Source organism: Vidua chalybeata, chromosome 15 (assembly GCF_026979565.1).
Source record: "Vidua chalybeata isolate OUT-0048 chromosome 15, bVidCha1 merged haplotype, whole genome shotgun sequence".
In the NCBI taxonomy this organism is placed as follows: domain Eukaryota; kingdom Metazoa; phylum Chordata; class Aves; order Passeriformes; family Viduidae; genus Vidua; species Vidua chalybeata.
Window position 1 is genome coordinate 18447707 of NC_071544.1, and position 50466 is coordinate 18498172.

The window sequence follows — 50466 nt, forward strand, 5'->3', positions numbered from 1 at the left end:
GTCTGCTGGTCTGTTCCTACCCTTCCTGAAGTGGGCAGCAGTCCTGATCTGAGCTACAAGGTTATGGTGTTACTGGTTTCTCTAGTGAGCTCCACTGAAATGTGTTTTTCCTGACAGTCAGTCTTGTCCTCAGAGCAGAGAACATTTGCAAGCTGTAAATGATGAACTTTTGCTTGCTGCCTTCTGCAGGATGCGTCAGCAGGACACTGCCAAGGTCTGGCAGGACTGACCCACAGCGGAGCTGTGCCAGAGGCCTCGAGTGCGGGAGCAGAACCCAGAGTAGAGGGTGCTGAGCCTGGGCTGAGCACACCATGGGGGCGAACACCTCCAGCAAGTCACCACCCTTTGATGGGAATGAGGATGGTAAGAACTTTTCCTGTTGTTGTCTGGGGCTGCAGAGTTCTCCAGTGCAGACTGACTGTGAGGGTGCCAGCCAGCACCTGTGCTGAGGCTGCCAATGCCTGGGTGTCCCAGGCCAGCAGAGGTGTGTGCAGGTCAGCAGTAGCAGCAGCAGCGTGCCCTGGTCCCTGCAGAGCTGCGGTCTGGTGTTGGGGTCCCTTTTGCCTCCCCTCCCAGCAGCTCTGAAAGCAAAACTGTCAGCAGAGGTTTGGTGTTGGGGAGTCCCTGGGACCCTGCCAGGCACCTCGAAGGCAGGGACAAAATGCTGCAGCTCTGGAGGCTGGAGAGGTCTGTTCTGGAGGTCCTGGTGTAGGGAGGAGTGCTAGGAAGTATGGTGGGGAGGTGACTGGAGCAATGGATGTTCCATGGGTGTTCCTGATGGCTGCCCAGCTGGGCAGGACTGCCTGCAGGCACTGGGAGGCCAAGCCTGCAGGCTGGGTTGGCTGGAAAAGGAGTTGGAAAACTACTGCTGGGAGCAGCATTGGAGGCCAGGGTCACTGTGCTGCCAAGATTACAGACAGTCATTAAAAGATTGCTCCATAAATATATTTGCTGTTGAATGAGTCAGCTTGCTGACTGCCATATGGGCTTTCACCTAGGTACAACAACAATATGCATATGTAGATAAATACAAATACATAGTAATAAACGTAAAACATACGAAGAGCTGGATACCCCATCAGTTGCTGTTCCAGTGTGCTATGTGGTGCCACTGCCAGTCTGCAGCTGCTCAGCAAAACCAGCTTCAGTTTCCAAATTATTAATGCAACTGTTTACAGTTTTTCTTTGGTTTTCATATTTTTTCCATTTCTGTAGTGCAAAAGAAATCTGTGCTGTGAAATTTTCCTGAAGATTTCATTCCTGGTGCATCTAAATGCTCAGTGTTGGCATTTCTCATAAGCAACCACTTATGCTTGCTTGGATTAATGAACAGTTCTGTTCCTGACCATCTTCCTCAGGGTAGTGTGGGATTTTCCTGGGAGTGGCTGGTCTCTGCTGGGTCTCTCTCTGGGTTCAGTGCTCATACAGCACCAGCTTCTGTGACTGAGAAGCACAATGCCAGGAAAGGCCCTGTCCTGACCATGTGGGGTGGTTCACTGTCAGTTTGTTAGGTTTCAGTGGGCTCAGGGCCACTCTTGCATGCTGACACAGTGTGCAGACTAGTGCAGTTCTGTTTCCATGGCCCTGCACAAATTTAAAAAGTGGTAGTGCATTTTTTCTCTAATAAGTCATGTTTTAATATACTGAGGGGAGAGAAACTCAGCTGAAACAGAAATGCCCCCTAGGGAATTTTCCATTATCTTGCAAATTGGTGACCAAAGGCTATATCACCTCAGATGTCACAATCTTGTCCTCATTCTGATTTCAATTAAAATTGTAATTAATTAAGAGCTTCTGGGTACAGTAGGAAACAATACACTGCTCCATGGCATGGGCAGGTCCCTCCCCCAGGCAGCAGGTGGTGGGCACTGATCCCATCTCTGCAGCTGTGCCACAGGGACACTTTTCCTTTGGGACCTGTGAGGGTTGGTGGAACAGCATGAGTTGTGTAAGTGCTCCAGTGACAGTGCTAACAATTCTTGCATATTTTTCCAAATTGCTTTTGCTATAATTTCACTATTTTCTGTAGCACCACAATCTCTCTTTGAACTTCTTGAAGGGCTCTGTTTACCTTCAGCTGAAGTGGGATGACAGGATTATTTTTCTCTCAGCATTTCCTCTGAGCAGACAGTTGTGGATAATAAGCAAGTGAAATGAAAATATAATAACCAGACAGAAGATTCAAGGCTACAAGGTGATCTGATTCCCAGTGTAGTCAAGATGAGACCATACAAGAAGCCAGATTTTGTTTGTGCTGCTCCTGGGCAGAAGGGTGTGGGAAGTGTCCTGGGGGATGGCAGCTAGATGTTCCCCCCAGCTGGCCAAGTTTGCTGCAAGGTAAAGAAGAAATAGGTAGTAGGTGAGGACAGTGGCGGGTTGAGAATGACACACATCAGTCTGTAAGCCTTTGCCAGTGTCCTCTCCAGCCACCAGCAGCTCTTCTGGTTAAATCACCCTTGGACCAAGCAGAGCATCAGCCATGTCATTGTTCTGTGCCTGGCTCTGTGTCACATCCCACTCCCTGGATGTGAGAGACTGGCATGGTTGTTCCCAGTCATGTGGCCACGTTTTCCTGAAGCTGCAGAGCAGAGGAGGAGAGAGGGAGGAAGGGAATACAATGAAAATTGGGGAAATAACAGTGAGAAAAGGAAGATGAGTTGTAACACACCATGTGCTGCTGTGCTGGCTGTGCTGGGGTGAGCAACAGGGATGGGGGAACCTGAGCCTCAAAGCATTGACTTTGCCTGGCAGATGAGCCTGGGGACTTCAGCAGTGTTGACTGGTCTTTGCTAGGGATGTTTTTTGTGGCTGGTTAGGTAAGTATTTTTCATCTAAACATTGTTCCTTAAACCTTGGTTTAGAAATATGACCCCTGTTTACAAAACAGTGTTTCATGATTATACACCAGTTGCTTCTTTGTGGCAATTGTATTATCTTTCTTTGCATCTCTTAAACCAGTCTGTCTGAGCTAGTGAGTTTTGAGCTGAGCACATGAGTTTTGTCCCTGAAGGGCAAAAGCTTTGGCTTTTTCTTTGTGTGCCATCAGGCAGAGAAATGAGGCTTGTCTGTAGGTGTGGATTCAGAATGAACAGCACATGTTTGGTTCCTTATTTGGACACCACAGATTTCAGTGCTCTTTAGGAGCAAGACTCTGGATTAGCTCCCTGAGAAAGGTGGGCTAGTAGAAAAGCAAAACTAGAGAGAAGTTCAAATGTGCTTGTACCAAATTTGAATCTTTATTAAATATGCAACTTAGCTTTCTCACACCCAGCTCAGTATTAAACAACAAGAAGGCAGAGGGTGTGAACATGCTCCTGAAAGCATTCCTGTAAAGGACAATAGGGATAAAGTGTGTGAACATATAAAATGCAGCTGCTGGCCTAACTCCTCTGGATTTGCAGCTGTTCCTGATGTTATTGCCCAGCTGTTAATGCTGTGGTCTGCCCCGCTCTGCAGAGCTCTATATGGGGTCCCAGTGCCAGGGACCAGACATCCCACAGTTGTGGCTGTGGGTTGTGGCACTGGGCTATGGCAGTTGACCTCTCCCCCAAGCAGGCACCACTCTCATCTTTCCTTGCAGGTGATAAGCATCTTCACTCTCCCTCTTTATTCTGCAGGTATCCACCACCCTTCTCCCAGATGGTCTCACGGGTGAACAGATCTGTTTAAACTCAATCAGCAGCTTCTATTTACTTTGATATTTACAGCTGTTCCAGGTTTGAGAAGGGGCATCTGTGCCTAAAAGCTTGTGTTCCTTCCAAGTGCTGTAACTGGTCACTGTCAACTTTGCTATGATTAGACTGTGCCATCATGCCTGCAAAGGTAATGGCAATATCTTCACATGATATAAGGGTTTTATGGACTCAGCTTTGCATTTGGTCTCAGCAGGAGCAAGGGGATGCTAATATCTCTAACAGACAGTGCAGGAGGAAAGAGTGAGAATGTTCACTTGGTGATCTCCTGCCTGATTGCCATTGACAGAGGCTGACCTAAGGAACTTGCCTTTGAGGCTGAACCATAGAGAAAAAAAAAGCCCTGTTAAACACACCAAGTTTAAACAACACCCAAATCTTCAAAAGGAACAGAACATTTCTGGGGTATCCCTCATTTTTCTCAGCCCAAGGGATAAAAAATAATATCGTCAAATATTTGCTCAGCCATTTAATATTGAAATGTTGCTCTTTCTTGCAGTTACCTTCGACCATTTTGAGATTTTGCGAGCTATCGGGAAGGGCAGCTTTGGAAAAGTGAGTGTTTTGGAAACTAATCACCATGTGGGCAGCTGGAGATGTAACTGGGTGGAAATAGATGAGTTGAAGGCTCACGTGAGAGTACAGAACCAAAGCCCATGAACTATCAGTGAGCCTTGACCTTTAATTCCTGGTAATCAGAAAGGGATCAGAGCCTAAATCCTTATCCATTCTGTAGCCATATATCAAAGGCCAGTACCCCTTAAACAAAGCCCAAGATTACCTGTGAACTGAGTAACACTTCTCAGGAAAGTGAGGATCAGGTGCTGGTCCCAGTGTTTGACCTGTAGTTCTGTGGTGGAGTGGGCTCTTCCCAACAGCAACTATTGTGGGAGGAATGGACATGATGATTAGTGAATGACATTAAATAAAATGTTGACTTCTCTGTGATTCCCTGTCTCCCATATCATGATGATAAATTCCTTCCTCTCATCTTCCCCCAACAACTTCTCTTTGGGTGAAATTCCCAAGAGATTCCCAGGCAGCGTCCAGTGTTGCAGCACTGGTGGATAGAGCTGTGCCCTGGCAGTGTCAGCACTGCCAAAGCTGCTGGAAAACACTCATGTCACTGGGTTTTACCTACCCAAATTTGCTGACAAATCACCTCTGTTTTATCCCCTGATTGCTCTCTTAGGTCTGCGTGGTGCAAAAGACTGACACCAAGAAAATGTACGCCATGAAATACGTGAACAAACAGAAGTGTGTGGAGCGTAATGAAGTGAGAAATGTTTTCAAGGAGCTACAGATTATGCAGGGCCTGGAACACCCTTTCTTGGTTAATTTATGGTAAGAGGTGGTGCCTTGGCTCACTGGTTGAGTCAGTTACAGACACTTTTGAGATCAGACCCTCCTTATCTGCTTCAAGCCTGTCTTGGAAGCAACTGGTGTGTTCCACTGACTGGGGCTCTTGTTTCAGGGGACTCCTGTTTAGTTAAGCAGTTATCTCCCTTGTCCCCTCAGACAGCACAAGAGAGTTTATTCATGTGTCCCTTTGCAGTGTCCCCCAGGCAGGTATTGGCTATCACCCTACCCCTCCTGTATTTAAAGGAGCTCTTTGCAATCACCAGCAGCTTCTGGCAGCATGGGATTGATGGCCAGGCAGGGGTCTTTGCTGGCTGTCCCTTGACATTTCTTTCTTCTTAATTTTATTAGGACACCAGTAACATTCCATGGGGTGTGAGCTCACATATTGCATGATAAAGTGGCCAATATCCTGTAGTTTCAGTATTCCTCTAGGGTCATGGGTAATTACATTCATTGAAAATTTGATTTATTTTTAGAATAAAGTAGAAATTATCAATGCTAAACACACACACAGACACAAAAGTCTAAAAGACATTGAAGATCAAAAATCTTTGAATAATTCTTCCTTTTTGAAATCTCCTGTAACCTGAGCGCAGTTCAGTGAACTCTTGGTATTTTGCTGCTGTTGCCATTTAGAGTGGTTCTTATTGGGGTATGAATGGTAAAGGTGCAGCTACACCTCCCATATAACATCTCCAAATTTGTCTTTTCTACTTGAACACAAAGCTCCAGGCAAAGCTCACTCAGCAGCTGAAAGCTGACCAGTGTGTGTCTTTGTAGAGATCTGTACAGAGCAAACCATCCAAGTGTCCCTGCCTCTGTTCTTGCCATGCCATCCCTGGCTTCAGGATGCCTTTAGCATTCCTGAGTCTTTCCTGCACTCTGGGTGATACACATACTACAAGCTTTGTGTGGAGCACTGGTCTGGCTGGTGGTGCTGGTCATCACATCAAGCAGTCAGTGTGTTGACAGGGAAAAGTCCATGAGGAAAGGGCTCATAGTTGCTTGTCAGCCCCTCTCAGAGACACAGTCCATCAAATGAGATCACTTATAAGGACCAGCAGAGACCAGCTGCACCCCTGTTGTGTTGAGCACATGGGGTCACAGGCACAGGACCTCCAGTGCTGGGTCTGGGCAGGGGTGCAGGTCCAGGCTCCTCTGCGTCGCTCCTGGGGTCACTTCCTGTTGGTGCTCGGAGAAGGCAGAATGCCCAAACCCAGGATGCAACACCCATCCTGAGTTGTCCATATGTTCTGCTCTGACTCTGTTATGGATCTGAGACTAAATTATTGTTGTCACAAGTGTGACAATAGTGGGAAATGGAGCGTGGAAAGGTTGTGAAATTTGGAGTGAAAAATTCCAAGAAATGATGAGTATTCCCAGAGGTACCATATGTTCCTTTATTGCCTGTCATCTTTCAATGCTACTGTCCTTGAAGCATGTGTGTGCTGTTTTAGGTACTCATTCCAGGATGAAGAGGATATGTTCATGGTGGTTGACCTACTGCTTGGAGGGGACCTGCGCTACCATCTCCAACAAAATGTGCGGTTCCAAGAGGGAACTGTGAAACTCTTCATCTGTGAGCTGGTGCTGGCCCTTGACTACTTGCAGAGCAGGCACATCATCCACAGGTCAGCCAGGCCACAGGCTGTGCTGTGGGCAGGCTTGCTCCTTCTTGATATGAAACAACAAACAGAAGCTTAAGTGATAAACAACATATTCTCCCATGTGTATTTGCTTTTATGTGAAACACAAGGCTTCCCCCAGAAAAGTATTTCATATACAGCAGAGACCATCTGATTTGTCCCTCTGGGGTAGCTGTGAAATAGCATATTTGATTGCCCACTATCCTGCAAAAATTTGTCTCTGATAGGTTTTAATTAGCTGTAACTCATTAATATCCATCCTCATCCAGGGAGAGTAGGTGTCAGCATTCAGAACTCCTGTGTTCATGCTTGAAGGTGTCTCCCTTTGCCCCCCTCTGTATTGCACCAAAATACGAGGACTGGGCCCGAACACGACTTTTTCCTGTATGAGGTAAATCCATTTTTAGAAGCACTGAGAGTTTCTTTTTGGCTACCATAGTTTCTCATGGCCAGTGAAAAAAATGCATGAGATCTTCCCATACCTTTGAAGGCCTGCAGAATAGCAGAGGAGGCAGAGGTTTCCCCTGTCTGGGAAGCAGGGTTTGGCTGCGGATGGATAGACACGCGGCTTTTCTGCTGCTGTCATGGGCAGCGCGGAGCTCAGGGACCCAAGAGTTGAGCCAAGTTAGCTGCTGTCAGGGAGGCTCCATGAGGGTCAGTAACTGCAGGGAGAAGGTCACGTCATTTAGAAATACCACTCCAGATGAGCATACTTGTGCAGTATAAGAATTAAGCGTGGAAAGCATAAAATTGAAATGGTCTTGGTTGTTAGTGGGGAAGGCACACACTGGTGAGGAGCTGGTGATGGTGAAAGTCTGTTCCTGGCCACAGTGTCCAGCTGCCATGTCCAGCGTGAGGGTAGAATGACCCCTTGCCTGTCCCTGCAGCCACAAGAGCCCAGAGCAGTTCTGCTCTGCTGCAGTTGGGGCCAGGCCCGGGGAACAGCTCCCACCTCCTCAGGGTCTCCTCTTTCATACTGCTTCTTCTGTGCTTTACTGCATGGATCTTTGCCCCAATGTGAATAGGAGTGGGAGAAACTGCAGGTGAGCTTGCAGTGTGCTTTTCACACAGCTGCATGTGTTTAAGGTAAATCAAGTACAACAAAACATCTATGGCAGGCTGTAAAATTTGCAAGTTATTTAATTTACACTGTAATGCAAGTTGTTTAATTAACACAGTAACCCAGTGGGATAGTATTTGATTGATAAAGTGATTCAGCTGAGGCAATTACACTGCAACAGCTGTAATTGGGAACATCAGCCGACAGGGAAGCAATGGCTTTGTTTGGCTGAACAAAGCTGTGCAGAGACAGCAAACTCAGGTTGTAATTATTTCCCACCTAGATGTAAAAGAATGGGAAATATTAATATCTTTTAGGTTAGGAAATTACATAACCAGCTCATAAAAAAAGAAATATACAAATGAACAATAACCAGAATTATGTCTGGTATTTGTTTGCATCCTGAAAATGATCTTACTGTGCTGGTGTAATTTCAGAGGCTGTATGCCAGACTGAGGGAGATCAGAAACAGCCACACTGGAAATTAAAAAGTAATAACTTTAAAAAAAAATGGAAACAGTTCCACTGTGCTTCAGGGAAAATCAGCTGCTTACTTGACACTGCCCTGTGCTCTGCTAATGATGCCTGTCCCTATACTCACCTGTATGAGGGGATGACACCAGGAAGAGAACCAGTGTTTTTAACCCACTGGAAGTTTGGGCAACAAGATGCCAGAAAACTGTAAACTATTAGATGACAATTAGATATATTGTGGGACTTTGATTCCAGGTGGCTTGGAGAACTCAAACTGTATCCTAATGACTGAATTTTAAAAGATAAAATCCTAAACGTGTTCATTTCTTCACTTGTTGCTCCTGGGCCTGGTGAGGAGCACCAGCTGGCACAGGGTCACTGCACCTGTTGCCTGCCCCCTGGCCGGGACCTTTTCTCTGGGGCATCAGCTGGCAGGTGCTCAATGGGGACTGGTGTAATGAGCTCATTAAAGCCAGGTAATGGCTTGTAAAGTCACTCAGGTGGACACCATGGCTGTGTCAGAGTATCAGGTGAACGTTTTCTCCCTTCAGTTAAAGTGTTTCCTTACAGCATTGCTATAGGCATTATTTTGTGGGGTCCTTTTACTTAGGAATAAAACCTGTGGGTAACCCATTTGTATCTAGGACAAAGATGTTAAAATACTTTAATTTGTACTGGGGACCCCTTCTCATACAGCATTGAAATAGATTGAAAAGTAACAGGAGGAAAACGACAAAAAGACTCTCTAACTTAACTATGTTATGTGAACTTAGCTGAGTGCTGCTCACCCAAGCCCTGCAGCCTGGCAGCGTACCCAGCGCTGCTGGTGCTTATTGATTATCGCTTTCTGATGCCTGACTCAAATGGGAGCATTGGAGCTGAGAAGCCAGAGGCTCTGAGGGTGCAGTGATCTTTATTTTGGTCTCTGCCAGTGTCTCTGCCAGGTCTCTTCCTGCAGTGCCAGCAGCTGTGTTCCCTGTCACTTCTCTAGGCTAATGGCTGTCTCTCCTCTGCTTTGTTTCTCAGAGATATCAAGCCCGACAACATTTTACTGGATGAGCACGGTAAGTGCCTGGTGCTCTGTGGTCATGCAGAGGTACAGAAGCAGTCGGAGACAGGAGACAAGCTGCAGTCTCGGTGCTTGCTGGTGCCATCGTTTGGTGTCGCTCAGCCCAGCTGGGAGCAGGATCATCCCATCCTTTTGTGCTCCACTTGCTGTCTCTTGCTTTTTGAGCAGCAGTGTCTTGTACCTTCAAGACCTACCTACCCTGTGATGCTGTGGTGTTTCTGGGGTTGCCTTGGTGTTTTAGCCAACACCTCCTTTGGCTGACTGACTTGATGGTGTCCCTACAAGGCACTGGCAGGGACCACATGTTTGCTGCTTCTTGGGGTCAGTAGCCCAGCACACCCAATTTTAGCATTTTCTTGGTTCTTGTTTAAAACTTACTGAAAATGCATCATTTGAAGGGCAATGCTTGTGTCACTGCAGGGTTTGTGCACAAACAGAATTAATAATGGTGCAATGGATAAGCCTTGGGCACCACCACAGTCATGTATTTTCTTTTTCCTTGAGCATTTGGCTTGGGGAGGGAGCTCTGAAGAGGATTAGGGGCTAGGTATGTTACAAATGTTGCTATCAGTTTTTCTGTAGTTTTTCTTAGGCAAAACTCTTGACTATATTCTTGTATGGCTCTTTAGTCACATTTTTTTCCTGGCAAAGATCTCGCAGTAAAGAGTTCTCTGATATTTATTAATTTGTAATCACTAGAGAAACATTTTTTTAGCTCATATTTTTTTTTTAAAGCCAAGTACTGTCTTGCTGTAAGAAATCTTCATTAGCAGCTAGAGCAAGGTGCTTGAAGAGAAAAAGTCAGTGCAGGGAGGAGGCATACCTGCATTTGTTATGACTTCAGAGGCTGTAGCAGAGATGCTGCAGCTCCCAAGGGAGGCAGTGCCTGGCTCTGTGACAGGGTGTGTGTGACCAAGGTTGCCTGGCAGCATCGAGCCCAGACTCAGTCCGTTTGCATATGATCTCTAAGTTCAGGGCACTGGTTGATTATTTATTTAGGAGCTGGCAGCAAAGTGGCTTTGCCTTCAGGTGCTGCAGCCCCTGTCCTGCCTTGCTCCATCTTTCTCCAGCTGCTGCCCCCTACACAGACTATGGAGAGCCCTGTCCTCCCTGAAGTGTCAGGACCTGGCACTGCCAGGGCTCCGGGCTGCCCATCTTGTGTGCGACTGCTTCTGGTCAGTCCTCACTGCTGGATGCTTTGGTGACCCTTCACCATTCTCCCAGAACTCTGTGCTGCTCAGACTGGGATGACAAAACTTCCTGAGAGGAGCTGGGATCACCATGGCCATGGGAATGTAGGTCAGCACTCCCTGAAGAGGGGAAAAAAAAGAGGAAAAGGCTCTGTTCATCTCTGCAGCTGCATTCAGCCCAGGAAGACACAGCCTACTAACTTTTATAATGATGCTACAATTCGGGATGAATTTTGAGTCTATTCTCTGCTCACTGTGATTTTTTAAACTCTCTCTTGCAGGGGTTTCAGAGTGTTTTTTCTGGGGACATATCCTTGGCTCCAGTGTCCTTTTGTCTGTGACTTGTAATATTCCTTTTCTTCATCCATGGCAGCAAAGGTTTGTCTTCTGACAAACTTAGAAAAGCTAAGAAAGTTTTGGATACACACAGAGTTCATTTTGTTTTCCAGACTGACCCTAAAATATAGGAAGACTCAAAGCAATCATCACTAAATTACTTTTTGGAGAACTCTTGTATTTTCTGGTTCCCCAGAGGGAAAATAAGGGGATATTTGAAACAAGACACATCTGCAAGCGGCCTGTAAGCTGAAGTATTTTCTATCAGTTCTCCCACCAGATTTTTTTACCTGGAAACTCTTTTCCATTGAGTATTTTACTTTATGTTTCTGATTCAGAGCTATTTCTTGTGTGAAATTAAAGCCAAGCCTGTTACACGTTAGCCTCTGTCTTTCAGGACACGTGCACGTCACTGATTTCAATATTGCCACGATGCTGACGAAGGACAGTCCTGTCACCACCATCGCTGGCACGAAGCCCTACATGGGTGAGAGCCGATGGCAGCTACATGTTCTTGAATCTCCATTTGTGGGCTTGGGTGGACTGCTGTGGTGGGACACAGGTGAAGAGATTCTTGGTTAGAGCTGGGACACTTTTCTTCCTGATTCACATCAAAACATACACAGTTTGAAGTGAGGAGCGCCCTGGAGAGGGGATGCAGGGTGGGGACAGGAGTCCCTCCCCAGAAATGCCTCAGTGCAGCTGGGGAATGTGCGTGTCCTACTTCACAGGGGAGGTGAAGAGATACTTAGGCCACCTTATGCCTACGCTGAGTGGATGTGCTTATTCTGGAGCACATTTACTATGAATGGTAGGCAACTCCTGTGTCAGTAAAATGTTCTTTTTGGGCTTGGGGGCAGAGAAGCACAGAGAGTTTCATGTGGAGAGGACTGTGGGGCTGCAGGGTGGCCCTGGTGCAGGAGCATGGAAGCAGGGGAAGGGTGGGGCTCAGGTGTTCTGCGTTGCTCATTTACGCTTGGGATTGCAGCAAGGCAATTTTCCCCCCCTGTATTTCACAGCACCTGAAATGTTTAGCTCCACAAAACCCACCAGCTACTCCTTTGCCGTGGACTGGTGGTCGCTGGGAGTCACTGCCTACGAGCTGCTCAGAACTCGGGTATGTGTGTGGTTCATGGCCTGGCCTGTTCTGCCCTGGGACATGCTGCTGGGATGGTTAATGCTTTATAGCAGAGATGAGATGGCCAAGCTGAATTCAAGGCTTTAGGACTTATTACAGCAGAGGAAGCAGAGATCACATCTTCACCAGGGTTCTTGTGATCATGGTTAAGAGCTCAGAGAAGCTGCTGCAATACAGAATAGCATGTTGTGGCAGTTACCTGTGCAGCTGAGGGCCTCTGGGTTGATATAAGGGGGCAAGGCAAACAAGCAACAGGTCCTGAAGTTTGGGGTGCAATATCCTTTACTTGGAGTTTCTATCCTGCAAGGAAAAATTAAAAAAAAAAAAAAAACCTTGTTGCTGTTGTAACAAGACTGAGCAGTTGGAGCAAATGATGGGAAAAGCCCAATCCCTGCCGGTGCCATCAGGGCTCTGCTGCTGACTTGGGCAAGGTTGGGAGCCTTGTAGACAGACAAATACATCAGTGTTTTGAAAGTGTTGTGTAAAAAAGTGTGACAAATTTTAAAAAATACAAAGTGTTGTGTAAAAAAGTGGGACAAATTTTAAAAAATACAAATTTTTAAAAAAGAATGTAATTTAAAGAGGAACATTTAAGATTTTGTCAGGGTCAGAAGCTTCTTTCAGTATGAGTATGCAAAACATGGTTTTTAAAACCTCTATCATCAGTCTTTGCAGAAGACGTTTTGATGAACAGATTTTTTCATTTGAATTTGTGTGTCTCAATTGCGAGAGATCAGTTTAGCAGACATTGAGGAGATGTGGCTGTCTGACCTGTTGGGTAACTGAAGTAATGTACCCTCCATAAACATCCTAATGTAATATTTGAGTTTTCCACCTATAATGCTAAATGAACAGCAGGACTGTGCATCACGTTGGTTTTTGACTTGATGGCACTTCTAAAGGCAGGAGCAGAAATGCTGTCTTGTGCTCATACTTGATGGCACAGCCGTGGCAAGGTGGTGGCACCTGGGGGAAGGGAAGGGAGGCTTTGAGGTCCATCTAGTGCTGGCACACGTCAAGCACACTGCACCTCATCTGATCTCACTATTTATAGCTGCTATTCTTTAAACGTACTTTTAATATGCTCCTGACTTCTTCCCCCCAAAATAAGGTAAAAGTCTGTGAATCAAAACATTTGAGATGGAAGCACGCTGCCATTTTACGTTCTCTCTCCAGGTAAATCAGCAGAATTGTAGATGGAAGATAAACAGGGATGTGACTTCGCCTGCTCTTCACTGCATGTGTCCTTGTGTCACTCACTGGCTGTACGCTGCCTCTTGATGCAGGAGGAGTCCCTGGTGCTCCTCTGCAATGGCTCACCTGTCCCAGTGACATGACAGAGACCACAGGGCAAAAGGGACTGTTACCTTGCGTGCTGATGCCCACCTGAGGCTGATGACCCTTCCTGGGACATCCTTTTCTGAACTGATTTTATTGTTAGGGGATATTTGTCTCCTTTTCACTGGCATTGTCCCCAGCATGAGTGAAACACGTTTTACAGGGAGTATCAGGAGTGTTCTAACCACAGCACTGTGTGTCACAGCCTTGTAAGATAAAAACACTGACAAGACCAAGCAAATTCCCACTGGCTGATAACTGACTTCTGGGGTTTGCTCCTGCCTGTCCTGCTGTTAAATGCCCAGTTATTAGTGTAGTTCTTGCTGACATTTTGTTTTTTCGACTGAGCCATGGTCACACAGGGAGAGATGTCCCACAGGAGGCTGGGGACTGGACAGTGAGACTGTGTGACGCTTCTGTGCTCTAACCAGATCTCTCAAGAAGTCTGAAAAGCAGATAAATTGATTCTTGTCTTGTGGCGTTTCCCACAGAGGCCGTATCACATTCGGTCCAGCACTTCCACAGCTGAAATCGCTCACATCTTGAAGACAGCTACAGTGAGGTACCCGGCCGCGTGGGGCCCGGACACGGTGGCACTGATCAGGAAGGTGAGGGGGCTCTGAGTGCCCGGTGCTCCTGCCGCTCGCAGCCTCTGCCCTACACGGTGGGAAGCACTTGCAAATGTCAGGGCCTGGGCAGTGACTTTGAGAGCACACTGTGTGATAAATGTCAGCTGCACGAAGGGGATGGCAGCGAGCAGCGCTGCGTCCTGGGCTGGCCTGGCCGTGGTGACAGCTGCTGCTGCACCTTGCTAAGGACATGGCAGCCTTGGCTTCCAGAGTTTCCTCTATGACTTTGCACTCTGGAATTAACTGACTTAGAAGCAGGTACTGATATGTGTCAATAAATTTAGTCCAAGAACCACATTTTTTTAATCCTCAAGAAACATTTTTTTCCCATTAATGGAAATATTTGCAAGAAATGCTGACACTGTTGAAATCCTTTGATGCGATGTTGTTTATGCACCACTGCATTTTTTTTTTTAAATAAAGCTGTTATAAAAATTGCTTCAAAATCATTACTGGAATAATTTTGAAGCTGAACTCCCATTTGAAATGAAGCCCTAGCTTCAATAAACAAGACTATGGCTTAACAGTGGCAACAAAGCTGAGCACTTATACCCTGCATAGCAGCACTGGCAGCAAATTTTATGGAAGTATGGAAATAATTTTTTAATTTCAAATAAGTGTGGACAATGAAGTAGTACTTCATGTAGCTTTCAACTGTTTCTTGTTCCAAATAATATATGTATGTATTCTGTAATTTCTAATGAAATAGACGATCAAACATTTTAAGGAAAAGAGGCTGTCAGTTCTTTGCTGAGACAGAATCATGGTGTATTTTCCAGGAAGAAAATTGCAGAATATCTCTATTTGCTGAAAAATCAATGAAGCCAGTATTTCATTAAGCCTAACAGTAATACAGGAATATTTGCTGCAGATCTCCTATGTGTTGCTATGCTGGCAGTTTTTTCTGGACCACAGTAGGCCGCAAGTCATGGAGGCTCCCTTGTGAATAAGTAATACAATGTCACAATTATTTAAATTTCCCAGAGCTCCTTTGCATCTGGTTTAACAGCCATATGTATTATATATGAAGGCAACTGTGGCTCCTTCCTGGCTCAACCATCCCCTGTGGATTTCTGCATTTATTACCGGCCCGGGCAGATGTTTGTCCTCGCGGAGCCGCGGCGCTGGCGTTGGGCTGAGTCCAGAGCTCTGCAGAGGGAGCTGGGCTCTGGGGACAGTGCTGGTAACTGGCTGCACGCCAGCACGAGCAGGGCTGTGCGGGTCACCTTGCCTATGAATTCCCCAAAGGGTTTGGATCATCTGCTTTTCCTGCTGAGTTTTAGGAGTGCAAGGTGTCAGGAGTTTTTGCAGTGTATAATCCTTGAACAGAGACCACTTCAACCCTTTCCTTCCACACAAGTAATCCCTACAGCAATGATAAAAACTTATGAAAATAAGCAGTGTGAAGGCATACTTTCACACTGGAATAAGAATATTACTTTAGTAGAGTGAGAAAAGAGGATGTTTTACTGATCCAGTATTAAAAGCAGAACACAAACACCTGAGTGGAACTCCCCATTCCAAACAAATGCTTATTTTTAACATTGGACAAATTGTTTAAGGACACTGTACTGCCTCATTGCCTGCTCCTACAATGGAGATAAAAGTAATTCATAAAAATGGGAAGAAACAGAGGCAGATCTTGTGAGCCTGTCACATACCCTGGTGCAGGGACTCTGAGCCAGAGCAGGGAAGGCACTGGTCCAAATGCCAGCACTGATGCGGGGCCTCTGGCACTATGTGTCCGCAGCCATGCTCCACAGAATGTGTGCCCTGTGGGGATGGTCTCACCTCTTCCCTTTAACTCTTGCTGCAGTTGCTCGAGCTGAACCCCGAGAAACGTTTTTCTCAGCTGAAGGACATCCAGTCCTTCCCGTATCTGTCTGATGTGAACTGGGATGCTGTTCTCCAGAAAAGAATAATGCCAGAATTCATTCCCCTGGTAAGGCCATTTGAGTGTAAAGGTTCCTCACACCCAGCACTGGGACATGGGATATTCTGACAAATTTCCACTGAAGCAACAGGTGTCCCAAGGGGAAAAGAGAGACCAGGGCAGAGCTGTCTCTTCCTCGAGTGTGTAGCAAAGAGTAATGGAAGGAGACTATAGTGTAGGTGCCCCAAAACTGATATGCCCTGTTCGTAATGTTCCTGGAATTTCTGGGTGCAGAACTGGTGTTACAACCCACTGGGCTGTGCATCTGTGTGGGATGGACAGTTCCTGTGAGCCCGTGCTCTGAGCAATGCTGTTCCCCACATCCAAAAACCTAGTGCACTAGGATGGACTCAGCAGCAGCCTGGAGACCACCTTATGGGAATTGTTTTCTCCTGCAATGCTTCCCCCAGCAAGCCCATTGTTAACAGTAAATAACACATACACTAGATTTGTGTTTATGGGCCTTTTTAAATTGAATTAAAACAGCACATAATTAACACAACCCTTATTAAGAATAGTCCAACGACTCCAACTGGTTTTCAGCAGAACTTGGGCAAAACTATGAATATTTGTTAATTGTATATCCGCCCTTGTTGCTGGGTTTCTCTGTGGTGGGTACAATTCTTTATTGCTTGAAGACCAGTTCCACTGGGCTGTTGTGCTACTCTCAAAAAGGCACAACCCAGCCAGGACTCTGTCCTCATCCTCATTACCACTCCAAAGCAGCCAAAGGGCAGAGTAGAAGCAGGAGCACAAAAGGAGCCACTGTGACACTTGAATATGGCCCGTAGCTGAAGGGACTGATAAAGTGTATCAGGAGTATAGCCAGTGCTCTTGGGCTGCATGTGCAATTATACTTAGTGCATATATTTTTTACAAAATTCAGCTCCCAGATGCAGTCCAGGTTATAAGAGACTCCTTAAGACAGGCTCTGATCACTTAAGGCTACTTCTCTCTCCCCTCCAGAAAGGCAGACTGAACTGTGACCCAACCTTTGAACTGGAAGAAATGATCCTGGAATCCAAACCTCTTCACAAAAAAAAAAAGCGCTTGGCTAAGAAGGAGAAAGACACAAGCAAAAGCAACTTATCCCAGGTGAGAGCAAACAGGTACAAGCATGGTCAAGGAGGCTTTTCATTTTTCAATGACTGCCATCTAGCATGACCACACTAAACTGAACAGAATTTTTTTTTCCATTGTGACCAACTTTTTTCCTAAAACTCTCCCCATCTTCCCTGTGGTGAAAGGCAGAATGTGTATGCACTACTTTACTGCAAGAGGAGAGCCTTAATGCCATTCTCCCCATTGCAGGGCTAAAGATGCTCTTGCCTAAACATATTGCCATGTGTCATTGAAACTTGAAACTGTCATTGAAACTGTCCTTGCAATGTTTTTCTATCTAAATTGTGAATTTATTCCCTATCTCTTTTATTTTTCCATTCCAATGTGAAAGGCCAGCCACCTCCAGAAGCACCTGGAAATGCTCCAAAGGGACTTCATTGTTTTCAACAGAGAAAAGTAAGTTTTGGTCCAGAGGCAGCAGAAGAGGCACTGGCCCTTGCCAAAGCCTTTGACAATTTTTGGGGGCCCAGGGCTGGGGGGCCTGAGTGAGGGGAGCTGTGGGGGCCCTGTGTTGGAGGAGCCTGGGGCACTCAGGAGCTGTGGAGTCAGTGGGGAGCTCCAAGGCTGCTGTACTTCTATGGGGTCTTGGCACTGCCTGGGCTTTCCCTCACAGCTCAATCATCCTTTTCTATCCCCAAGGGTAAGACCCCACCATGACAGCATCCAAGAGACCATGGCAAAAAGTGGAGGCCCACACAGGGAGGACAAGCAGAACAACAACCTCTGAGAACAGCTCAGCCCCTGCAGGGGACCTCCTCATGGCACTGGGGCTCACCCACCTATGCACCTTCACAGTGTCAGGCCATGGACTTGTCCTCTGCTGCTGGGACCCTGCCAGTAGCCCAGGGCACAAGGAGAGCTGCAGCACCCACTCCCTCAGCTTTCCCCCCCACAGCCGGAGGGTCCTGAGCATGGGGGCAGAGGCTGTGGGGGCTGCCTTGCAATTGGCCACCGTTGGTTAGACTCAGATCCTATTATGTTGCCTTTCCTGGGGGCAGGAATGAGACCACAAGACAATGGATCAGACAGTGTTCACCATTTTGGCTTGGCTGGCAGGTGCCACAACCCTTGGTGTCACCATGCAGGCAACTGCTGCAGTGTGCCCAGGCTGAGCTGCTGTGCTGAGAGGTGCCCACAGCTGTGCTGCGCCTCAGGGCTCTGCAGAGGTTGGCATTCCTGCATGGATGGGCTCATGGCTGGCTGCCCCAGGGGGAAGAGGTGCCTCCCAGATGCATGGTCTTCACCAATGCATTGTGACAAAAGTGGCCTTTGCTTACAGACAGCTCCTGCAAACATCCTGTGAGGGTAGGCACAGGAGGCTGGAGTTTATTGTAAAATGCAGGTGAATCCAATGGGAAGAAATGATGTCCAACATCAGTTCAGAAAGCTGAATGATTTCTTTATTATAACTATGCTATAATACATTAATATACTATATAAAGGAAGATACTAGAACTACATACCTACTTTTTTTCTAACTACTAACAACTTGTGACTCTCTCGAGTCCAGCCACAGGTGGATTGGATTGGCCATCAGGCCCAAATAATCCTCACCAGAATCCAATCAAGCAATCACCCCAGGTAAACAATTCTCCAAACACATTCCACATGAGAAAAAAAAGGAGCAGAAATAGAAATTGTTTCCTCTTTCTTTCTCTCTGTGCACCTCTATGAAAAATCCTGAGAGAGGGAGGAATGTGCTGCCACAGGAGATGAGCTCCTTCCTTAGCTGGGAGGAGGCAGCAAAGGTTTTCTGCCCATTTAGCGCTCTCTCCATGTACCTAGCAGGGCTGGCATGGTGGGTGGCCAGTGTGCAGACAGATGTGGACACCAAGCGGTAACAACCAGGTGCTGGTGAATCCAGGTGCTTTACCAATCTAGCCTGAAAAACACATTCACCATCATGTTAAACCACTGCAGCTCACTGAATCTGACGGGCTTTGGCTTCCAAAACCAGAGGGGAATTTGACAGTGCATTTTGAATGTCTCTACCACTGAAATCACACTTGATTTAAGCAGGAACTGTCTTCAGGAACAACTGCATTGCTGGTGTGGTTTTTCCAAGACTGAGATTGGCCAAAGCATTGCTACTGTGTTAATGCCATGAATGATGCTGTTATTTAAATGCTTTGACAGGCCTGAGGTTTCACCTCCTTATTTGACATTTTTCCCATTCTTAGCAATGTAGTGAACATGTGATGAACTCTTTGCCACCTGTTAACCCAAAGGTAAACGTCCTCTCTGCCCCATGTGTCTGTGCAGTGGCTTGCAGTCGGTGTCCCAGCATCGAGGTGCAGTTCGTGTCTAAAAAGAGGCTTTAATTTGGTGTCTTCCATGTTCTGGCCACTCCTGCAGTGGTGGGGACGGCTGCTCCCCAGCCCCTCAGGCTGCTGAGGTGAAGGGAAGGCTGCAGCCTCACCACCTCCCTCTGCACCACCCTGCCTGTGGAAACAGCCCCTGGAAAAGGCCATCCTGTTCTGCCCAGGGAGCTGTAAAGCTGGAGCAGAATTAATTCATCAGTGAGAGGGTGTGGGAGTCTTCAATGAGTGTCATTGTCATGGGAAAGTCACCTTTCCCTGCTCCATCAGAAGGCACCCCAGCTAATGTCACAGTGTGCTTGCTCAACCATGCTGGCTTTCAAGCAACAGGAGTTCACAGGGGTGGGGACTCCATGTCTCTCTGCCTCTGACTTGTCATTCCCAGGAAGGCTATCCAGAGCACTTCCTGCATTCTCCTTTCATCCTCTGCTCTCTGCCCAGTCCTACAGCAGGTCTGGTGCCAGGCACCAGCAGGCAGGACTGTGCTGGCAGTTGTCCCTGTCTCCTGCACAGCACATCGCTATCGTTGCCTTGCTCTGGTGCAGGGAGAGGTTCATAGACCGTAAGTGAATTTATCTGGAATCCCAGCTCTGCTCCTCACTAGGGAAAAATCTGCTGCTGCAGAAATACCTCTCCACTGGCTGGTCAGAAAAGCCCCAAAACAACTGAAGTACTTAAATGGAAATAACATTGCATATTTAAAAATTTTAAAAGGTAGAAATTTAAAGATTTCTACAACCATGTCTCTATTCCCCTCTTCTTCTGTACACAGAGGCACAGTCTCAGCTTAATCTCTGCCAGGCAACAGGAAAAAGCCTTAATTACTTGATGGAAGAACTTCACAAAGCTTGTAAGCACAGCCTTCCCCACCGTGGCACAACTATTATGGCCTGGCCCCTTAAGGCTTGCGGCAGAGACAGCTTGTCCTGCCCGAGTTGTAGGCATGTAAAAAAAGTATTTCAAGGTCAAATACTAAAGGAGGGGAAAAGTGTATTTGTTTAGCATAGCTGAAACTGACCCTTAATTTTTGTAATCTTTAAACAACAATCACTTTTTTTTTTACATGCTTTACGAGCTTTTAAGGCCTCTCGTTCTAACAGATAATGCCTGATGGAAGGGGAGCATTTCACTGACAGGGGTCCACAGAAAACAGCCTCCAAGGCTGTCCAGCCAGGATGACCCCAAAGCTGTGCCCAGGCAGTGCCATGTGGAGCCAGTCCCTGTCAATACACAGAAGACAGGCACAGCTCTTGCCAGGCAGTCACAGCCCATGGTGGCCAGGCCAGGCTCAGAGACTGCATGGACAAACTGAAGAGCTGTTACAAATACTTGCATTGTGTTGTTTTGCCAATACCTTTACCTTTGCCTGAGAAGCTACACCAACACCCTGACATGCGTAGCAGCGAGCACTGCACGGTGTTGCCCCAACAGCCCCAACACCACCCAAACCTCTCTGCTGCCCCAGCCCCGTTCCCTGTGGGTGCAGCTGGGCACTGCCCCTGCCAAGCAGCAGTGGCCTGAGGAAGAGAAGAGCCAACCGACAACAGGAGCTGTTTGAAGGAACAACTTTTTTTTTAATAAAGTGTACAAAGTAGTAAAACTCCTTACACAAGGTGCTGTGACAGCTGTTACAGAGATGATTCGAGCTCCCCCACAGGCCTCATGATGAAACTCCAGAGCATTGGGTGGAGATGAAGGAGATGAATGTGACAGACCCACCTCTCCCTATGAGCTCAGTGCACCTGCCCTCCCCATCTGACATCCTGCCTCCGGCCAGACCCCGCCCCCTCACCTGCCTGGCCGGGTCACCTGTGGGCCATTCCCACTGTCCCACACCACGGCATCCCACACACGTTCAACACCAATAACACTGAACCGAGCAACCTGTCCGAGCAGCATGCATACAGAGAGGAAGAGCAAAACATAACCCAACCAAACCCACAACAGTAACAACAACAGAACTTTAAGGCTATGCAAAAACAAAATGAAGCAACATCTTTAAAGCTAGGTAGCAAGTAGCATTTGTGAAACATAAGGCTTGAGGCTTACTGATTCTTCAGAACAGGTTTATTTCTTTTCATTCTTCAACACCAATGTACCATTTTTCTTCCTTTGCTTGAACAGGGATTTTGTTTCCTCCTCAGCTGGGACATTTAGCTCAGGGAGGTGATGTTGGAGCGGCCTCCCGGGGGTGCGACAATGCGCTTGCTTGCTGAGCGCATGCCTTCATCAACCTGGGTACCTGTGACAGGATGAGAAAGTACAAAGGGAACAGGGAAAGTAAAGAGCATCTTCTTCACAGAACTGAGCAGTCAGGCAGCCTGGAGTCTTGCCAAGGCCCTCCAGAGGCTATCTACTGCAATCTGCTCCCTCTCCAACTCCAGTAGCAATTCAGAGCTGCAGTGGCTTTCAAGTCTCTGCAGATGCTTCATGAACAGACCCACACAGCAAGAACAGCATCGGACGCTGTGCTGGCCTCCATGGCCACGGTGGCCTCCAGGTAGTCTGCCTGGCTATTACTGCAAGGTGCAGCTCCAGCCATGTCCTTTAAGGGACACACAGGATCTTGCCTGCCATGATCCACTCCTGTGCTTACCTTGCCGGCAGGCCACCTCTAACTGCCCCCTGCCCTAGGCCAGGGACATATGGCCAGTGGCTCTGCCCCCTCCCAGCCCAGCCACCACATGTATTCACCTGACAGGCTGAATCCAGACTGATGGAGATTCCTGACAGGTGGTGTCTGACGTGTGGGGGACTCCCTAGTTGACCCCGCAGGGGTGCCCCCCTTGGGGGTGGTGGTCAGGTCAAACACAGGTCCGTCATACAAGCCCCGGGGCACAGCATGCACCTCTGCCATCTGTCACCAGAGAGAAGAGGACAATGATACTTCTCTGAGCCCAGAGAACATCATGCTCCAGCCGTGCAGCAGCTCCTCAGTCCCCCTGCAGAAAGATGTCATATTGCTATGTACCCTAAGTCCTGCAGCACTGAGGCCTGGCACAGCCCCACTGCCCTGTAAGGTGTGCAGAGCCAGTGCAACAGGCTATCACCCAGATGGGGTTTATGCTGCACAAATCAGGAAGGAGAATGCGATTTTGGCCAATCTCTTCATTTTAAAGTGTTTCCCTCCAGACTCCTGCTATAGCAGGACAGGATGAAGAGAGACATTACCACTGCTAACCTCGAGGAGCATCTGTCTCCACCATGGCACATCACTATCACAAAGGGCTCCCTATCCAAGCCTCAGCTATTTTGTACATTCAAAATACACCAGCAATTTGCAGCACTGCTTACAGGGTCCAGCAAGATCAGCAAAGGAAAACCAACCAGTTATTAAGGGCAATTTGGGCTAACAATAACCCAACTGTCTCCTGGCATCCCCACCTCCTCACCTTCCTCCTGGCTTTGATGCGCTTGTAGACGTAGTCAGGGAAAGGGCTGCTGGGCAGGAATCGTCCAGTCCCCTGGGTCACATGCAGGTTGCCATCCTCCAGCATGATCTTCCCCTGGCATATGACAACCAGTGGGGCCCCACGGAGCTCCATCCCCTCAAAGATGTTGTATTCAGCCACCTGCAGCAACCCCAGGATGATGGTCAGGAGGGACACTCAGGGTGGGTCAGTCCCCACACCTCACTGCTGGAGTCACCAATGCAGGCAGAAGACACCTCTAAAGCCTTGCATGCTCAGAGGCCTCCTGTAGCTCACGAGCCCATCACAGTAAAAGCCCACCAGAGCTTCCAGTGTGAACCAGGACTTGCTGGTTTGAAACTCAGTGTGAGGAAGAACTCCCAGAGCAGACAAAGGCAGGACCTAAGCTTGGGGTAAGGCATGAACAAAGCACTGTGGCAATGGCACGAAAAATATTTGTGCCTGGAAGAGGAACCAAGGTAAGGAGAAATGTGTGTCTTTCCACCTGCATAGCCCAGGGTCAGGAGAAGAATACTCAAGCAGGGTGAAAAAAGCCCCATGTGCCTAGGACTCATGGACATTCAACCCATAGTCACAACAGGCACTGCCTAGAGGCTGGGCTCAGTCCCTCCTCCTCAGAGCCAAGCAGGACAGTACCAAGCTCCCAGCAGCCAGGCAACCTTTCTACAAAACTACTCACATGCCACCCTCCAGCGTTCACACAGATGAGCAGAGGACTTACAGACTGATGTGTTTTTGCTGTGATGATTTTTACAGCATCAGGATCCCATATAACCAGATCGCTGTCCGATCCCACTGCTATTCTCCCTTTTCGTGGATACAGGTTGAAGATTTTGGCAGCATTAGTGCTTGTCACAGCCACAAACTGGTTTTCATCCATCTTTCCAGTGGCCTGCACACACACAAAGAGAACTAAGTCCACCTATGGGGAAAGGGTGAGTAAGAGCCCTGGGAAGCACCCAGGACATCCTCACTCCCACACAAGGTGCTGGCTGGCTGGGCCCAAGCTTCTGAGGCTGATCTTACTAACTAGTGCCAGACAGACCAAGAACTGGGGACACAGTTACAGCTTCTGGATGGTCACCCCAAGCCTGCCACAATCACCTCTCCTGCCCCAGCTTGATTTGACTCTCAAAGCCAGAGAGGGAACAAGCTGGGTGCCCAGCTCTACAGGGCAGTAGCATGGTGGGTGTGTGAGATGGCAACCACCTCTTCCCATTCTGCCCCTTCCCTGGTGGGACTCTCACCACTGCCTTGTCCCAGATGACAGACATTCGTTCCTCTATGCCATTGGTTCCTTCTGGGATTGCCGTGAAGTTGTCTTTTCCAATGGCCTTCTGTGCAGTGCTGAAGGTACAGTGAGCACTTCCCGACACCTGCAGATCGCCACTGAAGAGGGGTGGAACAAACCCACTGTCAGTCATTTTGCAGTCAGACAGCAACAGGGACATGAGGGATATGGATTTCCTCTGGCCACGAGCAGCCCCCAGCTCAGTTTTTTTTACTCTGCACCCTCATTTCCAAAGTCCCTCAGCCTGAAGACTTCCACCTGACCCAGCCCCTGGGGCAGCTGTGTCACATGGAGGCAAGAGACCTCTGCTATGCTGTGCTACCCACCTGAGCATGGACAGCATCCTGTACAAAAGAAAAGTCAACAGCTCAGGTCCTAGGGAACAGGGTGGTCTTTGTGTCAGGCCAGAAGATGTCCTTTCATACTGGACTCTATTTCTGGCAGTTTGTCAGGTCTGCTTGAGAGAACCCTTCTGCCACACAGAGAGGAAGAGGCCTCTCTGCTCCAGGGCTGTCTCCCAGTCCCACAAGCCAGGCCTTGCATTGTGCACTGCCAGCTCCTGCATGCTGAGGGCTAGCACAGTCCTCCCCCACCCCATGAAAGCCTGCTGCAGTGGGATGGAGGGAGTTCAGACTGCCCAGAAGCAGCTCTCTGCAGGAAGCACAGAAATGCTTCACTGAGGCCTCTTCACCCTCTGCCCAAAGGGGCACCTGGACAGATGAGATACCCTGACCCATCCTGCTCCTAGGAAAGAGGAAGAGCCAGCGAGCTGCCCACAGACAAGGCAGGGTGAGCAACTGCCCATGGCTCTCTGGAAGTCATCCAGCTGCTGCTTGGTCCTCAGGTAACACTGGACAGGCAGCAACTGGAAAGTCATTGCTGCCAGGCAAAAGGAAGCAGACCAAGGCAAGGCAGCTCCCAGCACTGCCTGCATGAGGCAAGGGGCCTCAAGCACCTGGACAGTGCAGACACAGTGACTCTCTTTAAGGCTGCAAATCTGCCCTAATCCACTGGTAATCCACCTTCCTCTGATCATTTCTGCCATATGTCTGATGAACTGTACAGACAGAGGCCCAGAATGATGACACAACGTGCCTCCTGCTGGAGACAAAGAAGCCATCCAGCCCAGCTGAAACCTCACAGTCTCTCCTCCTGCTGCAGCTTCACAGAAAACAGTATGGCAAAGGTGTCAGGACAGACCTATGAGCTGCAGTGACCAAGAATTGCTTGTGTCTTCTTTGAGGTCTGGGCTACATTGGCAGTGGAAGGTAAGGAATAGAAAACCAGTTCAGGAGCTGGGCCCACATTTCCTTGCCACTTGTTAAGACCTGCACCTATATCATACATCCAGTATGCACTGAGGTATCTCTTGTTCATTGACAAATGGACACCTCATGCAAAATGCAGGGTGAGCTGCATACTCAGACTGCAAATGCACTGGCACTTCTCTTACAGCCAGACACAGCATCTCCACTCTGGCACAACCCAGGTTTATCTTAATGTGCCCTGCTGGAGACATCCTTGGAGACTCCTCATCCCTTGTTCATCTTGGTAGAGATGTTTCCAGCATTACCTCAAAGGACATTTCCATTTACAATCCCCTCAGTGTCAACCACCCCCTGGCTAACAGACTGGGCAGCACGTGCACAACTGATGTACAAACACAGGCTGAGAGTGGAGGGGACAGACACATGGCACACGGACAGGGCAGGAACATGCAGTGTCCTCAGCTGCTACACTGGCCTTGCCAGTGAGAGGATGGAGTGTAACTGTGAAAGGTCATAGCAAATTGCTGAAGTGCTTTTTTTGTTTGTTTTCAAAAAATCCTTTCTTTACCTTCCTGCCTTCAGGATGAAAAAACAACCTGCCATCCCAGCCAGATGTGCAGGAGCTGCTCCTGAAGGTCTCCTGCACTCTGCAGGCTCTGCTACTGCTCACCTGTATAGGTGTGTGAATATATCTGCTTTGTATTTGTCTGGGGTCCCCAGCAGCCTGTCTAACCTGTAACACTCTACATGTTGGTGCAGCATCCCAATCCAAGCATCCATTCCACATTTCTCCAGCTCAGTGAATCCTTCCATTGACAAGCCTGTTTTAGCTTGTCCTCATTTCTTTGTCTTCTTCAGAGCCTTTTAAATGGTTCATGACTACTGGTATTTTTCTCATTAGTGATGTTAAGGTTATTGTGTCCTCACTCCACTCTTGAGGATAAACCAACATGGCTTGGAGTCAGAGCCATTTCACTGTTCAGTTCATTACATACCTACAGTGAAGTGGTTCAGGCTGGACTAACCTTTCTTCCCTATCCAGAGTCCACCTTCTCCTAGCAGTACCCCCAGCAGAGCTGTCACTCACCTGGCCAGGAGGGAGTTAAGGTAGTCAGGAGTGGTTGGGTCTGGGCTCAGTGGTGGAGAGACCACAAATGCCGCAGCCTTCGCCCAGTTCTTGCTCCAGTAGTGTGTTCCATCAGTCCCCAGACTGGCTGTGATGGGCTCACCAAACACCACAATGCCTGGAGAAAGGCACAGAAAGAACAGTGTTTTGGTGGAGCCTGGTGGCATTCTCCACAGCACTACCAAGAGCCTGCAATGTCTGAGAATACCCAGACCCATGCCATCACCATAGGGTCCTCCTGCTCAAGGGCACAAATCCTCATGCACCAGAATCCCCCTTCACACCTCCTGGGACAGGGGCACAGAGCCCACTGAACAGAGACGTCCACTTGCCTGCACTTGTGGGGCATCTCTGTGCTCCAGCACCACTGACAAATGGAGCTCCCAGCCACCTGAAACGGCACCCAAGCAATTCCAAGGGGCCAGCATTTCAAAGGGAGGCCACAGCTATACACAGCAGCTCAACCCACATGCATTGAACAAGTGTCCTCATTGAGCCCTTCACAGCTGCAGACAAACTGTGGTGTTTAAAACATTGCTCCTACCTGTGCCCCACATATTGATGTTACCTGATTGTCAACAGGAGGTGGCTCCATGTGGCCTACTGCAGTGTCACCCTGCCCTTCACAAGTCAGGCCAACTCCTAAGCTAACTGCTCCCTAGCAGAAGGGGAAGCATTAGACAAGACTTGAAGCACAGTGCTGATCTTGGCAAAACAACTATGAGGCCATGAGAACCACATAAACCAGCAGCCTGGTGGCAGCAGCAGGGCAGAGTGTAGCACCAGCTGCCACTCACCTTTTTTTCGGGCTTGTGAGATGAGGTCAGCAGCACTTTTGCTCATCACTTTAGTCACGTAGAGAGGACAGTTGGTCTGGCTGGCAATAGTGATGGCCCGGAAGACAGCTTCTGCTTCCAGCTGGAAGAGAGGATGTCACACAGCTGCAGAGGAGCACTGGCTGGGCAGGAAGGAGCCCCTGTTACTCTCAACACACCACTGATTGCTGCGGACACCCTGTGCCCTCACTTTTACCCTTGACTCCCCCAGGGCAGTTTCATCAGGGAGACCTGAGGGGGAAGCTTCCGTCTCCCCAGGGCACGGCCCAAAGGCAGGCTACAGTAACACAATGCCTGGCACAGGAGCACTGCCTGAACCCTGCTCAGGGGCCAGCAGAGCTGCATCTGCTGTTTTTTCCACTGCCTGGTTCCAGCTCTCCCGACAGCCCAAGGAGCCCAGGGACTGCTGCCCAGCCTGCCAGCACAGCTTGCAGACTGATGCCAGGCAGTGGGAAGGCCCACCCTTTCATAGCACTCCCCTGCTCCAGGCTGTCCTATGGCTGCAGCAGGTTTAGCCAGATGTCCCCTGTCACCCCCATGGCAGGGTGCAGAGGGCTGCACGCTGGCAGGCTGCTTGTCATTGAGGCCAGCCATCCTGTAGTGCAGCTTCTGCTTGCCCCAGCCTGCTGACAGCCACCCCATCTCACGTCCTGCTGTTATTGGAGGGTAGATTTCCACCAGGAGGGATATCTTTGGATCATTACATCAGCCTGAGCTCAGACCCAGAGTTCTCCAAGTGTTTGCTCTACAATTTGGCTTCAAGTGTTGGCTTGAGAAAGTTCAAAACAGAAGCCTTAAAAAGACACAATGATCCAGCCCCCAGAGCAATGCCTGGGACCATGCCAGCCAAAATGTCCCAGGGCAGAGAAGCAGAACACTGCATCCAGACACACATGCACTTCTCTCGTACTTCTGCAGATCTATTTGCTGTACAGTGAAAAGAGATTTTTCTCCTCTTAAAGACTCTTTAAATAGAAATTTAAGCGAGAAGTGATTTTTTATCACCATACTTATGGGCTGTAGTAGTTGATGGGGTTTAACATGCGGACAGGAGCAAACAGCCATCACTGCATACCCCTCAGAGCAGGTTACAATCTGGAGCTGCATCGTCCTGCCCCACCAAGTCACCACTGTCACCTAGCAGAAGAACATGCCTTTAACCCCCACTGAGGTCCCTCCAGGACAGAGAAGACCCACGGAGCCACAAACCACTCTCCTAATGCCTTGGTATCTGCCTGCAGGCTTTATGTGGTAGCAGGGTCATTTGTGCTCCACCTAACATTTTCCAAGGAAGAGTATGTTCTGGAAGAAGGACACTCTTTATTTTCAAAGGCAACGAGATCTGGATTTGGCTGAATGCATAATATCTACAGCCTTGCACTGTTCTCTTATACTTTCTTTATACTTTAATGGCATTTCAAATCAAACGACGTTTTATTGGCTTTGGATGAGATCTGCACTGCTTATGGTAACAGGACAGTTCTCAAATCTGGGCACAACAACAGCTTCCCATAATTGCACTTTAGCTTGCCAACTATGGCAACAGGTTAGAGTCATAAAAATAAGAGGGACTCTGAGCCACTGTGTTTGACACTGAGACTCTTCCCTGTACTGGAAAATGCTTTACACTCTTGTATTTCAAAGAGAGGAAGTACTGTTATTACACTAGGCCATTTATGTTGTTACTAGCCCAAATACAGCCAATTTCCTACACTTCTAATTTAAGCCTACTGATTTTATTTCAGCAGGCCTTGAAGTACAAATCTGTCCCTGTGCTTCCCTGCTCAACTTTGCTATTGTATCAAATTCCTATTGTTTTCTTCTTTCACATGCTGTGGGAAGTCAAGGCACCCCTCAGCAGGGAGTTATGTGAAGGGAACCTATCTAAAATTAGACTCAACTCATATTAATGGACCAAACAGAAAAATCCATACAAGCTAAAATTAGAAGTAATCTCCTTAGTATTCTGACAATGATTTGTAACCAGGGAATTCCCCTTCTCTTTCCCTCCCACTCCTTCAAACAATGGCTTCGTCCATCTATCTCTGAAATACACTTTAGAGACTAAGCAGATATAAAGCAGGGAAAGGCTGGAATCTGTCAGCACTTAAATACGAACAGTGAATTCTAAAACTTGTCAAAAGATTCTTCTTAGGCTTCCCACACCTATGTAAAACAAATGCCCCCAATGCAGCCTCAAAGACTGCTACAGCCATACAGACATTTTGGTTGATTGATCCCTCTCTGTGAGACTCAGAACAAGGGCTTCTGTCTCTGCTGGGCAACTCAAGCACAACTAAGAAATGTCTGCACGAACACGCACCTCACTCTTTCCTGGGCTGATGATGAAAAAGACAGCAGTGCCTGTAAAAATGGATACCCCTGGATATCCAGGGGTACACACACTCTCCCCTGCCCTGATACTTGCTTGGTGTCACTGAACACACTGAGCCCTACTATGAAAACTCTTCAGTGAAGCAAGGCTGAACTGTCCTCTGCATCTTACCTCCTCAGGTCTGCTCAGCACGTGACCTTCAGGGCCTGTTATTCCCATCTCCAACATCCTGGCTTGTTCCTAGGACATCAAAAGAACAGAGGGATATTACAGGACTGAAACTATCAACCAAAAAAGTAGATCCCTTCTGTGTAAAGCCCTTCCCTCAGGACCATCAACACCCTATGTCCTGTGGGACAATCAGGCATGGTGAGAGGCTGCTGTACCCTCAAGGGATTTGAAAGAGAAGGAGGGAACATGAGGAAATGGGAGGGCAAGCACTGAGTTAAACCGCTTCAATGAAACAAGAACAATGTGGCAACAAAAAAGAGCTACAAAACTCCCCATCCTCTCCAGTTCCCAGGTCTGTGAAGTGCTACCAATTAGTAATTTTGGGGCATTTTATGATTAGGCAGGTGCTAAAATAGAGATAAGCTCTGGCCAATACAACTCCTCTGACCACTCGGTTCTCATGTGAAGGAGCCATCCAGCTGTGCACTGCGGCTCTAAAAAGTCCAAACAAAAACTAATTCTTGTAGTCTAAAAAGATGCTCAAAGAATGACATTTTGGTTCATGCTCCTTCAACTCCCAAGAACAACAGAGAGAAAAAACCAAATAGTTTGCTCACAGGGAGAAAATCTCTCTTGCCAAGGCAGGTCTCAATGGACTTTACCTCTCCTGGTTTGTTATGTGCAAGGCAAAGGTCTCTGCCTCTCCAGACTGAAGGCAGCTGCAGCTGGAGCAAACATATCATACTTGATAGACACTCACTTCCATTTAGGCAATTGCTAAATGCACCATTTCAGATTCACTTATGCACAAGGTATTCACAACAAAAATCTTGCTAACTTTGATATTGCTGCTGAACAGCAGAGATATCACCTTGCACAAGATGTCCAGCTTCAGAGCCATTTTGCTAACGCCCCACACCAAATCTGCCTGATACAGATTTTCAGCTCTTGCATGCCAGAAGTAGTTAGTTACCTGTGCAATTATATCCCCATTTTCTGCATGAACTTGAGCTACGGCGCCCAACTCTGCCAGGCAGCTGAAAATCTCATACAGCTAAAAGAGAGACAAGAAAAAATTATTACTGAGCAGGCTGCCCACGGCCCTGGCACCCCTCATGGCCCTTCCACCCATGGTTCTGGCAGCAGCAGGACGCAGTGCAGCCATGCCAGACAGAGCTGCGGCTATGCAGGGACCAGCTCTCTGAGAGATGCAGTCACCAGCACATACTCTTGGTGATCTCCTCACTAGTGCAGGAGCCCAGCCAGCCCACGGCACAGCCTGGGGCAGCCCTGCACAGGCAGCCAAGGTAGAGGTGAGGAGCAGCAAGGCCTGGCCAGGGGCAGTAGGCACCAGCCTTATGAGCTGCCCCATGCCCACCATGGCTGTCACCCCGCACTGCTTCTTGAATCAACACAACCACAGCGGTGCAGGGGATCTCACCTCAGTGTTGGACATCTGGTACAAATCCTTGTAGGCCATATACACCATGAAGGAGTTAACACCTGGGGCAGGGCAGAGAGGAGAGAGAGGTGAGCTGGGTAGGTTAGGCTGCCTGCTACCCTCCCCACCAGCTGCCCTGTGGGGCACAGCTCCTGCTAGCAGCTGTGCAAAACCCTGCAGACACCCAACAGCACAGCCACCTCTTGCCCTCCCTGGCCAGGGGACAGGGCTGGCCAAGGCCAGGCAGGGAGCCACAAGACACAAACCTTTCTCCTGGACCATGGCGTGCAGCTCCTGCCTGACGTGGTCGCTCCAGCGTGGGATGTCCACATGCAAGGCATAGTCACAGCAGGCCTTGCCATCAGCCCACTCCCGCCACCGCTCCAGCGCCTCGGCCAGGCTGGACTCCGGCTCTGGCACCACGTGATCCACTGCAGGGGCACAGCAGAGCAAGGGCTGGGCAAGGGCTTCCCAGCCTGGCCATTCCACCGTGGCCCGGTGGAATCACTCCACTCTGCAGCTCCACCACCCCACGCTGGCCTCTTCAACAGCTTCAGGGCAGGTCCCAAGAGGATCCTGCCACCTTCACAACATGCCTTGGCTCCTTAAGTGCATTTATTGGCACAGAGCCTTTGTTTAATGGCCTCTGGCACAGGATCAGGGGTTTTTACATGCTTCTGCTGAGAAACTGTCTGAAAGCTGAAGGGCCTTGTCTTTCTTCATCCCCACTCCCACCTCATTAGCACACAGCCTCCTGCCACACTGCAACTCTAATGCACCTTTATTGCACAGCATGTGCAATAAATCTCCACACCTTGCCACAGACCATTTAACAAAAGATTTTTTTTTTTGGCACAGAGGACAGAAAAATGGTCGGGGGAGGACAAGGGGCGCAGTCCTTTATTGGAAGGATCAACACTTGCTCCTGCATCCCAAGAAATCCTGCAGTGCACACAGCTGTAACCATTGCACAGGACAACACCTGGACCTGAAACCAGTGCACAGCCATAGCATCCTCCAGAGAAGGACCTCAGAATTCCCTTTCCTTTTTTGTTAGCACTGTTTATTTTTGAGCAGTGTGGGATGCCAACACACCGCTCTGTTCCTCTGCTCAGAGCCATCTGAGCACCATGCTGTCCTACTGTTATTTAACAGAGAAGTTATGCCATTGTTCCTTTCTGAGGGTCCCAGAGGCAACAGTGGCTGCAGACAAGCACTGCAGAACACAAGATGTCCAAGGGCGAGGGGTCCTATGCACATCTCCTGTCCTATCACTTCCTTGTTACTAAGGATCAAAAGATTCATCCCAATCCTTACTCCCTAGACTGCATTGACAGAGATCACAGAAAATATGAATACACTGGCATGGACTTTGAAAACGCAGAAGACTGATAAAAGCACATAAAAACAAAGAACTGGGTGATTTTGCAGGAGTGCTGGGTGGTGTCACACACAGGCCATGCCTGCTGCACTTACTAATCATGGTGGTTCCACCGGCCAGAGCTGCTTTTGTTCCTTGAAAGAAGTCATCCACAGAGGTCATTCCCTTGTATGGCATCTGCAGGCGAGTGTGGACATCAATTCCTCCAGGGATCACCATCTTCCCATTGGCTTCTATGGTTTTGACCCCTCCAGGAACAATCAGGTTGTCTCCGATCTGCCTGATGAGATCACACCAAGATACTCTCACAACGGAAAACCTGCCACAACATAACCTCTGAACAGCTCAGCCAGGGACTGCCAGGGCAGCTCCCTGGCAGGAACACCCCACTCTGTCCTGCTCCCAGACCCAGGCTTGCCAGAGCATAATCACTCTGCAGCAACATGCAGGATTGTCTGGCTTGCTTACACCTATGCTGTGCTTAGTCCAGGGGTGGCTGCCATCTGTCCAGCTGCTCCGCAGGTGACTTGGATGGCACCTGCTATCTGGGGCACACAATGGGTTGGGGTAGCTGGGGCATATGGTCTGATGGTGACCTCTGCAGTGTGTGGTGAGAACCTGCCTAGGACACCTCATCCCATACAGGCTCACAAAACAGGCTGCAGCATATGCATTTCCAGCGTAGCAGCCCTAACTGCTCACCCAGGGTGCATGCTCACAAAACCCGACACCAGCCGTGCTTCCAAGTGAGCTACACCCCTAATCTCTCCTGTCTCCCGTCCTTCTGCCCACCTTAAGTAAGGATCAAGTCTGAGCTTACTTACAGATAAAGATGATTTCCACTGTAATGCCACAGCTGCTAGGCCAGCTCAGGGCTTATCAGGGACTTGTAATGCTGCTCACAGCACAAAGTCCCAGGAGTGAAGGGACTCCTGGGAGCTGGGAAATAGCTCAGCAACTGCCCAGCCTGACTGGCTGCAGCTTGCTGGGCTCATGGCACAACCTGCAAGCTCTGGGCTCACTGTCTTCCTAAGAAGTGCACTGTTCCCCCTTCTCACCTTGTCTCTTCTGTGACCCTGAAGGACAGCTTTGCTATCAACAGGGCCACACTGTAGTGAAGGCAGCTAAAATCACAAGTACCTAAAAAAAATCTTCTGAAAACAGGAAATCTAGAGAGTTCCAGCATAAATGCACTAGTAACCTAATACACAACTAGAGTGCTCTGGAGCCTGTCCTGTTTGAGCATAACTTGACATATCCAGCCCTCCTGCAGGCCAAGTCACCTGAACCTCAGCATTCCCTTTTTCAGCCCCTGTTCCCTCAACCCTTTATGTGTCCATATGTTCAACTCAGCCTTCAAATCTCTTCCTTCAGAAATCCTACTTTCATCAAGCCTTTCTCAGTGCTCCTTGATAAATCAAGATTAAAGGTAAGTTGGTTTTAGTGGAAAACTTCTGATTTCCTTGCCACACTGGGGAGCTAAAAATGAGAAACAAATTCCATTTTTGCATTTCATTCAAGTTGAGTCACTTTGCAGCTTTTTTTTCCCCTAGTGTAACAAAAATTCTATGGACAGAACTGCTCGCTTTACTGTCCTCACAGCAATAAATCAGCAGCTCTTCCCACTGCTTTTACAGAGATGAATCCATCAGTAAAGGTTTTTAATTGCTCACTGTATTCTTCACAGAATTCACTTGTAAGAGCATTTAGCTCCCAAGGCAGTGAAATTCTGTGGCCTCCAGGCTGTAGATGAGGCTCAGTGATTCGCCCAAGGATACTCAGAAAGCATGCACCACAGCAACACCAAAGCTGGCTCTGATCCCTGCCTGTATACAGGCACTTTTCAATCGCAAATGGTCTTGTAAAAAATTGTAAAAAAATTGTAAAAATTGTAAAAAAAATGTAAAAATACAATCACACTTCTTGAAGTATTTATCTGCTGCTGGATTTTTAATATATACCACCTTGGGAAAGCTAAATATGTAAGTCTTACCATAGAACAAGCAATGCCTTTTCAAGTCTCAGGGCTATAAATTATCATAGCTCTTTCACTTCACCCAGTGTGGAGCTGGCCCCAGCACAATACCTTTGCCAAGTTTGAATGGCAGCCTTTAAACAACTGAGCTATTCCTACAGCTCTGAGACATACACAGAGAAGCTGGGGGAATCCAGAGGTTCCTCTGCAATTCCTGGAAATCCCAAGGATGCAGATGACTTGCAGCACAGCACTATCCTTGTAAAAGCTAACAAACAGGATCCTGTGTGGGGTCATTCATGCTAATACGGTTAACACAGGGCAAAAGAGAAGTCAAAGATAAACCTTGTTCCTGGTGCAATTAGACACAACTTTGCTGTACAATGGACACAGTATCACAATCCCACAAGCCTGACTGCAATCCAGTCACTGGAGTTCCTCTGAAAACACATGAGACAATCACATCTGTGCTTACACACACTGCAGAGAGTTGAGCCTCTGAAGAGAGAGGGTTATCAAGTTTTACTGCTTGGCAAGTTGGGCACAGACCACATCCACAAAAACCTAATAACCACCCAACCTGAAGCTGGTTGAAGGGGAGATGAAGACAAGAGAAATCCAATACTTACTTTATGAGGCCATCCTCCATGTAAATGTCAGCATAGAATGACTGGTCATCATTGACTATTCGCCCTCCTTTAATAAGGAGACGATCACTCTGAAAAGGGAAGAGCACAGCAGCTGTCAGTAGCACGTTACACACATGCTTCATTCACTTTTGACTGAGAGGGTGGTTAGGCACTGGAACAGGTTGCCCAGGGAGGTTATGGATGCCCCAATGCTGGCAGTATTCAAAGCCAGGTTGGTTGAGTCCTTGAGCAACTTGGTCTAGTGGGAAGTGTCCCACTAGAGGGGGTTGGGACTACATGATCTTTTAAGGTTCATTCCAGCCCTTTAATATATTATGATTTTATGATTCTCAGCACTCTGTACAGGCACTCTCCCACTGCTCACCTCAATCACCGATGCTGCAGAAACATCACTGGACCTGTGTCAACACTCCAAACAACAGTACAATAGCAAGGATTGAAAATGTCATACTCTGAAAGCTGTTTCTAAGTGGGAGAGGGGGCTGCCACAAAACACCACTGAGGCAGACTGAGCACAAGGGAGAGTCACTGGGAATGCAGCAAATATGCTTCCATAAAATATCGAGAGAAGTCAGAAGCTTCCTACGCCGGGACATTATGCACATAACTCGGCAGGCAGCATAAGCCACACACCAGCATTTAGAGCAAGTTTGTACTAAGGGCATGTCTCTAAATCTTATCCAGATACCACGTAAAGTAAGTTTCATTAAAGAAGACAAGTTATTCTCTCCTCTGTTACCACCTTGCAAAAACCACCAACAGGACAGGCAACCAGCTGTTAATCTGCCACTCTCCTGCTGTGCTTGGGGTAATGCTTCTGAGGCATTTCACAGGTCTATACAAAAACCAGGAGGCACTGGACTGCACTCTAGTTTCATGATTTACCACATCTTCTGTTCTCCTTTCTATTGACCAAAGTGGCCGGCAGCCTTCTCCGAAGGAGCACAGCCAGACAACGGAGGAACACCCCAACCCAACCAGAACTGTCCTTATGCTCTTCCTGCATTCACACTTTTGGACCAGACAACTCATCATACACTGATGGGAGAGGATGGGCACTGTCCTGTGGGGAACAGACCCTGTCCAGAGGAACTGGGATGGCTGAGGTCCTGCTCTTCTACCTACCTCCACCTGCACAAGTCCGCACAAGCAGCTGCAGGCAGTACAGGGGCAAACCACCTGATCTCACATATGCCTGCCATGGATTCAGGTGACATAGGCTGACTGCTGTGCCAGAGAACATGTTGTCTACCTGACTGCTTAAAACGCCTCCAACAACTCTTCAGCTCTTGATCACACCTTACATTCCTGTCTGCTGCCCACAGCCCAGGTTTTGGTATGTAAATACACTCCCCTTCCACAGTCTGAGCCTGGACAAGGGCCGACCAGAGCCTTCAGCAGGGCTCACATGCCAGCCTCACCCTGTGACGCTCTGGCATGGTTAATTGCTCTGCAGGGAAATTGCTCTCCACCCGCCACCCTTGGGGGCATTGCTGAAGTATCGCCACCATGGTGGGAATTTGCAGCTTCCTTTCTGTCAACAGAAGGATGCAAAGAATACTCCTGCAACCCGGCAGCAGCCAAAGCCCAGAGCCCCGCGTGCGTTTTTACAGCAATCTCATCCACACGCAGCGGAGACAAAGGAACTGGGTGGGGAAAGGAGGGGAATGCCGGCGCGCTCAGCCCCGCCGCAGCTCGCCGTGCGGGAACAGCCGCGGGCTCCCGCACTGCCCCGGCGGGGCTGCCGCACGGCTCTGCCGACGGCTGGCACCCCCCGGCACGGGGGATTTACCTTCCCTGCCCAGCACAGCCCACAGGGAGCCTCTTCTCCCACCAGGAAAAGAGCTCGGCTCAGCTGCTCCCCGTTCTCCTACCACTCACCATCCTCTCCAACAAGCAGACCCGGGGTCAGCCCTGCTTCTTCCGTGACCCAAGCTAACACATCGGACAGAGGTCTGCCCAAACTGCGCTGTCTAAGCGGGGCCTGGAAGCAAGGGCACGTCACAGCCCTCCATGCATAGCTCCTTCAGACATCCTGCACTGACGCACCTCCATGAGCACACGGAGATCCTGATCTTGACCAGCGACCTGGGGACCACAGCCACCTCTCATGAGCAGCTGAGGCACAAGGACAGCTGGTGTGCGCTGGCTGGGCAGTCCCAGGTGCTTGGGCCAGAGCACAGCTGCGCTATGCCTCTCCCCATGGGGCACATGCTGGGCAATGCTCAGCTGTGGGGCTGAGGACCCTGAGCACAGACATGATAACAAAAAAAATCTCCCTGCCCAGATCCACTAACAGCCCTCCATTTTTTTTTTTATGTTGCCCTCCCCAACTTGCTTTCTAAAATTCGTGGAGCTGGTTCTTACTAGAGTGTGGGAGCATCAGTAAATACTGATGCTAGCCTGCCCTTCCCTGCACATCAGACCGGAGGAAGCCAAGGGAGTCAGGCAGAGGCGGCACAGGTGCAGGAGACTGTCACATTGACAATTACTAAATAAAGTGTTAATATGAGCTCAAGAAATACGCCTGCTCCACACTCACAAGAGGTCATTCTGTGGTAGATGTGAAGGGCTACTCAGTGCTAACTCTGTCAGTACACAAAACTGAGAGATCCACAGTGGCTGAAGCACAAACAAGGCATCCATTCAGGAGATCAGGCACTGCTAGAACTCACCGTGTCCACCCGACAGTGAAGGGACTGCACCAGCACCCACCCACTGACTGGAAGGAAAAAAATGCAACTAAGTTGAATAAGGAAAATCCAAATTACATGCCTACAGGCTCTGGCATCACTCAGGTGTCAAGAGGCAGGGAAAGAAGAAAGGAAGATAATGAGGCAGTTATGAGGAAATGAGTCTGACTTAATAGCCAGGCTTCTTCAGTGCATGCTACCAGAGCAGCCCCAGACCACAATAAATGCACTGTTCCCATATCAGGGTTCACTGTGCCTCTGTACACCCACCACAGCTCTTGCCAGCCAGCGTCAGGCTGTGTCATCAGCTTCTGAGCAGAAGGAAAAGCCCTCCTGCAGCAGGAGCCATGGGGGCATGGCCAGGGAGGGAGCAGCTAGTGCCCAAGATCCAGCCAGTGCCCAGGACAGCCTTTGGGCAAAGGGTGCCAAAGCAGCCACGAGTGCGAGATGCTGCGCTGGCCGTGGCTGCACAGGGCTCTGCCTGACCACTGGCACTGTCCTGTCAGGCCCACTGGCCTGACCTCCACCACTGACAGTGCCTCCAAAGCACTCGGGCAGCCAGTGACAGCTCATCTGCCATCATTGTGGTGCTTTCTGCGAGGATACATTTCTGCAGGCACAAGGGATGCCTACAAGGCCACGCGTGGAGCTTTCCCTCCAGCACAGCTCTGCCAAAACCTGCCGGATTCACCACCAGCCCTCAACATCTCTCCATGCTGGTAAGCCTTTATGCAGAACTCTCCCTGTCTCTCTGCCTGTTTGTATTTGGGATCAAGCTTTCAAATCCATTACCCATTCCCTCATGCCCATACTCTGCTCCTGATGCCCTTAAGCATCACCTGGTCATTTTGAGATCCCAAAGTATCAGGTGGTCTCTTAACGTTTTTCAGAGTGATGCTGCAGAAAGAAAGGCAGGCAGCAGTTCCAGAAGGCTGTTGAACCCAGCCAAGAACAGTGCTCACCTTGTTTACAAAGCACAAGGGCATAATTAGGGGAGCACAGAAGCAGGTGTATGGTTTTACTGCTTTTTCCCTTGTAAAAGCAGAGACACTAATTGCAGAGGTGTTTCATCAGAAGGTTATGTTTCCTCCTTACTAATGCACCACACAAGAGCATGGAAGAGCCCCTGGCTAGTGTCATAGGGAGAGATAGCTGCCAGCTACACTGTGATTCCCTACGGTTTGTGGCTTAGAAATGACATACTGATAGCTACCAGTTCACCAAAACCTGTCTAGTCAGTAACTGAGGCCTTCTTCTCCATGTGTACCTGATACAACATACTGGCCAACACCATACAGACCTCCTTGTTTTTAGAGGTGGCAGAGACATCACAGAGAAAGTGTTTGTGGGCTCTGGCAGGGGAAGTAGGGTGGGCATGGCTCACACCAAGAAAAAATATGGGATCTCCAGTCTACCTGGCCTAGGAAAGGATTTTATGACAAAAGCACAAACACTGAGTAATTTTGATTCAACCAACAGTTAACAGGTATTTTGTAAAATCAGGACAAGATTTTAGTCTTCCACCTCTCTTCCTGCAGAAAAACATACTGTGGACAGCAAGAGGGGAAATACTTTGACTACCTTTCCAAACAGCCAAAGAAAAGGAACCAATAAAACGTCTCTCAACAGACATACAAGATCTGAAATTACTATTCTCCTGAGCTGGACACCCTAGCATCAGTACACATGTGAAAATTAATACCATGTTTAGTGGTCTCTGATGCATGGTGCACAACACAAGACAGTGAGGAGCAACACATCCATAGCAAGCTGATGGAGCCATCACTGAGAAAGCCAAAGCCTTGGCTAAGCTCCCCTCCCCGTGTTTCCTCCTCTGCACAACTGACAGACATGCCTGTACTTCCCAGCCTTCCATCAATGACTACAGTCTTGCCTGTCACTCTGTCACATACAGCTTTTGACCAGGCTTTTACAACTCATATTGGGAATGATTTGCACAGAAATTTATCTCACACTAACACATGTACCACTCACTCGTGCTCCTGGCCTCTCCACTAAAATGGCTGTCCTAGAAAAGATGAGAAACTGCTGCAAACAGATACAATAGGCAAACTCTGATTTTTCAGATGTTTCTGGCAGAAACCAACTACAAATATTGACTGCAGCACTGTTGAGTACAAGAGGAACCAGGAGGGATTTTTTCTGCATCTCCAGAAACATACTAGGCAGTTGAAACAATAGCTGTTGGGAAGACAAATACCCAGTTTTCCAATACATCCTTCCTGAAAGCCCAATCTGCCCATTGCTTGGGTGACAGAAGCGCAGCATTTTCAGCTTCAGCAAAAAAGTAAAGGATTTAATAGGGATAAATCAAGGAGCTTGGAAGATTTTGTTACCACTGAGAGGAGAGAGCTGCCACTGGATCCCAGAGGAGCAGGCACAAGCCCTGCACACTGATAAAGCATATCATAAAGAAAAAGCCCCAGAGAATGGGAGAAATCCCACCTGCAGCAGCAGTTGGGGTGTCTCAGGATACAGAAACGGCAGTATGTGTAAAGCCATAATATTGCTTGTGAAAGCATCTGAATCTAGGCTGACAAAGGAATTTCTCTTTACTGTGGTCAAGATCTTAATGCTTCTTTGAGAGCATTTTGTTCACATTTGTAAAAACAATAATGATAGTCAAGTGCTTTGCTTTTCCTTTTTCTTCAGAGGGCCAGAACTGTCCTCAGTAGAAGAATCAGGAGCTACAATGAAGCCAGCGAAAAGCCAATAAGATGAAAGACCAGACCGCCTTCCCAGGAGGCAAGCCTTCTACGGCCTCCGAAGGGCGAGCCGTGGATCAGAGCTGCCACGGCAGAGATAAGAGCAGGAGAGCCCCAGAGGGAGCGCCACGGCAGGGTGCCGGTGGCACCGGGGCTCCCGCAGCTCCAGGGCCAACCCACCAGCCGCCGCCTCTCCCGGGCGGGCCGGGCCAGGCGGGTCCCGAAGCGCTGCAGCGGCACCGCCGCACCTGATACGGCGAGACCGAGGAGCTGCTCGGCGGGGACACCGAGCATGGGGAGCGCCCTGCGGGAGACTGGAGCAACCGCCCGCCCCCTCTGGCTCCGCACGGGGAAACACCCCACCGGCATCGGGCACCGCCGGGCACCGCCGGGCACCGCCGGGCACCGAGCACCGCAGACGCTCCAGCCTGCGCTGCGCCCGCTCGGGCGCGGGTTCCGCCCAGCACAGTTCACCAGCAGGGCCGGGGCACCTGCGCGGGCGGCGGCTCTTTGTCTGCGCGCCGCCGCCGCCGCCCCGCTCCGACCCGCAACGCCGGACGCCGGCACCGAGTTTCCCCTCGCCCCACGGGGAGCCCTGCCCCGCCCGCCGCACCCACCGTGATGCGCGGGATGTTTTTCTTGCCCTGGTACGACATGACGCCGCACGGTCCGGCCCGACCCGCCGCCGCCGCCCGTTCTGCCTCCGCACCGCTCCTCACAAAGGCGAGACCGAGACCGAGCCCGCCGCACCGGGACGGCCGCCGCCCGCCCCGCCCACCGCGCCGCCCGCCGCCGCCAGGGGGCGCCCGGGCCCGGCCCCGCGCAGGGCGCGCCCGCCCCGCCCCGCCCCGCCCCGCCCGGCCCGGCCCGGCAGGTGTCGGCACCGACCCCGGGCACCGGCAACGAGCACCGACACCGGGCACCGACACCGACCCCGGGCACCGGCAACGAGCACCGACACCGGGCACCGACCCCGGGCACCGGCAACGAGCACCGACACCGGGCACCGACACCGACCCCGGGCACTGGCATCGAGCACCGACACCGGGCACCGACACCGACCCCGGGCACCGGCAACGAGCACCGACACCGGGCACCGACACCGACCCCGGGCACCGGCAACGAGCACCGACACCGGGCACCGACACCGACCCCGGGCACCGGCAACGAGCACCGACACCGGGCACCGGCAACGAGCACTGACATCACGCACCGGCACCAGCAACGAGCACCAACACCGGCCCAGGCACCAACGCTGTCCGGTCTGCGTCTCCACCCAGCCTGCAGGGATGGCCCATGGGGGCGGCCACAATCAGGGCTCTGTGCTGGCCAAGACTTTCCATGTGGCACTGGCAAGTAGAATGAACAAGGTCTGTAACTGAACAGGCTGTCTCGGGCTGCTGGCATGCACCTGCATTACCTCAACTTTCTTTCACATGCACTAGAATTGGAAACATTAAAAAATAATAAAATACACCACACATCTGGTGTACATGCAGACACAAACACTACAAGTGCTGGCAAGGACTCTTCCAAGGACTTCTTCCCTTTTCTCTGCTGTGACTTTGGTAGGAATGTTTAAATGGTGGAACTGTTTGCAAGTACTCAGCGTGTGCTGAAAGAGACAATGCCAAGCCTGGCTCACAGCTGGCCAGGACCATGCCAACAAGAGCTGTACCACAATGGGACAAATTTGTCTACCCTTTCCTGCTTGCCACAATCCATTTTGTTGCCAGCAGGTCCTAAGACCCATGGCCACCCTGAACCTTGCCTTCTCTTCCAGGCCAACTGTGACTCCACTCTTGCGCAGAGCTCTGAACACCATCACCAAGATGCTCCTACAGATCCTGCTGCCAGGCAGCTCCACTAGGAAAATCTTACAGCCACACCTGTCAAGGACATTGCTGTAAATCCAATTCTACTTCCTCACAGAAAAACAAGCCATCTGACCTGGGTGATCAACACCCAAACCCTCCCTCCAGTTTGCTTTCTGAACTAGAATCTAACAACAGCATCAGGGGCCTGACAAGCACCCTGCTCACCAGTGTGTGCACAGGCAGAGCCATCTCACAGCACAACCCCTGACACTGCAGCCAACTTTGACTGCTATGAAGCCCTGAGAGAAGTGGGTGACAGCAGTGTGGACTGTCAGTACCATGTGCTCTGCAGTAACCCAGCCTAAAGCTTTTACTACCCACTGAGTCTGTTACTCTGTGTGATTCTGCTGAAGTTCTTGGCTGGTTTTACTGAATATGTATTTATTCTAAATTCAAAAACCTTTCACCAGTTTGAAGTCAAAGTCAGCATATGCTCAACAACCTACTTATTGCTACCAGACTGTGAGAATACTGACAAAATTGCAAGGGCTGCTTGGCCCTCCTGTTTCCCTGTCCCAGCTACTATGCCACTGCTGCACCCCTGTAGTCAGCAAGAGATGGCTGGAAACCTTCCCCTCCATGGCAGATCCATGGGCAGGGGATATCTGCAAGCACCAGGCAGGGAATGGGGGAGCAGTGCTGTGCCAGAGCCACTGCAACTAAAAGCCTGTCAGGAGAAGATCAGGTACCAGACCACACTGTTCTTGTCACAATGCTGCAATGCATCAAGAACAGGTCCTTGTCTCTACTGAAATTAGACTGGTTAGGTCTGGGAGTGAGAAACAGCCTCAGTTCCCATCACCAAACCTCTCAAAACTTCACTCACACATTTTCTGGAAAGTTTATGAGTATCCCCATGCCTCGTGGTGCCACATTAACTTTGTCTAGACTCAGTAACAGAAAGAGCAGCAGTTAATTAGTTAATAATAGATAAATGACTATGCAGATGCTGCTGACTTCAACACTTGGACAGTTTCAAGAGCCGAGCTTGCATCAGCCCCCTGGATGCTGGCCAGCCACAGTGACTTCAGACCCCTCGTTTGAAGAGATGTGCTTTCCTCATGGTTGCTATGTGACACTCACACAAATACAATCAAACACCCTGCCCTGGGCCCAAAACATTCAAAACAGAAAAAAACTTTTTCCATAGGATCTCTTCCAGGTGCAGTGTGTGAGGCACTACTCACATGCTTCAAAATATCCTCTATGAGAAGCATGGTCAATCTGAAAGTTACTTAAAATGGCAATCCTCAGAGCTCAAAAGCTCCTCATGGCTCCAGGTGTTTGTAGACAGCCACAAATGAGAAGAGCAGGGTGAGGAGCACCAGTGGTGTGAAGACAGAATAAAAGGCCCATGCTGCTGCAAGGACTTTGGCACCAAAACAAACACAGCTCTGACTGTGGCCCACCAATGCTCAGCAGCCTGGCTCAACCTCCCTCTCCAGGGACCAGGAGGCTTCTGACCAGACTCTAATGCAAAGGTAAAAAGCAGATCCCACCAGCCCTATGTGTCCATGACCAATGACTCTTATAAAGGCACAACCAACATTCAGTGGATATGACCAGTCATCTGGGCTCAAATGTCATAATGTTCAGCAGATTTGCCAGGCCAGCCTGTCCCCATGCATACAATCTCCTCCTCCCATACATATTCTTTGCATGAAACCATCCCCTCTGTTCTCCTAGCAGATGAGTTTTCAGGGGTTAAGTTACCTCAGAGGCAGTGAATCCAAGGGACAGAAACACCATCCCTGCACCAAAGTGGGAAGTCCTGTGCCCCCAGAACAGTTCCTGCATACCCAGAGCCCCTGCCATGTTCCTGGAAATATCTGCTTCAAGCAGGCTAAAAACAGGTTGTGTCAATGAGGGGCTGGCTATCTGTTTTATACCCGGCTGCAAAACCCAGTTTATTTTCTGCTAACAAATTCCATAATGACCAACATGTCCTGAGAAGAGCATGATGTTTTCAAGACCACATAACACTCACAGCATCATATCAAAACCCTGGCAGTGCAAGATTGGCCTGCCACCTCAATGCCCCAGATGCAATGGCCAGGTACCCCAGAGGCCACTCCTGCCAGCCAGCTCCCTGGCCCCACTGCACTGCCCACACACTGGGGCCAGCCACTTCCAAAGCTTGGACCACCCAGAGCTGAGAACAAGGACAGAACGAAACCAAGGACTATTGCCACAAGGTAGTGTGAAAAATCAAACTACTTCCATGCTAGGGTAAGTTTTGTGGTAAAACATAAGCTCTTTGCAGCAAGCAGGAACTCTTTAGCTGAATCCCTAATTTCTCTGGAAATCTAGCCCTGCTGCATAACTCCCATGGAATCCGATATCTGTCTTCTTAAACAGGGGGTGGGATAACAAACTCAACAGTTTTGCTTAAGTGCTGGCAATAACCTCTGTCCTAGCACAGGCAGCCAAAGAACTGACTCTTATTGCTGTGCTTCAGGCATCAGATTTCTTAAAAAATACAAACACATACATGTGGGATTTTTTTTAATAAAGACCTGAATATTTAGTATTCAACTCCACAAACTGTAATGCAAATTTAACTGTTGCATTTGTTATGTAGGAACTAGTTCAGTGGGTTGGATTTGTTCCTATTGTTTTTAAAAGTAACAGATATGATGTAACTCCAAATTATTCTTTTATAAAAAGAACAAGTAAAAACAAAACACAGATGCTGAATGGGGTGATATTGAGGGAATGAATTAATGCTATTGAAGTGCTTTAGGATCCCTTCCACAAATTCAGGATTTTAAACTGCTAAAGGCAGTGCACAACTGCAACTTCAGGTTGTGCCAAGCTGCCTCATGAGGAACCGACTGCTGTTGGCTTGGTGTTCCTGCTATAAATTGCTGGCATTGGAAACCAAAAAGCTGAATGCTGAATTCAGAGCACATTTTACAAGTGTCAGAAAAACGAAGAGAGAATCAACTTAGTCCAAGCTTTGTTCTCCATTTGAGGCAGCCCTGCCTGTATTTCCAGGGTGTATCACAAGTTAGAAATCAAGTGGTATCACACACACCAGGAAAAAGCAAAGGACTGGCTCCTGCCGGTCTTCTTGAGGGGGTGAACTCTTTGCCTGCTTTCACTGCCCACTAGTTTCCCTTGCGTTTCTTTTCCCCTTCCTCCCCAGCCAATGGAGCTGCCCCAGCCTGAGGTGAAGCCACAATCTCATGTTCATGGGACCACAGCCAGTTGCATTGGAAATGACAATTTAAGCTGCAGAACCATGCAGCAGGAACGACCAAGTTAGCACCATGGGGGTTAGCACCATGTGCTCCTGCCTGTGTGACTGCACAGGTGGGTGAAAACGCAGGGTCTCTGCATGGCTCAGCAGTGAGGAGAAATGTGGAGGATGCCTCCACAGGCTTCTGGTTGACCTTCCCAGGCACCAAGTGTAAGGCTTCTTCCCTGCTCCTCAAAGCCCTGTTGCCTCTGCAGATGCCCAGTATTGCGGCTCTCCAGTACCTGTACATGCATCACCAGCCTTCCATGAACATCCTGGTCACAGGAATTCACAGGGTGTTGTCTGTGACCTACAGAGAAACCCTCTTTTTACTTCATGATAGTAAAGTGAACACATTAATCCACTCTGGCTAAACAAATGGCATGAAAGCTCTCAAAGAAAACTACAGGACACTTCAGAAGGGTAGAGTCCACATTGGCTATTACTGATGGAAACCTGCACTGAGTTAAATCACTCTTATTAAAAACGGTCTCTGCAAATAGCCCAGATCAGCACTGAATCTGCCCCCCCCCCAGTGTTGTTCCTCCAAATCTTTAAGTGTTGTGCGCAAAAACTCTTGCTGCAGCAGAACTCAGTAGCAGGGAAATGAACCTCCTGCTTTGAGTAAAGAGCACCTGGAGGGCACATCTCTTGTTCCCCAGGAAGCCCACCAGCCCACAGAGGCAGCTCCCCATAGCCATGGCCTCCACAGTAGTCCCCTGGGCCCCTACCCTAATGACTGTCACTCTCTGTCCCTAAATCCACTGGCAAAGCTCAAGCTCCCACTGACAGAGCAAAGGCACAGCTCCCAACTGCTTTGAGCTATATCCCCACTATGACTTCAATGCACTCCAATATACAGCTGAGCTTTTGTCCTTGCAATAGACTTTGTGATAAAACAAAGCAAGGCTGGACCATGTGCCTGGGTCTGTATTATGCTGTCCAGTTGCATGACACCACATGTTATCACCAGGCATTTATTCACTGGAGTTGTCTCCCTGTAGAAAGGTTGGTGCTTTAATTGTTGGTGCTTTAATTGTAATTAATGTCATTACAGGAAAACAAACAAACAAACAAAAAAAAAGGTGTGTTGGTCTGTTGTACTTCCAATAAACTGTTCACTGCAAAAATTAGAAGACAGATCTCTGCCTGTTGTCCTGGGCACAGGCAAGTCTCTTACTTTCAGCTTCTCTAATAAACAAGTTGCTTGGGCAAGAGTAGATGACTTGAGCTCTCTTGCTGTTTCTTAATCTGTGAAATTATTCAAAGTTCAAATTGCCTTGACAAAAGTGCCTTTGTGTGCCCTGAATCTGCAGAGTCCAACACAGGCAAACTCCCCGTGGCTGTGCAGGCAATGGGGCTCAGTGCGCACAGTTCATTTCCCATTGCACTGTCCCATTCTGGGTCACCCCAAAGCTTGAAAGCCACAGTACCAAGTCATACAATTCCTTCTAGCTATGCACACGCAAAAACACATGTATGAAGTTGCCCACCCTCTTAGGCAAGATGTGCAGATAAAAGGGGTTGCTTACTTACTGACCCTTGCTTTCCCAATGCTTATCAGCTGAAGGCCTCAGAGGAAGAAATCTAGAGGCAGGAATCATCAGGAAGAGAGGAGCTGCTGAAGGAAATCCTCAGCTACAAAACACCGGAGATAAGCGTCTACATAAGACCTTAAAAGGGAACAAGGCTTTTTTTTAATTTTTGGCACAGCTAATAAAGAAAAGCTCACAGCAAAGCATGTAGACAGGCTGTCAGGAGCTTCAGCTCCTTTTCCAAGAAGCAGCAGCATAAAATTGTTAATGCAGTGGTTAGTTCTGCAGCTGCTACTTAAACCACGTGGACAAGGTTGATACTGACAGGAATAATGTTAATTTTGTTCCTGACTCTGTAAAACAGTTGTAAAGAAGCAAAGTTCAAGAACACGAACTGAGAAGCATGCCAGTAAGAAACCAAAAAGCAGAGGCTGAAGAAATTAAAGTGCAATGAAGAAACCTCAAATTAAGCATTGCCTAGCTAGACATTCCTATAGAAGACAGTGGACACTTAGGACAGCCTGATGCTTTTCCCCAAAACCGAGACAGTTCAAGTCACCACAGTTCACTGCAGTGCTTCCACTAGGCTCAAGTTAGTGAGGTTAGGCTTCCAGATCACAAATGTCTGCTGTTAACCAGGGTCTGCACTCCAGACCCAAGTGGAGGTTTCTGCAAAATGCCAAGACGAAGGTGATTTTTTATTCCATCTTCAAAAATGGGGAGGTGGGGGGAGGTTTGCCCCTGTTCATAGTTGAAAAAGAATGACCTTAAGATGGCTATTAAAAAGTTCAGCTCCTAACAAACTTATTGACCAACAACAGCAAATAGCCTTACTTGCCTGATGCAAAAATGAGCCACAGGACCACTGAAATCCCAAACAAGATATTCACTCAACACTATTAACTTAATCATCTTCTTGCCCAACTGCTAGTGCAAATAGGACCAGAACCAGCACAGCAAGCCATCTCACCCTCTAGCAGAAGGACTATATTGTGGAGCTGAATGGATTAGTCTATCACTTTCATTTTGGTGTAAGTTGAGAAACTTTGTGCCTAGTGATACCTTCAACGCTGTCACTTCCAGATCAATGTGCTGCCCCCCACTGCTGGTACTTCTTGTTTGTGTCCATGAGAGATAAGGATCTGCCTGGTTTGAAGTAGCAGCTCCAAAATCCCCACTGTTTTAGTTTTTCTTCCACGTTCGGTGGCGCGGGAGTAGCTATTCTTTCATAAAAGTATAAAAGAGCTCCTGCAGCAAACCGAGCCAGTGACTCTGACTCTGCCGGTGCCGCGGCGAGACCGCCGACATCCCGCTCGGCGGAGCTCCGCGCACTGGGGACGGCCGCGACGGTGCCTTGCCGCGGGAACGGTGGGGGCGGCTGCGGGCAGCCGGGGCGAAGGAGCCACCGCAGCAGCACCAGGGTCTCCTCCGGGCCCGGCCCCGGGGGCGAGCGGCGGCCGGACCCACCCGCGGGCCCACACCGCCCCCCGAGACCCCGCCCCGCTGTCCCTGTCCCGGTCCCGGTCCCGGCCCAGCTCCGCCGCGCCGCCGGCCCCTACCGTGTCGGCTGCGGGGGCTGCGCCCTGGAGCTGCTCTTCGCCGGACGTGGCGCGGAGGTCGCCAGCGGCCGGACCGGGGCCGGGGGCCGCGCCGGGCGGAGGGTCGGGGCCGGGGCGGGCGGGCGGCGGGGCGCGGCGCTGCCCAACGCGCAGTGCCCCAAAGTCGAGGGTCTTGCTCTCGAAGGCGCCCTCGACGTTGCAGAAGAGGCCCCCGCGCTTTTGACGAGGCACCGCCGCCGTGCCGGGCCGCGCCAGGTACACCGGCAGCTCCTCGTCTTCGTGCCGCCCGTCCGCCGCCATCCCCGCCGCGCCGCCAGGACGGGACGGCCGGGGCGGGATGGGGCGGGCCTGGGCCGCAGGGCGGGGCGGACCCGACGTGAGGCTGAGGGGCGGTGGGACCTGGGTGGGTGGCGCTCGGTCGGACCTGAGCTCGGCTGCCCCGGTGGCCTCCGGGCTGGCCGTTGTTGTGCGGGGAACTGCCACCGGCCGCCTTCTTGGCACGCTCCAGCCGTGAGAACGGAGCGGACACACGCGGGCGCCTCGCTGCTGACCATGCCGGGCGCTCGGCAGATGGGCCGTGCCCGGACGCGCCGGCAGCAGCCCCGACAGCCGCGTGTCAGTTCTCCCCCGCCGGTACGTGGTGCAGCCCACAAACCAGCGTTTGCTCACGGGCCCGGGGCCGTACCTCATTCCGCTTGGGCCGTGGTCCCTGCGGATGCACTGCGGTTAGGTGGACGCTACAGCCAGACATGAGCAATGTCGCCTGCACAAAGGCTTCTCTGCTCCCAAACGCGACCGCGGGTGTTCCTGACTGGCCGCACAAACAAGCTCCGTGTGTTGGCTGGTTTAAGGTGTTGCTTTGAGAGCTCCATTGCGACTTCATTTCAAAAGTACTGGAGGCCCGAAGGGCAGAAAGACAGCCAAGACTGGGTATTACAAATGCTAATGGCTGTGTAACAGTAGTAACCTGTGAAATCTATCGTAAGCACCAAAACTGGAGCTTTGACTAAAATAATTTTGCCAAGTGCTCATTTCTTTATCGAGAACAAGCGTGCATGGTACCTGCGCTCTACATCTTGTCAAGTGATTCCTCACACCACATTTTTCTGTTACGAGATATTGTCGGTCATGCTTTTTTCAACCTTTTCTGCGAAAACAAAACAGTGCCATTATCTCTGCCAGTCCTCTGAGGACTGGTGGTTCTTAAGGAAAATCCACATGGAGCCTGACCCATCATGGGTCAGAAAAATGACCCTGTGATTAAGCCTGGAGAGGCAGTCTGGGGGCACTGGCTGACTGAGGCTTGAGGCTGTGTGGGAGGAAATGGTTTGGGATAATTCCCCTCCTTTTGCACACTGGGAAGCAGTCTACTTTTGTAACTGGACTTGTACCAGTGTCATTAAATGAATCCATTTTTTTCTCCATCTAAGTGGAATAATCTACAGTAACTTGAACTTCTGAATAATTATTCAGGTCTAAAGGGTTAGGAGAAGAGAGGATGGACTAAATATAAACAGACTGTGTCTGTAAACTTGGAAGAGTTACTTTTAAAGCCTTGAGTTACACAGCACAGTGAAATACTGGTCAGTGCCTGCCCTTACTTTCTCTAAAGCAGCACCAGAA

At 49.4% G+C, this 50466-nt stretch overlaps 2 protein-coding genes across 3 annotated transcripts; one reads left to right on the forward strand and one right to left on the reverse strand.

The window, feature by feature from the left end:
- The first annotated feature begins 283 nt into the window (after positions 1-283).
- STK32A (serine/threonine kinase 32A) lies at positions 284-18353 on the forward strand. Its single transcript, XM_053956686.1, has 12 exons — positions 284-363; positions 4192-4247; positions 4885-5036; positions 6512-6685; positions 9261-9298; positions 11227-11316; positions 11849-11946; positions 13797-13913; positions 15751-15876; positions 16834-16962; positions 17321-17385; positions 17629-18353. The coding sequence occupies exons 1-12, from the start codon at positions 312-314 to the stop codon at positions 17714-17716; spliced, it is 1185 nt and encodes a 394-aa protein (XP_053812661.1). The 5' UTR covers positions 284-311; the 3' UTR covers positions 17717-18353.
- A 3003-nt stretch (positions 18354-21356) lies between these two features.
- Positions 21357-49792, reverse strand: DPYSL3 (dihydropyrimidinase like 3). 2 transcript variants are annotated; one of them, XM_053956462.1, is made up of 14 exons: positions 48844-49792; positions 35192-35280; positions 32683-32867; positions 31473-31637; positions 31207-31268; positions 30739-30819; positions 29766-29834; positions 27221-27341; positions 26385-26541; positions 23986-24127; positions 23460-23630; positions 22700-22879; positions 22002-22164; positions 21357-21549 (listed from the first exon to the last, which is right to left on the reverse strand). In XM_053956462.1, the coding sequence occupies exons 1-14, from the start codon at positions 49531-49533 to the stop codon at positions 21461-21463; spliced, it is 2364 nt and encodes a 787-aa protein (XP_053812437.1). In that variant the 5' UTR covers positions 49534-49792; the 3' UTR covers positions 21357-21460. The 2 variants fall into 2 exon arrangements, with proteins under 2 accessions (XP_053812437.1, XP_053812438.1); XM_053956463.1 differs by lacking the exon at positions 48844-49792 and adding an exon at positions 41249-41302.
- Between the last annotated feature and the right edge of the window lie 674 nt (positions 49793-50466).

Excerpts from the sequence above, each read along its gene's own strand:
- STK32A (XM_053956686.1), top strand. The coding sequence starts at position 312 with ATGGGGGCGAACACCTCCAGCAAGTCACCACCCTTTGATGGGAATGAG. Across the intron at positions 9,299-11,226 it reads CATTTTACTGGATGAGCACG|GACACGTGCACGTCACTGAT; the intron begins GTAAGTGCCTGG and ends TCTGTCTTTCAG. Across the intron at positions 17,386-17,628 it reads ATTGTTTTCAACAGAGAAAA|GGTAAGACCCCACCATGACA; the intron begins GTAAGTTTTGGT and ends TCTATCCCCAAG.
- DPYSL3 (XM_053956462.1), bottom strand. The coding sequence starts at position 49,533 with ATGAGGTACGGCCCCGGGCCCGTGAGCAAACGCTGGTTTGTGGGCTGC. Across the intron at positions 31,638-32,682 it reads CGGTGGAACCACCATGATTA|TGGATCACGTGGTGCCAGAG; the intron begins GTAAGTGCAGCA and ends GTGCCCCTGCAG. Across the intron at positions 27,342-29,765 it reads TGCTGAGCAGACCTGAGGAG|CTGGAAGCAGAAGCTGTCTT; the intron begins GTAAGATGCAGA and ends CCTCTCTTCCAG.